This window comes from Muntiacus reevesi, chromosome 3 (genome assembly GCF_963930625.1).
Source record: "Muntiacus reevesi chromosome 3, mMunRee1.1, whole genome shotgun sequence".
Classification (NCBI taxonomy): Eukaryota; Metazoa; Chordata; class Mammalia; order Artiodactyla; family Cervidae; genus Muntiacus; species Muntiacus reevesi.
In genome coordinates this window covers 169,675,194-169,747,282 of record NC_089251.1, presented here as the reverse complement: position 1 = coordinate 169,747,282, position 72,089 = coordinate 169,675,194, and the positions used below count along the sequence as shown (strand labels likewise).

General features: G+C 37.3%; 2 protein-coding genes across 2 annotated transcripts; both read left to right on the top strand.

Annotated features, from left to right (window-relative positions):
* The first annotated feature begins 7,006 nt into the window (after positions 1–7,006).
* Positions 7,007–24,469, top strand: MYCT1 (MYC target 1). The gene is given in 3 exon segments (XM_065927756.1): positions 7,007–7,107; positions 7,109–7,185; positions 21,868–24,469. Coding segments are annotated over 3 exon segments (687 nt in total). The 3' UTR covers positions 22,377–24,469.
* A 22,543-nt stretch (positions 24,470–47,012) lies between these two features.
* Positions 47,013–51,891, top strand: VIP (vasoactive intestinal peptide). Its single transcript, XM_065927755.1, has 5 exons — positions 47,013–47,119; positions 48,991–49,113; positions 50,041–50,145; positions 50,894–51,025; positions 51,846–51,891. The coding sequence occupies exons 1-5, from the start codon at positions 47,013–47,015 to the stop codon at positions 51,889–51,891; spliced, it is 513 nt and encodes a 170-aa protein (XP_065783827.1).
* The last annotated feature ends 20,198 nt before the right edge of the window (positions 51,892–72,089 follow it).

Below are 72,089 nucleotides of genomic sequence, written 5' to 3'. Positions count from 1 at the left end.
GAAGGCATCCCTGGAGAAAGAGAAGCAATCATGGCCTTCTTACCTGGCCACAATCCTTGCCCTTGAACAGATCTCAGGTAATTAACGACCTTAAGGGAACAAAAGAATGCAAAAACAAATGACTGCTCTCATGCAAGAGTGTAGAATTCCCGCAGTGGCGGTGACTCAGTGGTAAAGAATCTGCCTGCAATGCAGGAACCTCGGGAGACCCAGGTTCCATCCCTGGGTCAAGAGTATCCCCTGGAGGTGGAAATGGCAACCCGCTCCAGTATTCTTGCCTGGAGAATTCCATGGACAGAGGAGCCTGGCGAGCAACAGTCCATAGGGTCACAAAGAGTTGGACATGACTAAAGCGCCTTAGCAGCAGCATGCAAGAGAAGTAACTAAAGCAGAGATAATGAATCAGTTGTAAAGGCTCCCAGGATGTCTCAATGATAAAGATTTGTCTGAAGCACTCCATCACCAGAACAACTGGTATCTAAGGGAGGGTGATGTTGGCTTTAGCCCTCCTGACTTCAGTCAGTTAAAACTGGAACTCCGTCAACTGCCCAAGACTGTTTATGAATATATGTGTACCCTTAGCCTAAAACTTCTCCAGTTTTGCTGTTCAGGGAGACACTGCTTTGGGAAAGATCCCCTGTATTCTTCTTAGTTGCTGGAAGTAATAAATCCTTCCTTCTCCTGCTCCTTGGCTTGGTTATGTCTTGTGACCTGACCAAGGGGTAAACCCAGTTTTTAGGTGACAAGATGGCTGTAGCTCTGTGAAGTCCTGTAAATGCTAGAATTCATCAGCTTGACTCTGGAATACAGACTCCCAGACTAGGTGCTCTAGTTTTCCCCAGAAACTACATAGAATAAATTCAGAAAAGAAGACCACCTTTTGCAGGATGGAGGAGTAGGTAAACAGTGGTGAAGTAGGAGTTGGGAGGTGGTAGAACCTGCTTATCTGGTTTTCAGTTATTCTTAGGTTGGGGGACTTGTTGGGAAATTGGTATTGAACTGCAAAAATGTATTTACAATCAATCGTCTTATTTTGATTCCCACATCTCTTGTGTTTTTACTCAAACCAAGCATTTTTGCATCCCAAGATTCTCTGAAGTTAGACTTTGACTTGATTGATGAGATAGAGACTTGATTCCTGGAGGCCTCATCTAGTATTTCTGTCCTATTTCATTAGTAACCACTTCATAGTTCATTTCAATCTTTCACAAAGTTTGGAAATTCTTTTTCCTTCTTTTTTTGATCGTTGTAGACTCACATGCAGTTGTAAGAAATCATAAAGAAGAACCCCATGTACACTTAACCAAGTATTTCCCAATGGTAGAGCATTATAATCAGGATATTAACATTAATACAATCCATTGATCTTATTTAGATGTTCCCAGTTTTACATGCATTCATGGGTATGTGAGTATGCGTATGTGTGAGTGTGTGTATGTGTGAGTGTGTGTGCTTATTCCTTTGAGACTCCCTCAAGATTCATCCAACTTGCATGTTGCAATAATTTGTTCCCCCTTTTTGCTGGTTTCTAACATACTGGGAATTTGAATATCAACTTATTAAATGTAAGTTTTGAGAGCCATGGAGAATAGGAAAAATTTTAGTTTTAATAAGAAAGAAATTGGTTCCTAAAATTTAAGGTAAATTTTTGCCATCAATCCTAAAAGTTTTAGAATGAGTTTTTGAAAGAGAACATTGCTTGAGAGTGAATACTGATAACTGCAGAAGCCTGTCTTACTGCAATAAAAGCAAGTCATGCCATGTTAGATTAGTTTTATTATTAAAATATGCCTAAGCTGTAAGACCTTCAATATTAACAATGGGTGTATCAGTCCAAGATCTGTCATCCGTCAAGGATCCATTTCTGAATTCTCTATTCTGCATAATTGGTTTGCTAGTCTACACCTGCATGGATGTGAGAGTTGGACCATAAGGAAGGCTGAACACTGAAGAACTGATGCTTTTGAACTGTGGTGTTGGAGAAGACTCTTGAGAGTCCCTTGGACTGCAAGGAGATCCAACCAGTCAATCCTAAAGGAAATCAGTCCTGAATATTCATCGAAAGGATTGATGCTCCGCTGAAACTCCAATGCTTTGGCCATCTGATGTGAAGAACTGACTCATTGCAAAAGACCCTGATGCTAGGAAAGATTGAAGGCAGGAGGAGAAGGGAATGAAAGAGGATGAGATGGTTGGATGGCATCACCAATGCAATGGACATGAGTTTGAGCAAGCTGGGGGAGTTGGTGATGGACAGGGAAGCCTGGCGTGCTGCAGTCCATGGGGTTGCAGAGTCAGACACAACTGAGCATCTGAACTGAGTGACTATTCTGCATAATCGGCTTGCTGTTCTACCCCTGTATGGATGTGAGTTGGACCATAAAAAATGATGAATAAGTAAGAACTGATGCTTTTGAATTGCAGTGTTGGAGAAGACTCTTGAGAGTCCCTTGGACTGCAAGGAGATCAAACCAGTCAATCCTAAAAGAAACCAATCCTGAATATTCCTTGGAAGGACTGATGCTGAAGCTGAAGCTCCAGTACTTAGGCCACCTGATGCAAAGAACTGACTCATTAGAAAAGACCCTAACACAACTGAGCTACTGAACAACCACAATATTCTACCCCAGAATCAAAATTATACTGTACTGAATACAGCACATTATAATGAGCCACAGCATCTTTAAAAAAATGTATTAGCTATTGTTTATTTACTTAATGTTCTGGTCACACCCCGTGGCATGTGGCATCTTATTTCCCCAACCAGAGATCAAACCCACACCCCCGGTAATGCAGAAGGAGGAGGAAGGTAGTCTTAAGCACTGGACCACAGAGGAAGTCTGTCATAATATCTTTATATGTCCCCTAAGCTAATTTTTCTTCTTAAGTGTCTTGGCTGTTTTTTAGCCCTTTGGTCTTCCATATATACTTTAGAATAAATTTGCCAAATTTATTAAAGAATGCTGTTAGGAATTTTTAAGGGATTGAATAACAACATTCCTGAAAAATATATGCATGCTGAAAAATTGGCATCTTTTCAGTATTGATTACTCCCATCTATGAATATGTTGTATCACCACATTTTAAAAGTTTTCCTTCACATCCTCCAATAAATGCTATCATTTTCCATATAAATTTTGCACATTTTTTTTCTTTTCTGTATTTTGTAGCTATTAATAACTCCTTTCTTTTGTAGTTTTGGTTTTTTAGTTTGTGGTAATGTAGACAATCATAAATCTATACAAAAATATAGTTTCATTTCTATCTTTCCAATTCTCTTAAATCATATATTTATCTCTTTTTCTTATGGTACTGGCAAGTCTATGCAGTCCAACATTGAATGCAAATGTTGATAGTGATCAGATTCGTCTTGTTTCTAAAGGGAATGTTTTAAAGGAATTATAAAGGGTGTGCTTTAGTATTTCTTTATATTTATAATTTTAACTGAATTTTTTCTTAGTTCATACTACATTTCAGGTAAAGAAAAGTTTGTTTCTTTCCTTTGAACTATGTCATCAATATCTTTGTCCCTTTTTTGGACAAGTAAGTCATCTGAATATTTTAGCTCATTTTGTACCTTTTACTTATAGACTATATTTTCCTACAGACTTTTAGTTCTGTCTTGATTTTTTACCCCAATAATTTAATAATTTAGAACTTATTGTTATTGTTTTCATAATATAAACATTTGGGTTTACCCACATATTTGCTAATTTTTATATCAAATTTGCTCTCTAGAATGATTTTCTTTCTTTCTGATCTTTATTCTTTGGTAATTCTTCGAATAATAAAATCACTCAATTTCTGTTTTCCTGAAATTATCTGTAGTTTAATTTTATCTTTGAAAAATGGGTTCACAGTATATCAGTTGCTTGGGTACATTGGTTATTTTCTCTCTTGAACTTTGAAGATATTATTTCATTGTTTCTTGTTTCCACTCGGATGTCCAAAATACTTTTAAAACTGAGGATTAAATTCATTAAACTATAACTTGCTTGTCTAATAAACAATAAATTATAACCTACCTTCACTAACCAAGCTCACTTTAATTGTTCCTGCAAACTGTATCCTGTATTCTGCCTGTAAATATCCCGAGCCCCTCACCTTTAGGGAGGTGGATTTGAAGTTTGCTTTCCCATCTGCTTGCTTGGCTGCCTCTTGGAAAAACATTTTCTGTGCTGCAGATCTCAGCATTTGGCTTGCTGTACATGAGACATGCCTGGTTTAGTAACACTTTCATCTTCAGATTCCTTGGAATTATTTCATTCCCTTGTTAAACAAGTATTTAATATAAGCCTGTTATTAAGCCTGTTGTGCTCTTAATAACACTGTATGTGTGTATACATACACAACATTATATGTGTGTGTGCTCAGTCATGTCTGACTCTTTGCAACCCCATGGACTGTAGCCCACCAGGCTCCTCTGTCCAAGAAATTCTCCAGGCAAGAATACTGGAGTGGGGTGCCATTTCCTTCTCCAGGGGATCTTCCTCACCCAGGGATCAGATCTGTGTCTCCTGCATCTCTTGCATTACAGGCACATTCTTTACAGTCTCAACCACCTCTATAAGGAAGAACAAGCCTCCAAATGTGTTGTATGACTACTGAGGAATCCAGATCTAAAGACCTATCTTCTGAAACAACGAACAGTAGAAGAAAAGACCTAACAATTTTTTTACAGATAAAAAATCAATTTCCTGTTTTGTCATTATAAGCCATGATATTTGAAAATGGCATAGACATAAATACTCACTTCTGCAGGTCTCTGCCAAGAAAAATATGAATCTTTTACCAAGCAAATTATATGCACAGATAAGAGCAAATGTTACACACATCTGTTTACAGAAGAGAAAAATATTCCTAGGCCATAAAATGCTAGAAAATAAATTTCTTCAGAGTTTTGACTGGCTTCTGAACATCTGCAAAAGTGAAAACTGGGAGAAAATCTAGATAAGCATGAAACAATGAAAGGAAGTCTCAAACCGTATCCCAGCCTTGAGATGGAGTGAGCCCGGCTTCCGTACAGAAGTCACTTCCACCAAACCAGACTCATCTGCTCCACTCATCTGGTTTGTGGTTTTAGATCAAATGCACTCTGTATAACTCTTTATAAAAATATATCCATTTTTGTGATTAGTATATATCAAATCAGGTTGCCTATAATACAACATGTGCACTTAAAAATAATGTAGGGACTTCCTGGTGGTCCAGTGGCTAAGGTTGTCTCCATGCTCCCAATGCAGGGGGACCCAGGTTCAATCCCTGGTCAGGGAAGTAGATCACACCTGTCACAATTAAGAGTTTGTATGCTGTAACTAAAGATCAAATAAATAAATACTTTAAAAAACTTTGACAAATCCCACAAGAATTTAGAATTCAGAAGTATTTCAACATATTTTCATATACTGATTATGTTTTTCCAGAAATAAGATAATTTTTAATTTTATGTTTTTTTATAAATTCCATCAAAAATATTGAAAAGTAAAGGTAACTATTAAACTGTGAGTCCCTTTTTTTTTCTAAGCAAAAAGATAAGTATCTTACTTATTCAATTATATGGAAATAAACCTTAGCAAGAATATTATAGAGATGATGACTTTTCATATTTGCACGGTGGAGTCTCTAAATTTTCTGTAACATTCCATTATTCTCCTTTAGGTGGCTATATTTTAATTTCCAATAAATTTAAAGTTGATACAAATGTATCAAAATTTTTTAAATGAGCAGAAACAACTTAATTTTAGAGAATCAAGACTGCAAAAAATTATATGGGATCAACTTCATATTATGGTTTTTCAAATTTTCCTAGAGCTACTCAGGAATATATGATAGGTTTCCTGAAGATGATTATTTCTTCACACTAAGTCATATTGTGATGACAATTGGGATGAATGAGAATTGTACAAGAGTTAATGCTAGAGTTGCTCAGAGATGGAGGAAACCAGATTTTTAACAGCTTGGTGCTGTTATAAGTGGTATGGCACTGTTATTCCTACTTCCGATGCCTTCCCAATGCTCAGAGAATCCAGTCTAAGTAGTGAAACTTGCAAAGACTCTTGAAATTTTAACTAACTTATGTTTCCCAAGAGGTCTCATGTAATTCTTTCTCAAAGCCCACTTTCCACTATAGTGATATCCAGAATACCCACAGTGTTGTCATAATTCCTCTCTTTGTTGATGTTGCTTTCTGTCTTACTTTTTCTCCAATTGGTACAATTATTTTCATACTGTCATACACAGTACCAAAGTCATCACTTCATCATGAAGAAAAACATAGTTATCCTTGTACTGCTTACAACTTAGTGCTTAACATTCTGTTGAAATTAAATGTTTACATTTAGGTTTTCCCTAATTGGTTTTAAATAGGGACCATCAAAAAAATAAAAATAAAAAAATAAATAGGGCCCATCAGTATAGAAACTGTTTTTTTCTCATACTTACATGCCAATTTAAAAAATTAAATATAGATTACATTTTAGAGGTATTTATGAGAAAAAAAGAATTCCTTTTTCAAAATCAATATGCAAAATAGAGCCAAAGACATTAGAATTTTAGTGAGAATTGTAAAAAATAGGTATTGGATAAAATTAATTGTTTTGGAGCAGACTATGGATTTCCGAAGAGTTCCCCTCCACTCCCAACTTACTATATAAATATAGTTTTTAAACTATATTATAGTTTTAAAACATTGGAAGGCAGTCTTTTTTTTTTTTTTTTTTTCAGTATATTTCTTTATCCAACACAAATTTAACCCAAAGTGCTGTAGCTGAGAGTTGGAAGTCATCCTCTACATGCCAGTAGGAGATGAGGAAAAGACAGAAAAGGAGTCTCATGTCCCCAAAGCAGATTGGAGGTGGGGGAAAGGTGGGTACTTAGCAACTGAGCTGAGGAAATGACGAGAAGGAAATTGTTTTGTGTCTCAGGAACTGTGTGGAATTCCAAGATAAGAAAAACAGTTGCTAATTTGAGTATAAAAGCAGGAAACATGAAACACTTATTTCCTTTCATGCAAACACAAGTATATGAGAGGTTGTGTGAAAATTATTTTTCTCCTGCCGAACTACAAAGACACAGACTCAAAGTGCTTCTGGACACATTGGCTTTTCTTCTCTCTTCTCTTCTTTGTGGATATTATGGCTAATAACACAACAAGTTTAGGGAGCCCATGGCCAGAAAACTTTTGGGGTAAGATTTTCTTTAGCTGTTTTTAATTTAAAATTAGAATGTGGAGAAATGCACTGCCTAGAGGTGATTTAAACCTTGGAAACCTCTGAGCCATTTTACTTACTTTAAATTGAAGACCTAAGGTTTTCATAGATTTAGTACAAAAAAATTTGTTCATGTAAAATGTCTGTAAAGTGGGCTGTGAAGTCATTCAAGAAGAATCTGGGCAACAAGATTTTGGCTGGTGTTACAAAATAATAAGAAAATAATAGGAAATGATAATTAGAAAATAAGAATAAAAATGAAAAAAAAATGAAAGTCATTGCTGTTTGGAAAATATTATCGTGGATTTTGTTGGAAAACTGTTTTGTCTTATGGTTATACAGATTATGTATCTTATTTAATGAACCTAAGAATTTCTACAGAGACTAATTTTAACTTACATTGTCAGTGTTATACTCTTTAATTTCCAAAGTGAATCTAAATAATAAATGTACTGAAGGAATGTGATGACATGATCAAATAAAAAAAATCATATTATGAAATTAGAGGGGAAAACTGTAACAGAACAAGTTAAGTGGAAATAACAGCACATATAACATTGTAAAGAAAGCCTATCACGGGGAAAAAGGGAACAATACAGAAGTAGTTTTTGACTGGTTTCAGACACAACTTCTAGTCAATCAGCAGCAACAGAGTGGAGCTGAGGTAAAATCTGGGTCTTCCAAGGCTGGAGAATCAGGGAAGAAGGGCTGAGACATGAAACTGATGCAGGTACTTGGGTTTAGGGAAATTTAAAAAATAAAGGGAGAAGTTGGGTTAAATCCAGAAAAAAATTTTTTTAAAGGAGATAATGAAGTTTAGGAAGAGATCACTTCCCCAAGGGAACTATTTAACACTTTCTACTGTGATTCCGAAGTATGTTTGGGGAACTCTCAGGTGAAAAATGCTGCTCATTTTTAGGTTAGGGTGCTTCCTGCCCCTAACCACCTACCTGGTTTTCCACCATCACAGAAATTTTCATAGAGAGAATGAATTCTCTTTTTACCATCATTTATGTTCATTTCATGTTTGAAAATGAAAGATACTAGTAGATATCCTATTGTAATTATTAAAGAATTAAGAAAAAGAAAGCAAATTATACTTGCATATTGTAAAGAATGGCTTTTGGTAATGTTATTCTACTTTACACCAAAAGACAAGTCTGAATTGTGAGTGTCTTAATTATATGGATTTCTTACAATATAGTTTGCGGTCCTCCTTTATAGAGAGAGTGAATGTATTAAACAGATGCTAAAAAATAGTGAGAATGTGTTTCAATGAAATTCATCTTTGCAAAAATGATATAAAAATTATTGAAAAGTAATTCTTACTGAAAAATTACCTGTAAAAGCCAAATCAATTTTTTTTTCAGATCAAAGTTAAATTTTCAGGTCTGTGTAAAGATTTAAGGGAAAAAAAATCATTATCCACTGATTAAAACATGGAGAATAATCATAAAATAACTCCAGTTAAAATCAGAATATTTAGTGGCAATTTACCAATTCTAAAATAATGTTTTTTAAAGTATAGAAATCTATGCTTAAGAAAGAATTCAAACTTATTGTTCCAAAGATAGTTCTGAGTGTTTCTTTATCTTACTTTGTGAATACAACGGAAAATAGATGGAAATAATGAAAACCAGGAAGGGGGGTGTTACCTTGATAAGCATTAACAAAGCCAAACAGATATGTTGTGCAGATATAATATTATAATGTTTGACCATGTGGGGAAAATATATAGAAGATCCCATTATTTCTTCTGGGGTAAAAAAAAATTAAGCATAAAATGCAAAAATGTGAATCTATGAAATGTAAAAATTTCCTAAAATATAAATGTTGACCTTTTAAATTTTTATTCACTTTTTCTATCTAAATTGATATCTATCATGTCCACTCTCTCCACAAAAATGTTATTTGAAAATCCTGAGAAGTGCAGTGCAATGCATTGTCTATTACTTCCAAAATCAATTATCTGCTTATTTGCAGTTTGAATTCAAAAGATAGGGAAAGAAGTTTAGAAAAGCAAAATTTGTACATTATCAAACCATACAAATTTCCCAGACTTATGCTAAGGCTGCATAAAAAATTGTTTTCCGAATGTAAATTCCCTGGTTTTCTTTAATGAATGTTGAAAAATTAGATAATGATACCAGGTTATTACCAATAATGATAGCTTACATTTTCTTGATAATCACCCAGTAAAATTTACTAAACGTTGTACAGACATGGCAGTAATTAATGCACAGGTGATAGATAAAATTGGCCTGAGTGACGACACAGCTGAAGACTTGTATTTCTCACTTTTGCTTTCTTTGATGCATTTCTCTTCCCTGTAAACAACCCCAGTGAAAGCAACAGGAAACATAACCTGTTAGAGTTTGCTGCACTCTGCTTTAATGATATAGTAGACAAGTGTCATTAAACTTGACGAGTCTTTTTGTATTTAGAGTCCTAAGACCATTTGGTTATACTTCTTACCTTACCATGTGTGGTTTCGGCTAGTATTGTGAAAAATTGGAGAATTTGTTGGTTTAGGAATTTGCCTTTATTCACCTGATTTAATCCTCATCAAATCTATAATGTCTGTCCTAAAGAAGATTACACTCTTGGAGGAGATTATATGTTCATACATATGCAAACATATGTCTATATGGTTATGGAATATTGCAAGATAACATTCAGTAAAATGGGAATGAATGTTATGAGTTAGAAAGATGCATATGGCAGAAAAGTGAAAGTGTTAGTCCCTAAGTTGTGTCCGACTCTTTGTGCACCATGGACTATAACCCACCAGACTCCTCTTTTCATGGCAAGAATACTGGAGTGGGTAGCCATTCCCTTCTTCAGGGGATCTTCCTGACCAAGGGATTGAACCCAGGTCTCCTGCATTGCAGGCAGATTATTTACTGTCTGAACCATCTGATCCCTAAATCCTTCTTAGATAAAAAAGTGAGGCTTTACCTGTTTCTATAAATCAGATAAGGTTCAAATAGGGAGACAATTCTAGGAAGAACATTGTAGTCATGCCTGTTTCTTACATTACCTTATTAAAGCATTCTTTCATCTCTTTATATATTCAGTTCATTAGTTTAGTCAGAAGCATTGACTGACCACTCCTTATGTATTAGGCAATGTGTCTGGTGTTTGTGAGATAAATACGGCAGGGTTGGAGAATTTCAGGAAGTTCAGGAAAAAAATGTTATCAGCGAATATACAGAAGTAAAAAACACACAAGCTGAGTTTGCGGAGAACTGAATGACTTGAGAGAGATTTGTGTAGTTTTGGCTGTTACTGTAAAAATTTACCTGGAGAAGGGAATGGCTACCCACTCCGGTATTACTGTATACTGTAAAAGTTTGCCTGGAGAATTCCATGGACAGAGATCTGATTTAAACTTGGCCTTCCCTGGTGGCTCAGACATAAAGAATCTGCCTATAGTGCAGGAGATCTGATTTAACCTAATTATTTTTAATTTAGTTACTTCAAGCTTCCCCACTTCCCTCTTTACTTTCCTCTAAAGCTGGAAAGGGGATGAGGCAGGACTGCGAACTCTACGCTATCCAGTGTGTTGGAACGAGAGGGCTATTGGTTCTTGGTCAAGTTCTGGTGTCTGCTGACTCTGCCGATGTATATTTCTCATCTGCTTTAGGGGCATTGCCCTTTTTTCTTGCCTTCACTGCTGAAGATTATTACCATAAAATCTGACTAGTATGATCTGTGCAACATTTGCTAATGGCATGATTTTTCCTTTCTAGTCTATTGGCTCTTTTCCATCTGTCTCAGCTGGCACAGAACAATGTTGAATGCTATTCCATAACCTTGGACCTGAGGGTGTTTAGGCTGTATATAAGACCCTTAGATCTGGATATACTAATGTCGATACTTCCTCATCCCTACTCTGCTTTTCAGGGACCCAGAGTTTCTCAGAGAGATTTGTCATCTTTCCCATCTGGATCCCAAGAAGTTGGAAATGGATACCAATTTCTCTGGGATTCCCTAAATGAATCTGTAGCTCATTCACAGGCAGAAATGGAGTAACGGCCCCTTATCCAGGACCCTCACTGGTCACATGTATGCATAGCCCTTTTTTGGTCTCCAAAATTTCTCCTCTTCCCACTGCTTCTGAAAATTCACTTGTTACGGATTGAATATTTAAGTCCCCTCCCCCTTTCAATGTTGAATCCTTAACCCCCAGTGCAATGTTATTTGGAGATAGGGCCTTTGAAGGGTAACTGGGGTCAAATGAGAAGGTGGGTCCCCCATGATGGGGTTAATGGCCTTAGACAAGGAGAAAGAGATACTGTTCTTTCTCCATCTGTGTGCCAGCACTGAGATGAGGGTGTGGGCTCTCACCAGCACCTGGTCATGCTGGCACCTGGATGCTGGGCATCCTGGTTCCCAGAACCGTGAGGAATAAATGTCTGTTGCTGAAGCCACCCAGTCTGTGGTATTTAAACAGCAGCCCAAGTTGACCTGGGCATGACTCATGGACCACAGTTTATTTTTCCAACACTGTTCATCATAGTAAAAGGTATGTTCTTGAGTCTTTTAGGCTCTCAGTATTTTGTAACTGCAACAAACAAGCAAAAAACCCAAAACACTCTTGTGTCTTTCACAATGTCTAGTGATTGGAGTAAAACAATTTGTTTTCAAGACTATCTTTTATTCTAAGTATTTAATAATCCTGTTAGTAATTCTGAGCACCAGCTTTTTCTTTTTTCTGTGCATCTTTGATAACAGCCCTAATCCTCTCCAAGACAGTTGAAGAGATGGAGGGTTGTTAACTGATTTCTTGGGCAATCAAGTGCTGTCAAGGGCAGCAAACCTTGGTTAATAGCTGAAAACTTTATTTCATAACCTGAGAAAAATATGTCACTTAGGGATCTACCCCAGAAGATGGAAGAAGGTTGTTTCTAGAGCGGTTGAGGAGGGAGAAAGCTTATGGGCTGGGCATGCATCCCAACAATGTTCTTTATATCTCCTCTTCCCAAATAGTAAACAAATACTATGTTTCAAGTGTGTATCTTTAATTTGTATTTTAAAAACTCTTGGACGTCTATCAACATTTCATATTAACAGCCTGCTAATTACTTGCTTTATATCAGTTACCTAGGAAGTTTGATTGACAAGTGTTTATAAATGCTTGTCTTTAAAACTGCTGTATCTCAGTTCCACAGACAGAAGGCTCATGATTCATCTCTCACTGAACTCCATGCTCAGAGATTGACTCAGTAGGATGAGGCAGAACCTAGAAGAATGTATTTTTTAATAGGTTACTGACTTTAGAGCTTCTGCATTTGTGTTAATGATAGAAATTTGCTTGTAGTAATCTTTTCTTATAATAGCCTTGTCAGATTCTGGTATCAATGTTAGGCAGGTTTTCTAAAAGAGGTTAGGAAGTGGAAAAAATTCTATCATTTGGAAAAAATTGTGTAAAAGTGGCATTGTTTATTGTTTAAATGTTTGAAAGAATTCACCAGTGTAATTATCTGTACTATTTTTAATAAGAAGGTTTTAGGTGAACAGTCAATGTGTTTAACAATATTGGATAATTCAGATTTTCTACTGATCATTTGATTACTTAAGGGCACTTTGTGTCTTGTAGGAATTTGCCCATTTGAATTAAATTTCTAAATGTGTTGCCTTAAAGTTGTTCATGACCTTCTCTCATATATTTTTCTAAAATGTATTATGAAAGAAATATACAGAAAAAAATTGAAGAATTTTGCAGTGAATATCCATATACTTACTTCTAGATTCTATTAACATTTTTATAATATTCATTTTATCAACCAATCTATTAGTTTACATTTCCAAGAAAATGAAAGATATCTGTATGCTTCCCCCTAGTTAATTTAGCATTTATAGTATTAACAAGAATTTAATATTTTAGTTTTTTTTCTTTTAAGGTCAAATGTACATCAATAAAATGTGTAAAATGATCAAAAAATGAGGTGCACAGATCATAACTGAGTATTTGTTGAATCTTGACAAATACATACACACCTGAGTGACCCAAAGCCCAGTAAAGATATAGCATGTTATCTCCAACCTGAAAAGTTCCCTAAAGACACTTTTAGTCAACCCCATTTATATCATCCCCAGAGGAAACCACTGCTGTGTATTTATTGAAAAAATATCCATGTATAAGTGGACCCATGCAGTTCAAACCTATGTTGTTCAAGGGTTAACTGTATTTCTATCTTTGTGAGGTCTACTTTTGTGCTTATTTGCTATTACTTTTAGGGAATAGCTCTTTGGAAGCCCAACTCAGAGTCTAGAATATTTCCCAGAGTCTACCTTCCTTGGTATAACCTGAACTCCAGTTTTTGTGTTCGAAACCTACGGAGATTTCACAGAATTCTACTCAGACTTTTTGCCTCTCTTTACAGATTACTGTGATAAGGGATTTTCTTTTCTCTTAAAATTTGCTCCCTCAAGTTAGCAGTTTGGAGAAGTCTCTAATGGCTATGAGTTAAATCGCTAAAGCCATGTCACTGTAGCCCGCTAGGCTCCTCTGTCCATGGGATTATCCAGGCAACGATACTGAAGTGGGTTGCCCACCCCTCCTCCAGGGTATCTTCCCGATCCAGGGATTGAGCTTGCGTCTCTTACATCTACCTGCATTGGCAGGTGGGTTCTTCATCACTAGCGCCATCTGGGAAGCCCCCTAATGACTACACCCAGATTAAAAAATATATTGTTTTGATCTGTATTTTATCATTGGTCCAGTGGTTTGATACAGTTGGTTTATCACACACAGAAAGTGATGGTCTACCCTGTTCCTTCTGAACATAGTTTAACTTACCTTCTACTCGAACAGTATTGTTAAATAATTATATTCATAGTGTGACTTATGCCTTATTCTTTTGATCAACACTATTTACAAATCTCCCAGATTTTTCATTTGTCTCACAATACAGTTAGTCTAGTTTCTAGTAATCTAGAAAGGAAAAAGGAAAACCAACAGGGGCAGTTAGGCATCAGAGGTGGGACAGGGTGACCCTTAAATGAGGTGGTCAGGGTAGCTCTCAATGAGAAGGTGACATGTGAGTGAAGACCTGAAGTCACCCATGTCAACGGCTGCGTAGAGTTTCAGGAACACGTTATAATTCAAACTAGGCTCTAAGTCAGAAGTACAGATGCTGTGTTTAAGGGATGGCAAAGAGGGCAGTGTGGATGGAGATGAATGAGCCAGGGGAAGAGTAGTGAGGGCACAGTTAACAGGGAACAGATAAAGGTGGAACCTCAAGGCGATTTGGGAGAGTTTACATTTTATTATACTCTGGGAGAAATGAATGGTTTAGAACAAAAGAGTGATGTGATTTGACTAACACATTAGAAGGCTCACTCTGGCTACTGTACTGAGAATGAGCAAGGAGAGACGCAGGAACCAGAGAGAAGGCTATAGTAATAGTCCAAGTCACAGATGATGGTGACTTGGATCGGGAAGGTAGCAGAGTAGATAATGAGAAGCTGAATTCTGAATACGTTCTGACAATAGGCCCAATAGGATTTTCTGGGAGATGAGATACGCATAGGAAATGCTTGCTCTTGTTTAAATTATTGTAATTAAGATTTCTGAACCTTAAATGTAATTATTCCTAAAAACAATTTTTACCAAAATCTTATTGTTTGACCCATCCTGCTCTGTTCTCTAGGGTAAGACCAACACAGTTTACTTCAGTAATAACTAAGTTTAATGACTTTTAAGATTGCAAAGGATTTTGTGAATTGGTCAATGTTCTATTGTCAAAGATAAAATCACTTTTCAGATATTAGAACGATTCAACTCAAGGCCACTAGGGGGTGACGTTTAATAAATTTTGATACTAGTGGCCAGAATTTTAGGCATGGATAAGATTTATTGAAAACCAGATTCGATATTAGAATCTTAGAATTGGAAGGCACTATAGTGACCATTATTATTAGGCTAGGAAATATCAAATGACACAGAAAAGCTATCCAACCATTAGTAATAATAGCTGTCATTCACTGAGGACCAGTGTACCAGCCCCTTGGCAGTTATATAGACATAAGTTATAAAATAGGATAACATTTGAGTTATATGCCATGCCTTACTAATGTTAGAGTTTGGTCCTTTTTTCCTTTAAAGGGAGATCTGTCATTTTTAAAGCAATCATTTGATCTTTTTAGTTGCATTATAATTGTTACTTGAAGTAAAATTGTTTCCCCTTGATTTTACATTTTTAAAGTCTCTAATTTTTTCTTGAGATGAAGTTTATGCTAATATCAGCTATAGATTAATCTTTTAGAACACATTGTCTGAAGAGGCTGTGGTGGAAGGGCTCAGAGGGTATATGCACGGAGGCGATGCACAGGAGCTCATGTAAACCTTAAATGCTTTTATGGGATTTTAAGGTTTTAGCTCCATTTAGTTGAAATAAAGTAAGTATGTCTCTTTAATCTCATCTATTATACATGCTTATGTACTGAGATATTCAGAATCCTCCATCAGCCTCTAGTGGTTACAAAGGTTTATACATAGTTTTATATACAAGAGCATGCTTGGTCAAAAAGTTTGCTTGGGTTTTCTATAATTTCTTACAGAAAAACTCATATGAACTTTTTGGCCAACCCAATACTTTGCAGACTTTAGTATTTATTTTCTCATTTTTAGTCATACTTGAGTGAAAGCAACAGCCCCCTGACTAGTGCTAATTGTCAATATTCAATTATTAAAATAAATTAAATATTTTATTTATATGCAGTGAGTGGCTCAGATGGTAAAGAATCTGCCTGCAATGTGGGAGACCTGGGTTCGATCCCTGGGTTGGGAAGATCCCCCAGAGAAGGAGGTGGCAACCCACTCCAGTATTCTTGCCTGGAGAAGCCCATGGACAGAGGAGTCTGGTAGGCTATACTCCATGGGATTGCAAAATCAGACACGACTGAGCGACTAACAGACACACACACCTATAGCATAAATCCTCTTGTTCAGTTGCTAAGTTATGTCTGACTCTTTGCAACCCCATGAACTGCAGCACGCCAGGCTTCCCTGTCCTTCACCATCTCCCAGAGCTTGCTCAAACTCATGTCCATTGAGTCAGTGATGCCATCCAACCATCTCATCCTCTGTCACTCCCTTCTCTTGTCCTCAATCTTTCCCAGCATAAGGGTCTTTTCCAGTGAGTTGGCTGTTCATGTCAGGTGGCCAAAGTGTTGGAGATTCAGCTTCAGCACCAGTCCTGCCAGTGAATATTCAGGGTTGATTTCCTTTAGGATTGACTGATTTGATCTCCTTGCTGTCCAAGGGACTCTCAAGAGTCTTCTTCAGCACCACAATTCGAAAGCATGACTCTGTTTCAATATAAAAAAACTCAGAGTTTGAGCTGAGGCATTTTTAAGAGTTTGTTTTAATTAATACATTATATCTGTGATTCTGTATCTGAAGTTGTTATTTAAAATTCTCCAGTGGATGTTGTTGATTCAGAAATGTAATTGCAGAATACGTAACACCGCTTTACCACATTTCCCCCAAGTATTTCTATCCGTAACTGGCTACCAAATCTGGTATTAAATCAATACAGTTTTATGCATTTCAAGTTCTTCATTTCAGATTAATATTTTCTTACAACACACCAAAGATAAAGGGCTTTTCCCTAATAGGGGTTGTTTGACAATTAAGGGATGTAATATACTTAAAATAGTGCCCGAGACCCTATATTAAATTAATCAAATTAAAAATGCATATTACTATTTACCAAAATAATGAAATTAAAAAAAGGTTGCATTTTGTAACCTGTATTCATTCCAACATCAAAATTTTCTTAATCTTAGTTTTAGTGAAATCTTTCTAGCTTAGAATGATAGAAGTTCAAATTTAGAATGAGCTTACAGTTTACCAACTGTCTCAACTTAATGCATTAGTTTTCTACTCAAAGACACAATAACATTAAAATGAATCATAATATATCTCTCATTCATCTATTCTAAATAGGAAGACAGAATTTCTGAGTGACTTTATTCATATTCTTTGATTAAAGTGTTTATCATGGTAATCAGCTTACCGATCCTCTGGAGCATAAACTACTTAATGCATAAACTCTTCCAGAGACAACTGACCACTTAATAATGCATGATAAATTATTCAAATTATGTGCAATACACCTCACAAAAAACAGGGATTGCTAAACCTAACTGAAATATAGTAAAATTAGGTATTTTCCTTAACAAAAGAACCACATTTAGTAAAATTTCTGGATTCACATACTTCTTTGGAAGAAGACAAAAGACTGGGTTTTATGAAGTATTTGAGTAGTTTATGATTTTTACTTAGTTCTCTTATAAGAGCAATTAAAACATTTTTCAGTGAAATCCAGAATTTAGATAGCTGTTATGAACAACACAAAACTTCAAGGAAAAACGTAATGATTATAATACGAATTAAAATTTTATCTAGTAAATCTATCCTCTGATAAGCTACTGTTGCATAAAATGGCAAAGGCAAGCAAATATAAAGTAAGCAGATACCAGAATTTCTAAAACATTAAAATTTGATCTGATTATCAAATTACTACTATAAAATAACATTATTATTTAGATTTTAGGAACAAGAGCTTCTAAGCCTCAGTTTATCACCGTTATGCTCCTCAATGTCTTATCTCTAGGACATTAGTTGATGTGACACTATGGAATAATTTTTACTTTCTTTTCACTGTGAGACTCCCATGATCGGGTTCTTTCTTATTCTTACTACAACTTACCAGATTAAGCCATTATTATTGCATGCTCGAATCACTGTTTCTCTCTCTTCCCTGCTTCTCTGTTTTCAGTCTACCGCAGATATCAATACCAGCTCCATCTCTATCTTTCCTATGGGTAACTGCTCAAGCCTCTTCTTTGCCCACAGGGAAGAGGTTGAACTTCTTGCAGAAGTACTCAGGGGCTTCCATCATCTGACCCCCAATCTACTGTGCATAAAGTGGCCAGTTATCCACTCACTGCCACATCTAATGGGCATTTTTCTTACTTTAAGTCTTCTAGAATGTTACCTTCTCTACAGATTATTTTCTTCCCTGCTGTCTCTGTACTTAGCAGTACTTGGTATCTAGCGGGTGCTTTATACACTAACAAATGAATTGATAAATTTCTCTGGGGCGCCTTGTTGCTAATCACTTCTCTCTAAAATTCTCTTCTCACTTTGATTCAGTGCTCGTAATCTTTCTTGTCTCTGTGGGCCATCCTAATTAGCCCTTCTGTGTTTCCCTGGGGTTGACCTCCACCACCTGTTAAATTCTGGTTTTCCTGGAAGTTTATTCTCAACTCGCTCCTATAAACACATTCCTTTCTTTTAGTAGAAGTGCGTTCCTTGGATAGTTGAACTCTCTTGCAGCAATGAAGATTCCAAATTTTGCATCTCTTTAAACTCCGTATTTATTTAACCCTGAATTCCTAGTATACACCCCAGGGACATGCAAATTCAACATCTTCCTAATATGAGGCTCAGCCCCAGTTATACAGTCTCATGTTACTTCCCTATTTGGATAAACGATACTAGTAAGCACCTATCCACCCTCACTTGCCCACACCAGAAACTGGGAGTCAGTCCAAGTTCATCCTTTTCTCAGGGTAGCGAAACATGGTGTTTTTACTGGCTGACTGTGTGGTGTGTGTGTGCGTGTGTGTGTGTGTGTGTGTATGTGTTTGGTTGCTTTTTACTGGTTGATTTTAATTTTTAGAGAATGGAGTTGGGAGGAATTGCATATCCTTTGTTTTCAGTTTTCTTTTGTTTTGAAGGATCCTCAAGTTTCCCCTCAGTCTTGCCTCTTTCCACCTTCATTGTGTGGTTTCCAAAAAGCACCTGTCTTTTTCTTTCTTTTTTTTAAACAACTTTATTGAGATATATTTCACAGACCATATAGTTCCCCCACGTAAAGCACACAATTAAATGGTTTGTTATAGGAGTTGTGTGACCACCACCAGCATCTGATTTAAGAACATTTCTTCCTTCAAAGAGGGGCTTCCCTGTTGGAAAAGGGATAGGCTACCCCCTCCAGTATTCTTAGACTTCCCTTGTGGCTCAACTAGTAAAGAATCCGCCTGCAATGCGGAAGACCTGGGTTCGATCCCTGGGTTGGGAAGAGCCATTGGAGAAGGGAAAGGCTACCCATTCTAGAATTCTGGCCTGGAGAATTCCATGGATTGTATAGTCCATGGAGTTGCAAAGAGTCAGACACGACTGAGCAACTTTCACTTCCGTCCTTCAAAAAGAAACCCTGTCCCCTCTAGAGGTTCCCCTGACTCCCTTCTACTTTGCCCCTTTGCCCTAGACCATCACCAATGTACTCTCTATGTAGTTTGTGTCTTCTGGACATTTCATGGGAGTAGAATCATAAAAAGTGTGATCCTTTTGTGATAGGACGCTTCCTCACAGGAAGGATTACTTTCCAAGACTGCCACTTCCCATTCCTATGTTCACTTACAAGTAAGTCCCTTTCCTGATCAGCATGCTCATGTACCAAAATACCTCTTCATTTTATTTTTATAGTATCTCCAGAATTGCCCTTCTTCTCCATGACAACATGGTGGAAGTATGGGAGATAATTTATTGATTTCTGTTTTCCATCATTTATTTTGTAAATAAATTGACGTTTGGATATTTGTTGTCTTCTAATTATGCTGAAAGCATGGTTTTGTATATTTTATTTGGTCATCTTGTTGTTCTCTGTTGTTTTTCAGAAGAAAATTTGGAAAATCCTGATTTACATGGTTTCATTGTGTTGGCAGCCCAGATTTTCTATAATTCCCTTTTTAAGTTCTAAATATTTGGGGGCACTGATAGTTACAAGTTAATTTGGAATTTTACTGTATTATCAATAAGGCTACTTTTAGGTTCTGAATGTGCTTATTGCTTTTTTCAGATAAAGCCTAACTCTATGAAACTCCAGTCTCAAGAGATTTCACTTTAAGGCCATGACTCAATATTAGATGAGAGACAATTTTGAAGAACAATACTGGGTCTAGAAGAACTGTCATAAATCATCTTGTATTTCAGAAGTCATCTTCCTGTTATAAAGGATTCATTGCTTAGATTTGACATAAAGAGTTGTTTTGGAGATTTGATACAAGCATTTGTGATAACTGTAAACATTCGACATAACAAATATGGTCTTTCCACAGGAGAAAAACATGACTATATAAGGTAGAAGGATGCTAAAATAGATTCAAAAATTAAGGAACAATGCATATCTTTTTAATCTATTAATACTGGTTTGTTTTGTTATTTCTATATTATAGGTTTGGGGCATACTGTCATAGACTATATTAACAAACTGGAGAGAAATTTTGTTATCATAAAATCTAACTCCTTCATTTGAAGAAAGTAATAAAATAAGTGAGTCTAAATAAATTTTTATAAAAATCACACAGAATGTTAGGAATAGAGCTGAGTTTGGAACCCTGAATCAATTAACTTTTGCAGTGTAACAATCCACCCCATTTACTTAGCTCACAATTCTGTGGGTGGGCAACTTGGGCTGGGATCAGCTTGATGGATTTTCTGCCAGTCTTTTTTCATGAACCATACTCAGTTGGTGCGTTGACTGTATTTAAAATTCAGTGCATACTGAGTTTTCCAAATAGAAAATTCTAAAATTATATCCAGGTATTGGGGGAAAATATTCTGAAACGTATGGAATTTGAGTGAGGACGACAGATTTCGGGATAGTGTGAAAATCAATATGGTTTGTGGATTAGATCATGGGGTAAAGAGTGGGGTGTGTGTGTGTGGTGGGTGATAAGGGGGGAGGGATCTTCTAACATCCAGCATGTCTTTCCAGTCAATGCAGGGCTCTGCTACCCAGTTTCATTCTAGAATATGTTTTAGTTCACAAAAAGAAGCAAGAAGGTATTTGGGAAAGGCATTTTTCCCTGCTTACAACAGGAAATCTGGACAAATTCTGTGAATTGGAGGATACTGGTGTATAGCAGAGATTCCATGGAGGTTTGGGGACAGGAATTTCATGATCACAAGGGCATGATAATAGCATGAAGCAGCTTGAGGACCAAGAAAGAGCTTAGCAGTCTGTATAGCCCATGTCATCAATGAGTCAAAGATAAAGGTGACGGTCCAGGAGTTCTGGAAGTATGACATAAATCAGTCAGCCAGATGGCTCTAGCAGCACTTCCTGTCTCAGAATAAGAACAGGAAATGAGGCATCATGCCACCTGCAGGGTGGGAGACACTGGTGGGGATTGGAAAGCGACAGAGGGAAAGGCAAAGCCAATGTGACTATGAAATTCTTTATCGATTTTTGGCACATTGGTTACTATTGTAATTCAAAAGGAAGTAATCTTTGGATTATATTTGCAACTATAAAAATTTATGAGCTAAATAAAGAGCCTTTTTTCAAAACGTGAGACGTTTAAATTATTAATTTCTTAAAGATAAGAAAATATTGTAAACAATGTGGAGTGTTACAGCTAAAAAGATGTCATTTTACATCCTTTATTGTTTTTCTTTGATAAATGGAAGCCTATCAGCTTCATTTATTTATACCCACCCAACACCATCTTTTACCTCCCAAATTCAAAATCTAAGTTAATCACATATCCCATAGTCCTCATTTGCATTTTGCCTGTATATTTATTTGAACACCTATCTATAAATCACATTGCCTATTTGTTTTCTTTGTTTCAGAGGATGTGATAATGTCCTTCACGGTATCCGTGGCAACGGTACTTGTAATCGGAGGATTTATTTGGGCTTTGTCTGTCTGTTTGTCTCGAAGAAGGGCCAGCGCCCCCATCTCGCAGTGGAGTTCAAGCCGGCGACCCAGATCTTCATATAGCCACGGCCTCAACAGAAATGGATTTTACCGCCACAGTGGCTGTGAACGTCGAAGCAACCTCAGCCTGGCGAGCCTCACTTTCCAGCGACAAGCTTCCCTGGAGCAAGCCAATTCCTTTCCAAGAAAGTCAAGCTTCAGGGGCTCCACGTTCCACCCCTTTCTGCAATGCCCACCACTTCCTGTGGAAACTGAGAGTCAGCTGGTGACTTTCCCTTCATCCACCACCTCCTCCATCAACACTTCCCACAGCCTGGGCCGTCCGGATTTCCACTGGTCCAACAGCAATCTTCGGATTGGCGTTTCAACACCACCCCCACCTGCCTACGAGTCCATCATAAAGGCTTTCTCGGATTCCTGAGCAGGGTGCTTCTGTTTTTGTTTCTTTCTTTTCTTGTTTTTTGTTAAAGGGAAATTACAAATAGGCAAAACAGAATTTTGAGGACATGGCCCAAATGCCTAATGAGCTTCCAAGCTGCAATATGCACACACAAGTTGGACATCACAATGTAAAACAGATTTCCTTTTTTTTCTCATACACAAAAATAATATTTTTCCAAATAGTTATATATTTATGTATTTTGTATTCAACATGGGAATTTTTAAAGATAGTGATTCTTACCTAAGAATCAGCTGGATACAGTATATATATCTTTTAGACTAAAACAAAAACTTTGGATTTTTGTGGTTTACAATCTTCATTCAATGTCCAATATGACTATAAAGGGGGAAAAATTACTGTGTAACTTAAAAAAATTCCTGTCTTAAGGGATTTTTAATTTAACTTTCTTTAGAAAGACAAGTGAATCATTTGACAATCTTGGATTTTTAGTGATTTTATGGACATGAAATGATGGAACATAGGAGATTCTAAAGTTCCTTGATTTCACTCATTTGTGAGTAGTGAGGAAATCAAGCAAAGGAAGCTGAACTCAGTGAGTGTTACAGAATACTGCAATTCTGACACTTATTTTCCCCCCAACTCCTTTTGTGATTTTCCCAAGAATAGTTATCCACTTCATTGAGGCAAAATCCTTGGATTTACTCACTTGATGATTTGACCTTTCTTTACTGTTTTCATTGTATTGTTAGAAAAACAGTAGCAAATCCAATTCATTTGATCGAAAAACAAACTTTAATACCGAGTTTACATTTTTCTTAAGGGATAAACTTTATTTCTTACATTTAAATCTAGTAATGGGGAAAGCTTGTTACCTAAGAATTTTCTGTAACTTCACAGACAAATAAAGAAGGGCTAGTAGAGAGAAAGTCTATTATCCAAATTAGATGTTACAGCCATGAAGAATCTTCCTTCCTGGATGGGCCCATCAGTCATCATCTTTTATTTACTTCTCTATGGATTTCAACCTCAGCTTCTGTGAAGAGTCTTTGTACAAAGATGAAATTATGCCAAATGGTCCTTGGTGCAGACAGTTATTTAAGGAGTCTATCTCCACAAGAAGCCACCCTTTTAAAGGAACAGAGCTTCAGTGGCCAGAGATGCCTGGCTGGTCTTTTTCATTTAAGGACATGAGTTCCCAGAATTATTACTCAAAAGACCTGGGGTTTTTTTCCTGATATGGTGAATATTTAGCTTATGTTGCTATTTCTTCTCTGAACTCTGGGATTTTCCGTGAAGAAAAATGTCCTCTCATGATAGTTTCTGCAATGCAGCAGTCCCAGCTAATGGTGTCTGAATATGATTCAATGCTGTAATAGATATTTACGCAATAGAAGATTCTGTATAGCATTTTATTATTTTTTTAAGCTTACATTTTCCACTGTTCCTCAAAGACAGTTATGCTTAATGATGTCTATAGTAAATGTCTATAAATAGATACTTTCTAATGCAATATATCTGAAAGGAGGAAGGAGGGAGGAAGGGAGGGACAGAGGAAGGAAGGAAGGAAAGAGAAAAAAAGCTCAAAAGATAGCAAATTTGTTGTAAGTTTTTTTAATACAAACGTAGTTGTAGCCACATAAAATTTCAAGAGATCTTTGCTTGTTGCTGTCCAGTCGCTAAGTCATGTCCAAGTCTGTGGGACCCCATGGACTACAGCACACCAGGCCTCCCTGTCCTTCACCATCTCCTGGAGTTTGCTGGAAGTCATGTCCATTGAGTCAGTGATGCCATTCAACTCTATCTTTGCTTGTATGCCATCTTTAATGTCTAATATGTGAGGTAAGCAAAGTATATGGTTTTTGTGTAGAATTTATGTTGAAAATAAAAGCTGCTTCATCTCTCTCAAATAAAATGAGAGCAAAAATCCTGTTGTATTTAACCATCTGAAAGAATTATTACCTCCTCCCTCACCAAGTTATGAAATGATCAAAATGAGTATCTTGTAAAATTGTGCAATGTATAAAACGTGAAATTAAAACAAAAACTGGAGGACTTTTCTTAATTGTAACTATTTTATTTGAAATATTTAGTCGATTATGAAATAAAATTAAACTGATATCAATTTTGATTCAGAGTTTATTTATTGAATAGCCTGTGATTACTTTCTATTTATTTGGTATTTTAACTCAATCAAAATCATTCTCTAAAAAATGGGAAAAAAAATCATTCTTTATAAACTATTCCAGAGACACAAATCTTGTTTTATCTAATAATATATAACAGAAAAAGGGTAACATCACAAAGAAAAAAAACAGAGTTTTCAGTGAGTTAATATAGATGAAAAATAAGTTGTTTGTTAAAAACATGAATTTAGATTCTTATCTCACTAGATAAACAATTCCAGAATTGTTTAATTAACTTTTTAAGAGAATAAACTTTTGAGATATAATTTACTTTTTACGTTATATTGGTTTTAAGTGTACAACATAAGGATTTGATATATGTATATACTGCAAAATGATCACCGTAGTCTACTCTAATTAACATCTGCAGCCACACTTAATTACTTGTGATGACAACTTTGAGGATCTACTCTCAGTTCAGTTCAGTTCAATCGCTCGGTCGTGTCTAACTCTTTGCAACCCTGTGGACTGCAGTTCGCCAGTCTTCCCTGTCCATCGCCAACTCCCAGAGCCTACTCAAACTCATGATGCCATCCAACCATCTCATCCTCTGTTGTCCCCTTCTCTTCCCGCCTTCAATATTTCCCAGCATCAGGGTCTTTTCTAATGAGTCTGTTCTTTGCATCAGGTGGCCAAAGTATTAGAGTTTCAACTTCAGCATCAGTCCTTCCAATGAATATTCAGGACTGATTTCCTTTAGGATTGACTGGTTGGCTATATCCATCTTTACAATGTATATGATCTATTTTCAGCAACTTTCAAATATACAGTACGGTATAATGAGCTATGGTCACAATATGGTACATTACATCTCCAGGGTTTGTTTATTTCACAACTAGAGGTTTATGCCTTTTTTGACCAGCTTCACCCTTTTGATCTCCACTTCCCTCCCTACCATGTCTGGCTCCCTGTTTTCTGATATCAGTAGACAGTCAGTCCTATTGGTTCATTTGGAATTTTGTCTAATGTATATACTGCCTAATCTTAAAACAACTAGAAATAAACTTTCTGAAATTAAGAAAAAGTACCCCGGTAATGCATGAAAATCACAAGAAAAAAATACAAAAAACTTCAGAGCTACAGAAGTGTCTAATTTTAGTGCAAGTAGATCTGATTTACACATAAGGAAGAAAAAAATCAAGCTAGAAATTACCAAAATTAACTAGCTACTGGGTGTTGGGAACAAAAGAAGGTATAGGTTGTTTATCTTTCAAAGTGTGAGAGTATAGGACATGCTCTTCTGGCTGTCAAATCTTCTACTATTCTGAAAACCAAATTCCTTTCCCTGCCTACCTACCCATGTGATTATAGCAGGAACTATCACCACATCCAATGTAATCTTATTGACTCGTCTAGAAGGCATCTGATCAAACCAATCCTGTGGTCCTTTGCAAAGGATTTTGTGGTAGGGAACCCAAGAGAAATCAGTACCTCTTAGATGGTTAAAACTGTAAGGAGTAAGATGTAAAAGCTTTTTTCCTGCCATGTGATAGGAAAGAAATTAAACTGATCCACAGAGAGAAATTAAAAAAAAAAATGGCATAGTCAATGGATTTGAAATCCTTAGTTTTTGTAGCTCTTGAAGGCTGGATACATTCCTTGCCTTCATAAGGCAAGGGTATTGAAATCTTTCCTGGATTCAACTGAATACCATAATAGCTTTCTAGCAAATTCTCATTTTTCTATAGATCAAGTTGAGTTAGACTACAAACACTCACCGAAAAGGTTTCTAACAAAACAGAAATTTAATATATACTGCTTTATTTCTGAAGCTGATAAGTTAAGAAATATGGGCATAAGTGTATTATGAGAAATTTTATTAGCAGCTGCTGGTAAAATTAGAGCATCTATTTTAGGAAAACAGGTGAAAAACAGATGAGACAACAAATGACAGAAAACAAAAGAAATAATGAAAAGTGAAAGTGTCAGATATCAGATTTAAAATAAAATATCAACAAAATGAATTTAATAAATATACATATTATTAAAATAAAATTTATTCTTTACAAAATTAATACAAATGAAATAAATACACCAAATAATAGCTTCAATTGGATCAAAACATTCCAACTGTAAGCCAATTATAAATCTTGCCTAAAATGAAGTGATTCAGAAAAACTAAAGTAAAGACAGGGACTTCCCTGGTGGTCCAGTGGTTAAGAATTTACCTTCCAATGCAGGGGACACAGGTTCTGTCCCTGATCGGGGAACTGAGATCCCACATGCTTTGGGACAACTCTGCCCACGTGGCACAACTACTGAGCCCACGCCCAGAGCCCTTCTGCCCCAAGGCTAGAGAGAGCCCACAGATGCCCCAGTGAAGAGGGTGCTGAAACGAAGACCCAGCACGCACACACACACACAAAGTAAAGGCAAAGATATAATAACGTACACCTATTATCAACATCAGAAAAAGTTATGTGAATGGAAAAAAAGAGTATCACTTCATAACATTAAAAACCATCATCCCAATGAGGATATAAATTATCTTGAAGTTTAGGTAGCAAGTGTTAATAGCAAAGTACCAGAAATGTCTTCATAAAGCAAACTAAAAACACACTGAGGGATGTAAAGAAATATTTGAATATACATGAGGGACATGCCTTAATTATAGCTGCTGCTGCTGCTAAGTCGCTTCAGTCGTGTCCGACTCTGTGCGACCCCATAGACGGCAGCCCACCAGGCTCCCCTGTCCCTGGGATTCTCCAGGCAAGAACACTGGAGTGGGTTGCCATCTCGTTCTCCAATGCATGAAAGTGACAAGTGAAAGTGAAGTCACTCAGTCGTGTCCGACTCTTAGTGACCCCATGGTCTGCAGCCTACCAGGCTCCTCCATCCATGGGATTTTCCAGGCAAGAGTACTGGAGTGGGGTGCCATTGCCTCCTCCGTAATTATAGCTAGGAAGCCTCAATATTTTAAGGTATTTTATAAATTAATTTATACATTCAACCTATTTCAGTCAGAATCCTTCTGTAAGGGTTTATGCTTTGATTTTTGTATCTGTTTTTGTTTGTGTTTTATAGATGAAGATAGAAGTCATGTTGGAAATACAACGAGACAAAGTCACGAAGATTCTGACAAAGAACAGTAATAAGAAAGAATTTGGGCTATTAGATATGAAAACATTCTTAAAGCTAAAGTTATCATTCAACAAAAAAAAAATCAAAAGAAAATAGAGTACAAATCAACTTAATAGAATATATGATATAGAAATCAAACAAAGACCATATGGAAAATTACTTATGTTGAGAGGAGAATTTCTAATAGATGAAAAAATTGATTCACAAATGTTTTGGGGGAAACTAGATGGTGAAAAAGAAAAATATCTCTCTCATTTATCTTAAAATAAGTTTAAAATGAATAATAAATGTAAACATTAAAATAAAGGCATATAATAAAAATAGAAAAATATTTTTAAAAATATTTACATGTAAATAATTTTTCTGAGTGAGTTTGGGTAGTGGGTAATCAGATTTTTTTTTAATTTTGAAGTTTAATTTTTTAATTTAAATCTTGCTATTTAAAATTTATACTTGGAGTCAACTTTATGAGATTTAATTCATATACAATCAGATTCATTGCATTTTAAGTGTTGAATTTGATCCATTTTGAAATAGGTAGACACCCATGTTAAGGCCTTCCTGGTAGTTCAGCTGGTAAAGAATCTGCCTGCAATGCGGGAGACACCTGTTCGATTCCCAGGTCAGGAAGATCCGATGGAGAAGAGATAGGCTACCCACTCCAGCATTTTTTGACTTCCCTGGTGGCTCAGATGGTAAAGAATCTGCCTGCAATGTGTGAGACCTGGGTTTGATCCCTGGGTTGGGAAGATCCCCTGGAGGAGGGCCTGACAACCCACTCCAGTATTCTTGCCTGGAGAATCCCCACGGACAGAGGAGCCTGGTGGGCTACAGTCCATGGGGTCACAAAGAGTTGGACACGACTGAGTGACTAAGCACAAATACAACACAGACACCCACGTCATCATCACCATATTCAGGATGCAGAACGCTGGGGGTTCCCTGGAGGTTAGTGGTTAGGGCTCTGTGCTTCCGCTGCAGGGGGCACCAGATTGATCCCTGGTCTGTCGGGAAGTTAAAGTTCCACATGATGCATGGCTTGGCCAAAAGGAAAAAAAAATCCCAATCTTCATTTTCTAACGCCACCTTTAAACATACATGGCCTTTACTGGTGCTTCAGATGGTAAAGCATTTGCCTGCAATGCAGGAGAACTGAGTTCAATCCCTGGGAATATCTCCTGGAGAAGGGAATGGCAACCCACTCCAGTATTCTTGCCTGGAGAATCCCATGGACAGAGGAGCCTGGCAGGCTACAGTCCATGGGGTCGCAAAGAGTCATCACGACTGAGCAACCAACACTTAAGCATTCATAGATGTACTTCTTATCATTATGGATTAGGTTTATTTGTCCCCAAATTCTCTACAAATGAAATCACACAACATGTGCTATTTTGCCTCTGGTTTCTTTCTCTCAAGATAAGTACTTGAAATTTATCCATGTTGTTACATGTTTCAAAGATTCATTTTTAATTTTTCTTTTACTTTTTTTAGAGATTCATTATTTAATAGATGAATAATCTTCCACTGAATGCATATACTATGACTTGTTTATTTGCTAGCCTATTCAGTGTTTTGGCTTCCTGGTGGTGCAGAACTAAGGAATCCTGCAGGAGACGCGGGTTCAATCTCTGTGTTGAGAAAATCCCCTGGAAGAGGAAGTGGCAACCCACTCCAGTGTTCTTGCCTGGAAAGCCCCATGGACAGAGGAGCCTGGTGGGCTACAGTCCATGGGATCACAAAGAGTTGGCCAAGACTGAGCCACTGATCTCACATACATCCACCCTGAAGTCAAAAGATCTCTGATGCCGTTTGTTCCTACTGTGTAGTAACTATGCAGAGCCTTGTAGCTGCCTTCACTCCCCTGAACCATGAACTCTCTCCTCAACTTGGAGAGACTGGTGTGCTGTGCTTAGCATTCCTTCTCCCTGCCCTGGAATATGTCTTCCAAAAAAAGAAATAGGACGTGATTGTCAGGCTTCCCTCATTTGTTTTTACTCTTTTGGGAATCAAACTCATGTACTGCCTGTAGCCAAATATGTTCAATTTTATACTTTGCTGTCAGAAGATTAATCTTATGTTTTTTATCTATTTTGGCTAGAGGTGGAAGTCTCTGAAAAGCTATTTTTTAAGAATAAAAAAAAATGGTTACACATTACCTGAGTAGAGGATGCTATTAAACCCTATTAAAAGACAAATTAAGAACGGTGAGTAAGAGCTTTAGTGTAGATTGAATGTTCTACTGTTTGATTTAGGAAAACAATATCTTAGTGGAAAATGCACAATGATCAGGTAATTTGCAAAATAAAGATATAAAAATGGCTAATATGGCCTTGAAATTTACTTTTCTGGAGTGTACTTTGACCATATAAATATTCTTTGAGGATTAAATAAGCATTTGTCCTGGAAAAGTAATCCTAGTTATTATAAAATTTTACATTTAACTTGCCTCCTCAGGGACTTGATGATTATTAAACCAAAGCCTCCATTGAAAAGACAGCATAACAAGCCTTTTTCCCAAATCCAAGCCCCCTTACAACTCTCAAATCAAGTAAAAATGTACTCTTGACCTAGAGGTTACTCAACCATCATTAGACTTTTGAGATGAGCTTGGATTTAAATTTATAGTCAGAGAGGGAGTGAGTGCAAGTTAAAATTCTCACTGTACTCCACGGAAAATAACCCCAAATCTCTAAACTCAGATACTGGTCACGTTCTGCAAATGCTGAAGCAGAAAAGTCTGGTGTCTTACAGCAAAGTAGGTATTAAACAAGGGTTACAAATAAATTGCAGGACCTAGAACCAGAAGTCATGGAGAAGTAAAAGATGAAGTGGATAGTATAAATCTGTTAGGGTTAGGCAACCCTTTCTCAACCATGAATCTCTTGTGAGTTGAAACAGAATGGCGTGAAGTAAGTTAGAAAGAAAAACATCAATACTGTATATTGATGCATATATGTGGAATTTAGAAAGACGGTAACGACGACCCTATATGCGAGACAGCAAAAGAGACACAGATGTAAAGAACAGACTTTTGGACTCTGTGGGAGAAGGCGAGGGCGGGATGATTTGAGAGAATAACATTGAAACATGTATGTTACCATATGTGAAGTTGATGACCAGTTCAAGATCAATGCATGAAACAGGACACTCAAAGCCGGTACACTGGGACAACCCAGAGGGATGGGATGGGGAGGGAGGTGGGGGTGGGGGGTTCAGGACAGGGGGAAAAATGTACACCCGTGACTGATTGATGTCAATGTATGGCAAAAGCCACCACAATATTGTAGTTAGCCTCCAATGAAAATAAATAAATTAAAAACAAACAAACAGAGGAAAACAGAATAGGGAGTTAATGTTGAATGGGAACAGAGTTTCAGTTTAGGAAAGTGAAAAAATCAGGAGATGAATGATGGTGAGAGCTGCACCACAGCGAGAATGAACTCAGTGCCACTGAACTGTGCAGTTAAATATGGGTGAGCGAGTGAGTGAGTGAATGTCACCTAGGTGTGTCTGACTCTTTGCAACCCCATGGACTATACAGTCCATGGAATTCTCCAGGCCACAATACTGGGGTGGGTAGCCTTTCCTGTCTCCAGGGGCTCTTCCCAACCCAGGCATCGAACCCAGGTCTCCCATATTGCAGGTGGATTCTTTACCAGCTGAGCCACCAGGGAAGCCCAAAAATACTGGAGTGGGTAGCCTATCCCTTCTCCAGGGGATCTTCCCGACCCAGGAATCAAACTGGGGTCTTCTGCATTGCAGGCAGATTCTTCAGTATAAAACATTGTGAGACTTTCACCACACACACACACACACACACACACACAAACGTGCAATGCCAATTGCTGGCTAAAAGACCATCACATTGTATCTCAATTTCAAAATCTGGACCATTTTCCCAAGGCTCTCTTCCAGTCCTCCAACTTGCCTGCTAAATCCACAATTTCAGTTAACCTATTTCTTCTGAACAAGTATAGAATTCTGTAATTCAATCCCTTCCCCCGAAGGTCTTTGAGTGAGAAGATGCTCATGTGTAATAAACATCAAGATCAAAGGTGCTGCTTGAGATAATGTCAGTCCTTATGTTTAGACACTTCTGCTCCCCTCACTGGAAGGAAGCGCAGCCATCAGTGGTAGAAGTAGGTAATGAGACTTGTGTGCAGGGATTTTTTTTTGTTCTGAGTCTTAACTTGAAGTGTGTGCTTTTCCATCGTTTTTTCCTCACTGAATTTCTCACTAGATGAGACACTTTAGTAACATTCCCCACATGCTTTGACATCTTTTTTTTTTTTTTTTCTGAGGAAAATGTTTCATCCTATTAGGTTAATTCCCCCCGAAGGTATTTGCATAAGTGTATGTGGGTCTGGCCTTTTGACGTTATCTTCCTGAATGATCTCTGACTGCTCACTCAGGCCTGTGGTATTGTAGATGCAGGGTCTGGCCTCACTGAATCTCCTGCTATCTTTACCAAATCAAATCTGTAAAGTTCACTTGCAATTTAACGTATTGTTTTTGAGTCATCTTGACATTTTGACTTCCTAAGTGTAAACTGAAAACTGCATTTACTGGAAATTTGCTTTTAAAAATAAAACGACACAGGCCAGATCCCTGATCTACAACTGCTTTATAAAATTAGGCAATGCTTATGAGATAATGCTCCTCAAAGAAATTTTTAAAAAAGAAATTTATATCTAACATTTTTAAAATGCATGAAGAGTATGACTATATTCAATAGGAGCAGAAAATAGACAAAGAACAGTATAAGTTATTATGATCGAATCTAATTTTTTAAAAGGGAGGCAGAGAGCGTTATCAAATGTCAAAGGGGTGACAATATTTAGCATTGTTAAAAAAACCGACAGAGAAATTTCTCTTTATTTCAAAGTTAAAAAAGCTATACATAAGTAAAGTTTTTGGTACATTTAGCCTATATTTAAAAGCCAATGCATATTGATTTTAATTAGTATTTAGAACCTTTGGGAAATTCATAATAAATGACATCTTATTTTGTAGTAATATTGAAAATTGAAATTTTCCTAGAGGATAGTTCTTATTCATGACTTAGAGAGTCTTGAGTTAATTCTTACTGTTGAATGGGACCACAATACAATCAATTTCATCATTTTGTTTTTCTTAACCATTTAGAGATACCCAGACATATTGGCATTTAGAGGTGAACAAAATGGTTAGATGGAAGTGAGGAGGAACTCTGAGTAGCTTACCTCCTATAGCCTAAGATTAAGAATTTGCGGCAGTTATAAAAGTTATTTGGATAACTGGGTAATTTGAATATAGAGTTGGTATGGACGTCCCTGGTGGCTCAGAAGATAAAGAAACTGTCTGCAATGCAAGAGACCTGGGTTCAGTCCCTGGGTTGGGAAGATCACCTGGAGAAGGGAATGGCAACCCACTCTAGTATTCGTGCCTGGAGAATTCCATGGACACAGGAGCCTGGCGGGCTACAGTCCATGGGGTCACAAAGAGTCAGACATGACTGAGTCACTAACACACCAACACACACGCACACGTTGGTGACATTAGTTTTAGTGTGACTCTAGGAGACTATTATAAATTTTAATAGGTGTGAAAATGTTGTCGTGATTTTGCAGAAACAGATGTTTCCATTTCAGAGATGCACACTAAAAGGTGAAGACTGTAACGTCTGAGGGAAGTTGGGAGGAGATGGTGGTGAAGTCACTTCTGAGAGAAGTCCATTATGCTCTCTGATAATGAGTTCAGGCTGAACCACCCACTAAGGGTGATGTCTCCTTGGTGAAGTTAAGTCCCAAGACCAGCTCCTACTTGTCTCCTCCTGGGATTCAGGGATGCATCTCTGCGATGTTCCAGTTATTCGGCTCAAGCACCAGCGTCCAAAGCTGTCTGGTATGTGTGTTCAGCGGTCCAAAACACACCTTGAGTGGGGGATTAAACCCTCGACTGAAAATGCATGATTCCAACACTGATCAAGAAAATCTTGTTGGAACGCATGATGCCCCATCGGATGTGGTGAATTTTGTCCAGAAGTGACTGTGGTGGTCACTGGGCATTGGGATCTAACAGTTAGTCCGTGGAACCCCAGAACTCCTTACAGTGCTAGAACCTTCTCTCTGTCTGAGCATGGCTGACTGTGAGCAAGGCGGGCCGTAAAGTATTATGGATCATAATACATTATGGATCATAAATCCATGATCACAGAACATGGATTCCGTGCAACGGTGCTGGATGTCCAACCCGAAGTAGCAGGCTCATGGCTATGAGCATTTCCAAACAAGCAGAATTATGTATTAAGCTCTTTTGAAGGCCAAGTGGCTGCTGAATACTTCCTGCTGAGTCCTGAGGTACAGCAGAAGCTTGTTTTCAAGTGTCCAAGGCTGAAAGAAAAGAATACCGAGCGGATTTATTCAGTCAATGCAATTTGTTTTAACAACATTAACAATGTACTTGCCATGGGTGGTTCTGATGGATTTGTAAATATATCGGGTCCATAGATACCCCTCCGGCATCACAGCAGTTGTCTTCAGGAATGACGGGACTACACTTGCAACTGCATCATCACCTATATATAAGACGGATGTCCTGCAGATGGTTTCTCATTTGCCAAGTGACAGATATTACAAAATCCAGGTCCACCGAATCATCTCCTGAAAGTGGTTTCTCTACAGAAAATTCTTCTGCTTCCTACGGATACATGTGTATCTTCTGGGTGTGTTAGAGCAATTGTTTTTGATACGTTATTTAGTATGAATTTCTGTTTTCTGTCTGGCAAAAAACTTGTCTTTATGTCTTTTCATACTGACTTTGTGTAGAATGAAGTGTCTTCATGTGCTTTGTATGTTAGTGACTCTAAAACACTTTAACAGAAGAAAACTAGAAGAAGCAAATATGGCAAAATTTTAAAATCTAGGAGATGGATATATAAAGGAGTGTTCATGATACCATTTTCTCTACTTGCCTATATATTTGATTGCTTCAATAATAAAAATTTTAAAAAGTGTTTCATAGCTAAAAAATGTTTTAACAATTGAGATTTTGCAACATGTGAATTAGCAACATTTTATTACCATTTTTTGTTTTTTCCCTTAATTTTTTAAAGCCTTATAAAACTAAAATATAAATCAGAATTAAATATTTGATTAATTGCTTGTTTTGAAAGAAATTGCAAATAAAGGAATATAACAGTTAATTTAAGAAAGTTTTCTACATTTTCCTTTGTTCTGTCTTTTTTCTTCCTTCTTTCTACTGTCATAAAATTTTTACAAAAGGTTTTAAACAAGATAACATAAATAAGAAGTATATGACAAAGTTAGGGTCAAAAGGAAGTAAAATAGAGCCAGTAATGAGATTAGTGCTCAAATGAGAGAGCCTTACATCCAGCAAAGGGCCATGGATTTGGTTTTTAGTTTTCTGGATGAAAATCTAAAAACAGAAACATGAGTAGTCATATCATTCAGAGTGCTCATAAAATAAAGGCAAATTATTCACAAAGAAGAGGCACAGTAATTTCTGATTTGAAGTTTATGCTAAACAGGATCTGTGCGATGAAAGGCACAAAGCCTTAAGCAATATGCTTAGGATAACTACAGTAGAGTTTTATGAGAATGTATCTTAATTTAGGCAATTGTTCTTATAACAAAAAATAATCACTTAAAATAAAACCATAGGGGAAAAGCCATAGTATCATCCAGATAAACGGCATCTTACAGATCTTGAGAGATTTTGGAGTATCTGGAACAAATCTTTTTAACCAGTTTCAAAAGCCCAAAGGGAGTTGATCAGTAAACATTAAAAGAAAAGTTCTAGGGATCCTGAAAATTGTGTCCATTAGTGGGTGTGAGTGGGCATGAATGCATTTTTTTGAGGACAGGGTTTGTAACTTTTATCAGAAGGATCTTTTTTCCAAGAAAGACAGAACCACTGATTTACAGAAATAAAGAAATGCATATCCATTATGGATATCTTTTTCTTTAAAAAAAAAAACCAACAAACATTTATTTCTTTTCTTATTTTTGAATAGGTTGAATCTAAGTTGAGGCATGCAGGCTCAGCAGCTGTGGTGTGTGGGCTTAGTTGCTCAGAAGCATGTGGGATCTTAGTTTTCCGACCAGGGATTGAACCCATGATCCCTGCATTGGAAGGCAGACTCTTAGCCACTCGACCACCAAGGAAGTCCATAGATATCTTTTTCTTAACCAGCTTTTCAAAAATATATATGACAATGAGTTTTGAGATTGTGCTCTCTACCTATTCCTCAGAAAGAAAAATTCTGCATGTCCCCTAAAAAAAGAAAACATATGTCCCATTAGTCAGCTCACTAGAGCAGGCTTGTGCATGCATGCTAAGTCGCTTCAGTCGCTCTGTGACCATATGGACTGTAGCCCACCAGGCTCCTCTGCCCATGGGATACTCCAGGCAAGAATACTGGAATGGGTTGCCCGTCTTTCATTCAAGGTATTTTCCTGACCCAGGGGTCAAACTCATGTCTCTTGTGTCTCCTGTATTGGCAAGCGAGTTCTTTCCTACTAGCGCTACAGACTTGACCTCTTATAAAAGCTGAGGCGCTGACTTGGGACTGATTGGAAATCTGCTTCATATATGCTCAGAGGTAAGGCCAAGGTATATTTTCAAGGAAGATAAGGATTTTTATAGAAAATAAGTTTGTGTATATTCCAAATGAAGTGAAAAAAAGTTCAGCCAGTGTGTTGATACACATAACATGAATATTTTTAAAGTTGGTGTAATCAGGAAATTATCTTGAACATTACAAAAGAAATGTTGAATAAATCACCCATAGACAGTCTGGCTTTGAGTGATGTAGTTTCCTGGAACGATATACTAACGGAAAATTGCTTGCAAAATGTATTCCTCTGTAAATGAATGAGATATCTTGCTGAATGGTATTCTTAGCTTTAAATAAATTTAAAGTTTTATTTCTAGCAATAGCTAGTCAGGCCAGAAGTTTCTTAAGGTTTTGGTTCAATCATAAGTATAAAAATTTATTGTACATCTTGTGTGTGAGTACAACTTAAATTTTCATATATATTTTATATATTAACTATGTTGTAAAGATATATAGTGATAGTGAAGTCGCTCAGTCGTGTCTGACTCTTTGCAAACCCATGGACTGTAGACTGCCAGGCTCCTCCGTCCATGGCATTTTCCAGGCAAGAGTACTAGAGTGGGTTGCCATTTCCTTCTCCAGGGGATCTTCCCAACCTAGGGATCGAACCCAGGTCTCCCACATTGCAGGCAGACTCTTTACTGTCTGAGCCCCCAGGGAAGCCCTGATAAATGATATATAATCAATATATATTTTCATTTAGGTGTATTCATATTTAAAATATATATGAAATCTTAAGCTGTACCCACACACAAAAGATGCATCATAAAGTTTTATACTTGCAATCTAGCCAAGACCTTAAGACTGTATATATAGTAAAGCCATATAAATATAGTCTTAGTATTTTTCTTAATATCATTAATTTATATTTAATGTAAATAATATATACTATATGTTTATATAACTTATATACTACATAAACATAATATGAAATTATATACATAAAATATATAAATATATGTGTATATTCAAATATATTTTTCTTAATACATAAAATATACAAAATATATGGGGTTTTTCAGGTGGCCCTAGTGGTAAAAGAATCCACCTGTCAATGCAGGAGACACGAGAGATGTGATCAAGAGACAAATACCATCATGCTATTTACTTTTAAAAGAACATGCCTTTCCACTGTGTGTGTCTAGAAGAGGCATAACACATCTATTGCACTCAAAACACTATTCAATTATTAAAGAACAAGATAATAGCGAAGATCCCCTAGAGGAGAGAATAGCAACCCACTCCAGTATTCTTGCCTGGAAAATTCCATGGACAGAGGGGCCTGACAGGCCACAATCCATGGGGTTGCAAAGAGTCAGACATGACTGAGCACGCAAGCATGTTATTCAAGCGCATTTGTACAGTGATCATTCTGCTGAAGGTTGTCCAGCTGAGAGAAGCTGAGAGCTGCTAGCAGAATAGCTGGACATCTCCTTTTAGTTAGCTACTGTTTAAGTGTAGGAAGTATTGTTGCATTTGTATGTAATTAAGAGTATCCACTTAAATGGTTTATTCTTCATGCTTTCAAATTTCTCCAGCCAGCTGTATGACTGTTTATACCAGAGTCGACACAGCAATTCTACTCGAGGGTTTTATCCCAATGAAGCTATTTAAGGAAAGCACAAGAGCTATATACATTCAAGTAGACATCCAACATGTCTTTATTTGTAAGAGAATATAAGAAAATATTGGGAAGAACCCACCCCCCCCACTTCCCAGAGATGCTACATTAAGGGGGATGCCTGTGTGTGCCCAGTCGCTTAGTTGTATCGGACTCTGAGACCCCCAAGGAGTGTAGCCCCATCCATGGAATTTTCCAGACAAGAATACTGGAGCTGGCTGCCATTTCCTCCTCCAGGGGATCTCCCCAACCCAGGGATCAAACCTGCATCTCTTGCATCTCCTGTGTTGGCAGGTGGATTCTTTACCACTAGCACCACCATATCAACACAATGCAATATTATAAAAATATCATGAAGTTATAAAAATTTGTAAACTCATGAAAACATCTGACTAAGCATCAAGAAAGGATAGCAAAATACTAATTTATAGACATATACTTAACATCTGTTACACATTCAATAACTAAAAACATAAATACATATAAAAATGTGAAAGCAATGGAAATAGTCACTGTGTAATGGAATTATAAATATTTTTCTTTCTTTCCTTGATCTTGTGATTTTTATTTCATAAATACTTGAAAATTCCTTGACAAATTCCAGGGATTTCTTTAGAGTTTTTCAGGATTTCATCAGTCATTAGTGGACTTCCTATGTTTTAAATACTGGGTCTTCCACTCATTAGTAGGACAATATTGTGCCAAATAATTAATTCCTCTAGACAGCATTTTCTTTCCCCTGCTGAAGGTGGAGAAAATAACACTCAGCTCATAGTACTGTTTGGATCAAATGATGTTGTATTTAATACAATGTCTCCTAATAGTATGTGCTGTGTCTTGCTTAGTCGCTCAGTGCTATCCGACTCTTGTGACCTCATGGACTGTGGCTCGCCAGGCTCCTCTGTCCATGGGATTCTCCAGGCGAGAATACTGGCGTGGGTTGCCCTGCCCTCCTCCAGGGGATCTTCCCCACTCAGGGATCGAACCCAGGTCTCCCTCATTGCAGGCAGATTCTTTACTGTAAGTGCTACCAGGGAAGCCCATTAGACAGCAGACGTTTAAAAAACAAACCAAAAAGAAACTGACAAGCAGGGACTTCCCTGGCGGTCCAGTGATTAAGAATCCACCGCCTTCCAATGCCGGGGATGCTGGTTTGATCCCTGGTCAGGGAACTAAGATTCTACATGTCATGGGGCTACTCCGCCTGCATGCCACAGCTAGAAAGTCTCCCACACCTTAATGAAGACCCAGGGCAGCAAAAACAGACAAAGAAGAGAGAGAGAAAGAAAGAAAGAAGCAAATTCGGTTACCATTTTATGAAGTGTTCAGCATTTTGCACTAATGTGTGAGACATTTTAGTAAAGTACTCTGCTTCAAAAGAAGCTGAAGTTTAGCCATTTTAAACAAGTGGGCTTCTCTTAGAGGAAAGCATTTTCAGACTGAGGTGTCTTACAGGGAAGGAAGAACAAAAGAACAAATGTTCTTTACATTTGAAAAGCTAGTACTTCATATAAAAAAGAAAGTTATTTAGTTGTATCTGATTTATAGATATATTTTTCCATTAGCCATAAACACATTCTTTAGAAGACTAGTTTTAGGGATGCAAGGTTAATTTTGAAAGCTCTTTATAGGTTAAGGCTGTCAATACAGTTAAAAAAAATTTTTTTTTAAGGTTTTCTATTTTCTATATCTTTCCTTTCTAATAAGCCACCCACCATCTTCATGTTCACCTCTCTTACCCCAGAAAAGGAGACAAACAAGTAGGCAATTATCCTACAACTCAGAGGCACAAGCTTTAGGCTATCTAATATTGTATAGTTTTTGTGATACACTTGATATTCTCTAGTTTAAGATTCTCCACATTTAGTGACTATCTTGCTTAATTTATTATGATTATTTATCCTGCTGTCCATTTAATTACTATTTTTCAAACTATTGACATTTGCTAGGTCCTTCAAATGGTTTCTAAGAATGAGGGAAATAGGCAAGACTAAAACTATTTAGGGAAAGCTAAGATATATTTTTCTCAACTTGGCTTTATAAAGCATTTGGCTCCTCCATACCTCTATTAGTTTGGTAACTTAAGCCAGCTATTTAACTGATGCCACTTGGATTAACAAACGTTGTTTGTTGTTCAGCTGTTGAGTCGTGTCCAACTCTTTTCGATCCCATGAACTGCAGCATGCCAGGTTTCTCTGTCCTTCACTGTCTCCTGGTGTTTGCTCAAACTCGTGTCTATTGAGTCACATAACAATGTTAAGAGGGAGATTTTTGGAAGACCCTGGCCATTTTTTACTCTCTAAATCACAATTCATGGATGAATTGACTATTGGGGATCTTTGGAAAGACAGAAGTCCTTATACGTTCGAAACCTACTGTCTCATAGAAGAAGCTATAATTGATAAGAGCATCCAATTTCTACCTCTTCTTTTTATAAATGATTAAAGCAGTTTCTCTCCTTATTAGATCCCAAGGACTTTGTTTTTTACTTGCTTCTTTTGGACAGAAAATCTGCTTTAGTATCCTCTGGAACTAGAACACTAATCTCAGCAGACTGACATTCTGGTCTTTCTATACCCAGTGTTATCTGTTATAGCAGACAAAACAAATAGAAGCTCATATCATCCCCCTACTTATTGGTTCTCCTTTTCCTTACGATGAAGTTCCATATCAATTTCTTGTGTGTGTCATACCTCCAGCTCTTCTACAGTGTGTTATTGTTTTGTTTTTATACATGGAATGTTTGTCCCTCTTTTCCTCCTTTAGTTTTTAAGCCAAGGCTCATGCCCTCAGTAAATCTCAGCTTTGATATGACACTCTCAGAAATACCTGCTCTGCGTTTCATAATACGTCATGCTTCTTAGACCAACTCACTTGATAATTATGTACTCAGTGTCTCTATTTTCCATTGATCTTCGCTCCCCTTGAGAGCTAAGATAGGAAACAGAGTTTGGCTTTTCAATTCTGTGTCCCTAAATGAAATAGACACTGATGCCTCTTTTGGATATTGAAGCCCGACAACCTCTCAAAACAAACTGTAGATAAGATAAAACACTATCTTACATTCTTTCTACCTAAAAATTATGGTTTTATGAGTCAGAAATGAGGACATCAGTCTCTCAGCCTGGGAAGTACAGAGAAATGACTACAGATACAGGATATTAGAATGATGATTAACTGAAAAATAAAGTTGATCAAATAGCCACAGCTTCTGCTTCCTAGACAGTGATAGTCTATTTCCTGAGGACCAGGCGCCAGGAGCCCTGGGAGGTGGAGGACGTGTTGGCCTCAGATGTCCTTCCCAGGACCACTGTGCTGCTCACTACAGAGACCCCATCAGGGTTTTTTGTTTGGCTTCCGGCAGTACATTGACCTTTCCTCCTGATATGTGTCACATAGATCCAGCCTCTTTTGCTGGAGGGACCTGAGTAACAACAAGGGTCTGAAAGGGCTTCTCGTTTATGTGTGTTTCACAACCTTCAAAAACTAATTGCTCAGCAGTCCGGCAGACATGCTCAGGGCTAGAGTGACCTTTCTATAAGCTTCCACATTGATTATTCGGAGGATTCTCTCAACTTTAATATATTAGAACTTTAAAAACAGGCAAACTTTCTAAAGTTTTGTTGTTGTTGTTCAGTTGCTCTGTCACATCCAACGCTTTGTGTCCCCACAAACTGCAGCATGCCAGGCTTCCCTGTCCTTCACTATCTCCTGGAGTTTGCTTAAACTCTTGTCTGTTGAGTCACCGATCCCATCCAACCATCTCATCTTCTGTCGCCCCCTTATCCTCCTGCCCTCAATCTCGTCCAGCATCAGGGTCTTTTCCAATGAGTCAGCTTTTCCATCAGGTGGCCAAAGCATTGGAGCTTTAGCTTCAGCATCAGTCCTTCCAATGAACAGTCAGGATTGATTTCTTTTAGGATTGTCTGGTTTGATCTCCTTGCTGTCCTGGGAACTCTTGAGACTTCTCCAACACCACAGTTTGAAAGCCTCAATTCTTTGACATTCAGTCTTCTTTATAGTCTAGCTCTCACATCTGTACATAACTGCTGGAAAAACCATATTTTTGACTAGACAGACCTTTGTTGACAAAGTGAAAGTCTCTGCTTTTTAATATGCTGTCTAGATTTGTCAGTTTTTCTTCCAAGGAGCAAGCATCTTTCAGTTTTGTGGCTGCAGTCACCATTTGCATTGGTTTTGGAGTCCAAGGAAATAAAATATGTCACTGAAAAAGTGGAAACAGTGACAGATTTTATTTTCTAAAGCTACTGAATCCTAAAATTCAGTGTCTCCAATTACTCTTAGAAGTGTGAGCTTGGGTTTAGGAGTGGGAACGCATGAGATACGGTCTAAGCAGGACACACATGGCTCTCTCCAGAGGCTAGATGAACAGAGTTTCATAAAGATATCATAGAGTTTAATAAGGATTGAGGAGAATTTAATAAATATGTTGAGAACTAATGAGGTGGCAAAGGACCCATGAAATAGCCTCAGCCCCAGAGCTTTTGGTACCTGTTAGGTCTTCAGGAGAGGGGCCACTGTACAGATTCTGGGTCTTGAGAGAGGAATGTAGTCTATTCCAAATTATGGCTTATGGAGAATAAATATTGAGAACGCTTGTTTCTCTAATCTTTGCTCCCTTAGTTTCCTACTAGTGCCTCCCTTTGGCTAAATCCAATCAGAAGCCAGAGGACCACAGAGCATAATGAATCTGGAGGTCCAACTTCAAAGGCACAAAAAGCAGAGCGTAGTAGAGCAGAGAACAGATGCAAAGGGGCAACTTGAGAATATTCAGCAGAGGGAAGCTCTTGATATATGTATACATTATGCATATTACACGTAGGTATACACATACATACATATTACCCAAGAAAGTGAAAGTCACTCAGTCGTGTCTGACTCTTTGCAATTCATGGACTGTAGCCTGCCAGGCTCCTCTGTCCATGGAATTCTTCAAGCCAGGGTACTGGAGTGGGTAACTGATCTCTTCTCTGGGGGATCTTCCCAAGCCAAGGATCAAACCCAGGTCTCCCGCATTGCAGGCAGATTCTTTACCATCTGAGTCACCAGGGAAGCCACATTATCCATAGTGTATGTTAAAAGTATATAGATAGATACTTAAAGTGAAGTAGCTCCCTCGTGTCCGACTCTTTGTGACCCCGTGGACTGTAGCCTACCAGGTTCCTCCCTCCGTGGGATTCTCCAGGCAAGAATACTGGAGTGGGTTGCCATTTCCTTCTCCAATTTTTGAACCAATACAAGTTATTGAGATCTAAAGGATTTAAGAATACTAAGTTTAACATGACTTCTTAAATATCTTCCTTAACAGGAGGCTCTAGACCAGATGTCCACAAAGCTTATTTGTGAAGGGTCAAATAGTAAACATTTTAGGTCTTGCAGGCTATACGGTCTCTGTCACAACTACATAGCTTGGTCATTGTATCAAAAAAGCAGCCACAGACAATATATATTTGACGAGTATTTCTGTGTTCCAATTAAACTTCATTGATGAACACTGAAATTTTGTTTCATATAATTTTCAAATGTAACAAAGCATTTTTCTTCTTTTAATATTTTTCAGCCTTTTAAAAATGTAAACATCCCCTTACTTTCAGGCACTGAAATGAACCTGTTGTATGCTGATTGTTCTTTTTATAATATCATTTTAATGAAAAGTCTTAGGTAAGGAATAAGTTCTGCTAGAGATGTGGGAACATTATGGAAAGATATGCCAAAGTAGGGGGGGGGGGAACAGATTTAAACAGTAAATTCGTATTTGTAGTTTTGTGTTTACTGAATTTTATAGTAACAAAGTGTTCAGGATAAACTCAGCTACAGTATTTTTTCACATGGTTATTTTTCTGGAAAATTCTATGATTTAGCTGGATAAAAGACCTCTGGTTTACATCTATTTCCTTAAAGAAAAGAGAAAAAAAAAAACACACATTTTAAAAAATTCTGTGATTTAAGACTTATGAACCTGCAGATGGTGCTATGATGCCATTTTGAAATTCAGTTTTGCTTTCTATTTGAATTCATAGGAGAAAATGCAGTTCTTTGATTTAGTTTACTTTTATTCAGAGGTGATAAGATTGAATTAATTCTATTTTGTGTTTTATTATTATAATTTATTGTTATAATTGGAGAAACTGTCTTCACCATTGGAAAACCTACTGTAGGTAATCTGTGTGAATGCTAAGTGCTTGCTTAGACCAAGTAATAAAAAAACTTTTGTCATTTTACTTTTAGGTTTTTTTCTGCTTACCTTCAGCATTGGATTTCCTGTGACTCTCAATCAACATATTTTGCTGTTGCTGTTCATAAATAAAATTGCTTCACTGGGAATTAGGTGACGAAAAGCTAAAGATAAAAAGATTCCATATGAGAATAATGTCAACCTCTAGCTTGTAACCATCAGGTAAAAAAAGATTTCCTGGAATTAAGCCACAGGAACTCTGGCTTAAGTCAGAGCTGTCAACTGGGAAACAAATTTCCAGACATTTTGAAATTTAATTCATTTAATTTTTCTTGTAACTGGGTTAGAAAATATGATGAAGCATAGCAGGATATTCTTTTACTGGATTTGAATGAAGCAAATAGATACTGAAATCATAAAGTAGAAGGAAAGGGGGCTTAAGGCTGTTACCCCCTTCCCTCCGTAACTTACAAAGAAAAATGCAAAAATACATATCCCGGCCATTTTTTTAAGTAAAAGGAAGGATAGCATTTTACTTTGCTGTCCATGAAGTTGTTCAGGCTTCTGTATTTTTAATCTTAAACTCTGATTGAATGTAGGCTAGGCTACTTTGAATTAGAAACCCACAAATAGAAATTAAGTACTTGTCAAAGTACTCCATAAAGGCTTTCCAACCAGTTCTTTGAAATCACCTGTCAAGTGACTGACAGGTGGAAATGTTATAAGCTGCTATGGATGTTGGTATATGTTCAGGGATACGTAAAATTCCACACGGGGCAAGGACTTAAAAAATTGATGAGTATGACTTTTAAAAAGAAAGAAAAAAAGAAAGAAAAAATGACCCTTTGGGGCTATCTAGTATAATAATTTATTAAGTTTTTTGGATCACTTGAGATCATGTATGTGGAAATGCATTAGGAATGATGACATTTTCTACCAATGTGAAACAGCAGTACTGCTACTATTCTATGCAACAGTGTCCATATTACACTATCTTAGAGGCTTTTTGAAAATTTATCCAGGGATTAGTTTCAATATAAGGAATATGTAACAATAGAATATAGAAAATATTTCTGGTGCCTTTACAATTAAGACAGATCTCAGAAAAGTTTAAGTCAGAGTCTATATGAATAGTATAAAAATAAAAAAGCTTTAGGGCAAGTGATGCCTTGTAATAAAGGAGAAATATACATTGGTAAGCCCATGAGCCTAAGTATTTGTTGCTTTCTGCATCTGTTCCTACACATAAAATTCATTTTCTAAAGGCATTCCCAGTGGCCCTGGGCATAATACTAACCAGTCTTTTATTTCATTACTACTAATTAGAGATGAAAATATTTCACATGAAGCTCAGTACCTTTTTCTGTTTAAAGAAAAGTAAATTTCCTCTTTATATCTTACATCTTGAAGTTACTCACTCTAAATTTATATAAATCAAGCATAATGACAATTTAATAAGAACTTCAAGTCCTATTCATCCCATGAGAGTACCAGTGTGACGTCTTTCTGAGAGCTGTGTGATTGCTCAGCCCAACGCATAAGCCCTATAAAATGATGGGCTTGAAATGCTGGTCAGGGTAGAGTGAGAAGCAGTTGCTGGCAATAGTAGGCAACCTCAGCCAGCACCAAGTTCTGGTTCAGCTGGAAGGGCAAGAGAACTCGAAGAGTGACTCGCAGGACTTCAGTACCTGAGACAGCTCTCACAGGCTCAGAACAGGCAGCTCTCAAGGCAAAGTAAGTGAAAACTTTACTTTCTTCTTTCTTTCTCCCCCTGACTCTGGAACTTTTCTCTGGATATATTGAGCTTTTATTTCTCTTGCAAAATAACTTTACAGTGCTCCTTCTTTACAACAATAAAAAGGCAAGTTTCTCAAGTCACCTGGTAAGTATAGAAATGCCTCAACGTCTCACATATGAATGGGTTTTCTGAATTCTTTAGTTGGAAATGCTTCACTCTGATTGCTTTTTTACTCAATGCCAACTTTAAAATAATGCCTTCAAGTGGGGTTTTTTTGTTTTTTGGCTTGTATATACATTTTTAACTGAAAGTTCAGTGGGTACTTATGTACTGAAAGTTTCAACTTGTTACTTAGTGTTGTTCTTTTCATTTCATTTGTTAATTATGTGAACTTACAAAACATTTATTTTCTTCTGAGTTTAAATGCTGTGAGTCTTACAAACAGCACAAGAAACAGACATCAAACTCTGAAGTTTCTATCTGCACCCTATTTACAAATGAAATGTGTAAGTAAATGAGATGTAAAAATATACAAGCTTTGTTTTTGATGTATTTTTCCTTTTATGGCAGAAATTATTTTGGTGGTAATATGAACCTCAGTGATTTTTTGGTATTAATTTACACTATTAATTGAATTAGTTTGTTCAGACCCAAACTCCTTAAGGAGATTAAGCTCCCAGTAAAATCTATAATTAAAAGAGGAAAAATGTATATACAAAATAATTTTACTGATGTGTATCTATGTATCAATGTATATGTACCTATATACACAAATTATTAAATACATGACACTCGACTTTTCTATTACTCAAGTACTAAAAACAGAGTAGAAGAAGAAACATCAGTTTCTTGAAGCTGCTTCATAGTTAGAAAATATACTCAACATGGATGTTACAACTCTGTTAGAAGAAAATTGTCCTTATGGTTGCTTCCAGTACTATAAAAGTATTGCATTCAATCTTGTGCCTAGTGAGAGACAGGCAGAAGTTGAAAGGACCCTAATCTTTACTCAAGCACTGTTCACACACCCAAAGACCTTCTTGATTTAAAAAGTAATCATATTGCAGTTTAACACTTTCTGTAAGATGTAAATTGCTTTTTCTAAACTCTTCGTGAGTCCTCAGGAATTACTGCTAAACACACAGAGTTACCTTTCTGGCAGAGCTGTGGCTGGAAAAACTTAGACAGCTGTGATTATCTCCCCTTCCAGGTCCTGAGATGGAAACAAGAAGTAAGCCCCAGTTTCTTGTGTTTCTGACGCTGTTCAGCGTGCTCTTCTCCCAGACCTTGGCGTGGCCTCTTTTTGGAGCACCTTCAGCTCTGAGGTAGGCTCTCTTTCAATTCAGGCAAGTTGAACATTCCTCCTCCACGTAAATGGGAATTTCTGATATGTTATTTCAGATAGTTCAGTTTTGCAAATTATGTATTAGTTATCCAAATCTGTTGGTTGACTTGTTAAGCAAGTTTTTTCAACTTCAGGGCAACATGATTGTTCTGAGTTTTGGAATTCACTCTCAGGGCCAGAGAGACAGTGTCGATGACTAGTTTTATGGGTAAGATGGACCACATTTTCTAGCAAGGCAGAAAGGGGGCTTGGATTTCCTTTCATTCAAACCAGTTTCAGTTGAGTAATTAGCTGTTCTCCATTGTCACCTCAGTTCAGTTCAGTTTCTGATAGAAAAATAGGTGTCTAGTTGCCCACTTCATTTGAGTTCATTTTTCGAGATCAATCGGCAAATAATCATGAACAGTTGATAAGTGGAATATGTATAAAATAATGTTGGACAGACTATCTAGGCAGAATCAACTTGTAAATATTAAAAATTGTGAGATAATTAATCTACTGAGTTACCCTTCCCCAAGGAGTGAATTTTAAGGTACTTGGTTTTTACCATAAATCCTTAGTTTTACTGCTCTCTACATTGCATTTCATATTTCAAATTCATATAATACAACTCACCTTTAAAGCTTTATTTGAGATAACTTTATGCTAAAGAAGGAAACAGTAAAAGGAAACTATGTTAGTTTTATTTTTCTTTCCAGTTTACAAGGACTACTATATCTAGTTTACAATGAAACTACATTAGCCTATTTTTCTTTCCAGTTTACATGTCTTTGCTTATTTTCTCATTTCCAATTCTTTGTTCAAGTAGGCATATGCTCAATAGAGTGAATAATCTCTTAGCTATTAGTGGTGTTCTGTGAAATTTGCTTAAAGCCAGATTGTATATTGCTTTGATAAGCCAGATTGTATATTGCTTTGATAATTAAATAGAACTAGTCTATCTGAATAGTTATATCAAAAGAGATGAATAATCTCAAGAATGCTGGAGCTTACATTAATTGCTAAGCTTCACTCTTAAAGAGGGTTGCTTATTCCTGACTACCAAGAACTGCCTCACCCAAAGATACACAAGTGCCCAGCAGCCAACACAGTTCTTAATAGGGTAACAGTGAAAACATGCACACACATAATTTTAAGTGTGCTGGTGTTCAAAATGTGCATGCACCCACATAGTCCATGTAGAGGCAGGACAATTCTTAGTCTTTCAGTAAAGCATTGTATATCCTTTATTAAAATTGTGCTCCTATGTAAAATTGAAAATAAAATTCACTGAGTTTGAATGACTATTCAGAGACGGAGAGAGTCTTTGGACTTGGTCAATACATAGAAATGCACCACACCAAAGTGAACCTTTGAAGTAAAATTTACTGACTCAGAGAAAGAAAAATAGTTAATATTCACATCTTGAGAAATGTTGAGACACATGATATTGGCCATCAAGAAATATGTGAGTTGCTTGCAATTTTCATATTGAATATAAAAAAATTTCTGAAGTTTCTATTTTGTGTAAGATCTTTCTACCTGTGTACTTTGCAAAGTAAAGCTACTTACTTATTGCCTAGGAAGTGTACTTTGCTTAATGTTCTGGAAAACTAGGCTAAGTAGCTCTAACTTCTGCTACATACAGCTTGTAAAAGTTGTATGGCATCTGTTTTATGGGATAAACAAGAATTTTACTATTTACACTTTCATAAACCATGGAAGCCATTAATTCAATTTTGCCATCCATATATTATGAATGGGTGATATTTCCTAAGATTTTGAGTATCTTATCTCAAATGACTGTTAAGCTGTAAGCACCAGGTTCTGAGAAAGGAATGTATTTTACTTGACTGTATCTTTTCCTACCAGAATGGGGGACAGAATACCATTTGAAGGAGCAAATGAACCTGATCAAGTTTCATTAAAAGCAGACACTGACATTTTACAAGATGCATTAGCTGAAAATGACACACCTTATTATGATGTATCCAGGTGAGTTCATTTTTATTGAGTTTTATTTCAGCAAATACTTTTTAAAAATCTAAACATTTTATTTTTGTGTCACCATGAAGCTATTCTCATAGCATTGCACTATGAGTTTCCATGTGTTGTGGCTTCATTCAGCCTGATTTATTGAAACTATTGATGCTTGCGTGATTTTCACTTGGAGAGATTGTAACAGGCCAAGTTCAGCAAGTCATCCACCTATATTCTGTTTCATAAATTTTTAACATCAGAAATTATGTCAACTGTAGTAAAATTGCAGCATTTGAGAATCCATGATGGAAAAAGTTCTAAGGTTAGAGTTCACTTCTATGTAAAGAAAGGGTGTCTAATAATAAAAGCTATTCATTTCATAGAATATTGTCCAGAGCAACATTCCAGAATAAACAGAGTAAATCTATCCAGAAGGCAAAGCATGGAGTAATTTTCATTTGGATGGAAAATTTGGTGGATAGACTTTTAGAGGCTTTCTATCTTAAGAGATTTTGTTTACAACCTTTTGGCAGAAGAAATAGCAAAAAGGATAATAAGGTTTGCTAAAATCAGAATAATTTCCCCTTGCATATATCTTTATTCAGAGTAGAAGAAATAAATCACCATGAATAAATAGAAACTAAATATATCTTCCCACCAATATTTCGTAGAAAAGAATTAGTTTTACAGATTCTACCAGGGAGTATTAATATTGAGATATGCTCCTTAAAAAGCTAATTTTGTCAATTTTTCAAAATTTGGGGCTGGAAATAAGTCACCAGAATATATTATTTATTCAGTTGTTTAAAAACTTCCTTTTGGACTTAAGTTTGAATGAGAAGCTATCAAATAAGTTGATGTTTCCTTTTTATTTAATGAGCCAAAATAATCTTTTAGAAAACTATTTACAAAATAATGACTATCTTTTTTTCCTTGTTTCAGAAATGTCAGACATGCTGATGGAGTTTTTACCAGTGACTATAGCAGACTCTTGGGTCAACTTTCTGCCAAAAAGTACCTTGAGTCCCTTATTGGAAAACGAGTTAGGTAAAGAGAACTTATTACTATTAAAAAACATGCTATGGTTATTAAATTGGACAATTATATCTTCATTGTAAGCAGCTTATTTATTTTATTCAAAACTGATAACTCTTGATAATGTTTAATTTCATTATAAAATAATTTATACACTTCAATAAAATATACTAGACCTATGGATTAAGAAAATAAAGTTTCCTAGTAACATCATATTCATAGGCTCCAGACACATTTATTTTTCTTAAATAATAATCATTTATAAATTGGCAAACAAACTAAATTAGACACAGTAAAAACAAGATATATTCTAAACCGAGGCAAATTTTAAGGCTAACCATAGCATTTGTGTTTTATTTCCTGCTCAAACTAAGCATTGGAAGATTTTGTCTTTAAATGGTTAATAACTGAATTTTAGATGGCATTACTTAAATTGGCATCTCTTCATGAAGAAGCATTTATTTATGTTTTTAAGAAGTGTTTACTTTTAAAGAACTCCTTCTTCCAATGGAAGAACACAATTTCAATTAGTTCCTCAATTTTTTTAAAACAAATTATTTGCTCAGTTAGGACAGAATGTCTAAAGGCACCCTAGTAAAAGTCAAAGTACATTGAATTATTCCATGCTCCCCCATCCTTAGGCTTAGATGCTTTTTTCTTTCAGTTTTTTTGGTGATAGAAAATGAGCTGAGTGTTGGAATTCCTTTTTATCTGACTCCAAAAAATTATTATTTGACTTCCTTATCCTCATGTTTCTTAGCAATAGCATTTCAGAAGACCAGGGACCAATTAAACGCCACTCAGATGCTGTCTTCACTGACAACTACACACGCCTTCGAAAACAAATGGCTGTGAAGAAATACTTGAACTCAATTCTAAATGGAAAGCGAAGGTAAAGAAATGAGAACGTGCTAACATGAGAAATTATAACTGACTTTCAAAATAGTAGTTGCATATGGAGACATCTCTCTCTCTCTACCTTTCAAGCAGTAATTCTCAACCTTAGCTAACATTAGATTACCCTGGAGAATATAAAAAATATTGATGTATGACCCTAACCCAAAACCAATTGCCAGGAAATTAGTGTCCCTAGGCATGTGGCTGTGGACACAGGTATTTTCTGAGTTCTCCAGTTGATGCTAATGTGCCTCCAGGGTTAAAAATGATGACTGTAGAGACATCTAATCTGGGTCTAGGAACAGGTTTTATCAAAAGTGCTGCTTTTTAAAACATGTGACGGGCAGTCAGCTAGCAATTTGTTACCACGTGGAATTACCTTTTTAGCTGCAAATTCAATTATCTATTTTACCAAATTAAACCATGAATTATTTTGTCTTCTCGGAGTCAGTAAAACCTGTGTCTTTCCATGGTATGTAAATATTGGAACACAATATATAGGAAATGCAATCCTTTCTCTCTTTTATTCCAGTTATTTTTGTTTAGATGGGGAGTTCACAAGACAATTCTATTTAGGTGAGATCAAGCAAGATGGAGCTCTTTGCCCACCAGATTATAATTCTTTAAGAAAGCTTTTAGGCAATTTAAGACTGAAGAGCCTGTCATAGGGAATGACTCATCTGAAACTAAGGTGTTTAGCCCCCAGAGCCCTTAACTGAGCACCCTGTACTGCCTAGGCCATGCCTCACCTTTTCTTTAGAAGCTTTCTCATCCAAGAGCCTTCACAAGCACAGTTCTCTCTTTCTGGTTTGCAGCAGTGAAGGAGAGTCTCCTGACTTTCTTGAAGAGTTAGAAAAATGATGAGAAAGCTCTTTGGAGCAAAGCTGCTGACAACTTCCCAGTGGTGAGTATATCTGTGTGTTTTTATAAGCTAGTAGCAATCATCTCAGTATTTAAGTGGGTAGGAGTCACTTGGTAAAAAACATCATAATGTTCTCCCAGTGAGACCTTATCTAAGAAGGACGCTTCTACCTAAGTGGACCACAGCTTAGTAGAGCTTGAAACAATTCATGCAGTGTTCTGATAGCATGAAAAAGACAGCTCACAATGAGTAAACAGGTCAGTACCGCCTACCTTGCTCAGACTCATTCCTGTTCTTTTGAAGAAATTTTGAAAAAGGAGATTGAATCACACTACTGAGAAAAACTGGCTTTCTCTTGGATAGTAAAGCCATGTTGCTTTTATTAAAATCTAGTCTCACAATTGACTGTTAACATCTCATTTAAGTATAAGGAAATACTACCAAATTACAGTGTGGCTTGTTATTGTGAAAATACCAAGACACCCTGGGTCTCATTGTTTCTTTTTTTAACTTTTTATTTTGTATTGGGGTATAGCTGATTAACAAAGTTGTGATAGCTTCAGGTGAACAACAGATATTGTATTTCTTGAAACATAGTAAACTTCATGGAGCAAAAATCAAATTTAGCTTATTTTATCTATAAAGTGAGTGTAGATACTATGACTCTAGTAATATCCACTGTAAAACATTTTTGGAGTAGAGAAAACACAGATAGATTTTTTTCTTTGCTAAGTTGATAAGAATGTTATCAAAATTATTTTTGCGTGAACATGGAAACAAGGCATATTTCTTTCCTGAAATATTTATAGTAGCTGATAAAATATTTTTATAATGCTTGGCAAGTCTTTAAAGAAGTTTTGTAGCATCACTATATCAAGTTGTCACAATTTTTCTCTAAAGGACTCTGAGGACAAATTTTTGGTTTTGTGTATTCTACAGTTTCTGGAACACCTGCTCAACTCTGCTATTATAGCATGAAAGATCCCTGTAAGAGAGATATGTGGTCGAGGGTGCTGCAGGTGCCCATTCCTCATCATGCATAGACATTTCAGAGAAACAAATTCCTCGAATGCTCAAAAAAGAGAGTTACATACAGATTCTCAATGAAGTTTATCAAATAAGACTTTTCCATTAAATTAAGAAATACGATAGGCACAACAATATAACAGAGGATTCATTACTCTGTCCCCTTATGACAGTCCAACCTCCTTTTTTGCTCTTTTGAATAGGTGACATTGGACAAATTCTTTTAACAGAGAGTTTTGCTGATCAGCCAATCCTGAAAATTACAAATAAGTGATTATTTATGACTAATTAGAGAACCCCTTCACATTCTGGCTCCCTTTCCAACAATAATTTCCTTAGAAGAGTCCCTCTTGATGTTCCAAAATGTGATCCCCTTTCAAAAGCTGCTGATCAAGTGCAAAGAGAAATATTTATTAAATGAGTGGATCAGTAAATGAAAGTCAGAGGCTGTAAATAAAAATGATTTTATGCTTAAAACACCAATTCTTTCTTTTTCAGAATTCTTGAAGAAAAACAATAAGTGAAGTATTTTATTTTGAGTTCTACATAAGTAATTCAAGAAAACTACTTCAATATCAAAACCAAATAAAATACATTGTGTTGTGAATGTTGTGATTTATTTTACTCTGATGTAATAACTGTGATGTTTACATTGTAAATATTATTTGTGAGTTCTGAAATTTGTCTTTAACTCATGAAAATTCTGTGATTCATGTGCTGTGTATCCTTTCTAATAAAAATATATTTAATGATAAGTAAATACTAGGTTAATTCCAATTATATGAGGCTTTTTGGAAGGATAGTAATCGAGCAAAATTGATGTGTTTATTTATAGGACATACTTAACTATGCAGAAGAGTGGAGGAGATAATCAGCACATCTAAATTTGAATGTTGAGCAGATAGAATGCTGTGCTAAATAAGTTTCAGAGTGTCTAAGAGAATACCAAAAGCAAAGATAAAAAAAATTCTTTTAAAAAAAGATTTTCAGAAAATGTTGTGTGTTTCCGTATTCTTAGGTGGCATTTATTTTGAATGAGATTTTTAAATGTTTCAAATTTGAATCTCTAATTGCCAAATACTCTTCTGATTGAATGTTTCAGTTAAGGAGAATGGCCTCTGTTTCTGACACTGAACTTTTCCTTTATGCTTGTGTTAAGTATGTGTAACGTGTAAACTGAACAGAACACTTGTTTTTCAGTGATAAATATTTTTTCCATTGTCTCTCAGATAATGCTTAGGTCATATCAGCTTTCTTCAGTGAAAGTACATTTGGAGAAACAACTATTTTTCCAAAATGATTGTAAGAAATTAAATATAGAAAATAAAGACCTTTGATTATCATTGCAGGCACCTTCTGTTGTTTTGATTCTTTCTATTGTTTTGATTCTTTGCAGTAATTTGTTGTAGCTCCAAAGTTCCAGGAACTAAATAGTTTTTGTGATGTTTATGGTAGAATTATATTTGACTTTGGGTGTGTTCTAAAATAACTGTGACTTAAATAAGAGAGAAATTTCTTTCTAACACAAGGCCAGAAGTAAAATGTCAAGGGTTAGCATGATGGATCTGCTCCATGAGTCCCTCAGTAATCTAAACCCCTTCTAGCTCACCCCTCATTTTCTAGGACATAGCCCATTTCCTCATTATCCAAAATTGCAGCTAGGGTTCCAGCCATCACACCTGCATTTTAGGCAGCAGGATGGAGGAAGAGGCATAGAAGAAAAGGGAAAAAAGAGTGCATGCTGATTTTCTCTTAACTGATATCTTACATTAATATTCCCTTTAGTAGAACATAGTGGTACAGTCACAGTCATTTGCAAAAGAGGTTGGGAATTTTCTTTTTTTCTGGAAGATCATGAGCTCAGTGAAAAACCAAGGTTCTATAACTATAAATTCCTCCTCTATAACTCTATAAACTCTAAAACTATAATTCCTCCTCCCTGGAGGAGGGCATGGCAATCCACTCCAGTACTCTTGGAGAATTCCATGGACAGGGAAGCCAGTGGGTTACAGTCCATGGGACTGCAAAGAGTCAGACATGACTGAGCTACTAAACAGCAACAACAACTATATAAAAGTCCCCCAAAAATGATTAAAAAAAAAAAAAAAGAATATGTCCATGCAGAGATTTTTTTAAAATCCCAGGCTATGCATCTTAAATTCTCACCAAAAAGGCTTAAAGAAATGACAAGGAAAATCAGGTTAGGTAGAATCAGGTAGCCCCTAACTATTAATGAAGAATCATCCTCATTACAGGCAAAACCTTGCTCAGTTTCATTTGCTACAATTAGAACAAATGGCTACATTGGGAGAGACTAGTCTAGAATTACTAGTAATTGGAAAATAGTTTATACAAATTGAAATGAATTGGACTAACTGTACCTTTCCTTCATATCTGATTTCACAAATTATAGGTCTCTGTTAAGCGACTTTTCTATGCAAATCGCTCACTGCAGTGAAAACAGAAAACTTCTAGATGCTATTTGCACACAAGAAGTTTATAAAGGTCAAAGTTGGCATCATGGAAGTGCAATCTGAATGTGAATCTAGAGTTTTATTTTATTTATGTATTTTCTTGGCCATGCCACATGGCATGTGGGATCTTAGTTCCCTAACCAGGGATCAAACTCAGGCCCTTGGCAGTGAAAATGTGGAGTCCTAAACACTGGGCTGCCAGGGAATTTCCTAAAGAGTTTTGATTTTATCTCATTAATATGAATCTTCTCCATTGACTCCCTATTCCTTCAAAAGACATTTGCTGAATGACTGTGATGTACCAGGAGGATATCTGGGAATTGAGTGTTCTAGGCAGAAGCAAGATCAAAAGCAAGTGAGGGAACAGTCTGGCACATCTGAACAACAAGGAAGGCAGGGTGCCCCGAACAGTATGAGCGGGACAAGGACTGAGGAGGAGACAGGGTCAAAGGTGTTACCAAAGACTAGAACTTGCGATGCTTCCTTGGTGGCTCAGTCGGTAAAGAATCTGCCTACAATGTGGGAGACCTGGGATCCATCCCTGAGTTAGGAAGATCTCCTGGAGGATAGAATGGCAACCTACGCCAGTATTCTTGCCTGGAGAATCCCATGGACAGAGGAGCCTGCGAGGGTACAGCCCATGGGGTCGAAAAGAGTCGGACATGACTGAGCATCTACACACACAGCACAGAACTTGTGAGGCCTCACAGGCCACTGTTAAGGGCTTGAGGAGTGAGAGGAAGAAATAATGAAGACGTTTGGATTTTCTGAAATGCATGTTGTCACGATCAATCTGACTGCTGTACTGGGAAGAGGGTGAAAGGGGGCTAAGGATGGAAGATGGAGGCACATGAGGAGACCGCTGCTATGAATCATGGGAGAGACAACATGGCTACCGGGTCACCAGCAATGCAGGTGGTGAGAAGTGGTCTGAATACATTTCAAAAGGAGAAGCAAGCTTTTCGCTGATATACGGAAGATATGACAGAGAAAAGTCCAGAATGGCTCCAAGGTAAATGACTTGCGCAACTTGAAGGATGAGGTTTCCATTAGGCGAGGTGAAGGGGGTTCCTGGTGAGGATGAGGGCTGTTTTGGATGGGTTAAATCTGATGTTGTGTAGAGTTGGGGATAAGTGTGAGGAGTTGAGGAGACCCTGGGTTGGAGATAAACTACTGAGAGCCTTCAGTGTGTAGATGGGATTTAGAGTCATAAACGAGTGAGATCACCCAGGGTCTGAATGTGGCTAGAGAAGAATCTCAACACCTGAAGCCCCTGAGTGTATTCATTCGCTGGGGCTGGCATCACAAAGCGCCACATACAGAGAGCCTCAAGCAGCAGAAGTGTACTGTTGCCGGAGGTTAGAAGTCAGGGATCAAGCTATTAGTGGGGTTGGTTCCTTCTAAGCACGGTGACGGAGAACTGAATCCTCTTTCCTGGCTTCTGGTGGTTTGCTGGCAATCTCTGCTTGTGGAAGCGTTACCTCAGTCTCTGGCTTGATCTTCACATGGGGTTCTCCCTGCGTGTGGTGTGTCTTCAAATTTCCCTTTTTTTATGAGGACGCCAGTCATATGGGATCGGAATCCTTCGCAATGAACTAACTTTAATTTGGCTACCTCTGTAAAAACCAATCTCTGAGTAAGTTCACTTTCTGAGGCTCTGGTGATTAGGACTGCAACATGTGGATTTGGGGGGACACAATTGAACCCATGGGCTTCCCAGTTGGTTCAGTGGTAAAGAATCTGCCGGCCGATGCAGGAGCTGTGGGAGATGCGGGTTCAATCCTTAGGTCAGGAAGATTCCCTCGAGTAGGAAATGGCAACCTGCTCCAGTATTCTTGCCTGGAAAGTTTCATAGACAGAGGAGCCTGGCAGGCTACTGTCCATGGGGTCACAAAGAATCAGACATCACTGAACACACAACAATTGAACCATAGCACTTGCCAACATTAATAGTTTGGGTTATTGAGGAATAAATGGGGGTAAAAAGGACTTAAAAGAAAAGCTAGTGAAACGGACCGTATGGTTCTTGCCCCCCACCACACACAGACCATGTCCTCTGCCTGTTTTTTGCCTGTGGAAAACTTTAGTCAAAGAAGTTTAATCAGAGAAGTGAGAAATATGGAAACAAAGGAAAACAGTCAAAGGAGACTAAGTAATAATAATGTAGTCATGAAGCATAGTCAAGGACCTTTAGTTCTTTCTTGAGGGCTGTGGATAATATTCTGAGCCATATCCTGTGAGCTGTCTTATAGATACTGAGGCACCAGGTGGAGAAGATAACTACTTGATGATCAGACTAGACCAGGACATGAGCTGCCACCATTCCGAGAACTGGCTGCAAAGAAATGGGAACAAATGGCTCCTGGGAGTGAAGATCAGCCGAACCTGAAACAGCCATGATGATGCTGGTAAGACCACTGAGGATGGATTCAAAGATGGCTTAGAGATGCTTGTGCTGTTTCTGCATGTAGAACCTCTCCCCCAATCTGTCTAGTAAAGCTCTCACCCCCTGCCTGTCATTGTGGGGAAGTCAGCCTTTGAACAGATATCTGCCACCCTCCCCCACCAATTGCCAGCATCTGAAATAAAGCAAACTTTCCTTCCCTCCAACCTGGCCTATTTACTGGCTTTTGAGCGGGGAGTAGCTGGACCCACACATACCCTTTGGTAACACTAGTAAAATAAGAAAAAGAATAGAGTAATTCTGGAAAACAAGTGAAGAAAATGGTTCAAGGAAGAAAACACCCTTAACAGATTTAAATGCTGTTATTTTGTAAAATAAGATTCATTTATTGATTTCTTAAGCAAGTGTATCTAAGGAATCTGCTATGTGCCCACCACTGTTCTTGATTCTGATGATTTAATAGTGAAGAAAAACAGATATTAACTCCTTCCCCCATGGAGCTTACATTCTATTAAGCAAAAGATCTGATAAATCAAATAGATAAGTAAAATATATGTTATGTTAGAAAATGATACATGCTGAGGAGAAAAAAGTAATGCAGGGAAAGAGAATATGAAGAGTTCAAGAAGAAGTTTAAAATTTCACTTGAGATTCCCAGAGAAATTCTTGCAGAAAGGTAAATTTGAGATACACCCTGAGAGAAGTGAGGAAATTAGCTGTGAGTTTCTATGAAAAGATCATCCTCAGTTCAGTTCAGTTCAGTCCCTCAGTCGTCTCCGACTCTTAGTGACCCCACGGACCACAGCACGCCAGGTCTACCTGTCCATCACCAACTCCCGGAGTTTACCCAAACTCATGTCCATTGAGTCAGTGATGCCATCCAACTGTCTCATCCTCTGTTGTCCCCTTCTCCTCTTGCCTTCAATCTTTCCCAGCATCAGGGTCTTTTCAAATGAGTCAGCTCTTCGCATCAGGTGGCCAAAGTATTGGAGTTTCAGCTTCAACATCAGTCCTTCCAATGAATACTCAGGACTGATCTCCTTTAGGATGAGCTGGTTGAATCTCCTTGCAGTCCAAGGAACTCTCAAGAGTCTTCTCCAACACCACAGTTCAAAAGCATCAATTCTTCAGTGTTCAGCTTTCTTTATAGTCCAACTCTCACATTCATACATGACTACTGGAAAAACCATAGCCTTGATGCGAGAGACCTTTGTTGGCAAAGTATGTCTCTGCTTTTTAATATGCTATCCAGGTTGGTCATAACTTTCCTTCCAAGGAGTAAGCGTCTTTTAATTTCATGGCTGCAATCACCATCCACAGTGATTTTGGAGCCCCCCAAAATAAAATCTGTCACTGTTTCCACTGTTTCCCCATCTATTTCCCATGAAGTGATGGGACCAGATGCCATGATCTTAGCTTTCTGAATGTTGAGCTTTAAGCCAACCTTTTCACTCTCCTCTTTCACTTTCATCAGGAGGCTCTTTAGTTCCTCTTCACTTTCTGCCATGAGGATGGTGTCATCTGCATATCTGAGGTTATTGATATTTCTCCCAACAATCTTAATTCCAGCGTGTGCTTCTTCCAGCCCAGCGTTTCTCATGATGTACTCTGCATAGAAATTAAATAAGTAGGGTGACAATATACAGCCTTGATGTACTCCTTTTCCTGTTTGGAACCAGTCTGTTGTTCCATGTCCAGCTCTAACTGTTGCTTCCTGACCTGCATACAGATTTCTCAAGTGGCAGGTCAGACGGTCTGGTATCCCCATCTCTTTAAGACTTTCCCACAGTTTGCTGTGATCCACACAGTCAAAGGCTTTGGCATAGTCAATAAAGCAGAAATAGATGTTTTTCTGGAACTCTTTTACTTTTTCAATGATCCATCGGATGTTGGCAATTTCTCTGGTTCCTCTGCCTTTTCTACAACTGGCTTGAACATCTGGAAGTTCACAGTTCACATATTGCTGAAGCCTGGCTTGGAGAATTTTGAGCATTATTTTGCTAGCATTGAGAGATGAGTGCAATTGTGCAGTAGTTTGAGCATCCTAGAGGAGGTAATTCCAGATGCAAAAGCCCTGGCATGAGGAGCAATCCTAATACAGTGAGGAACAGAGAGAAGGCCAATTTGGCAGAAGTGGACAGAATGGTTAAGAGAAGATGGAAGAAAGAAAGAGTGGTTATAAGGAACCAGGCCACAGAGGACACTATAGGTCATTGCAAAACTTTGGCTTTTATTTTGAATGAGATGAGAAGCTATTAGAGAACTGTCACCAATGACCTTCACAATAATAGTCCTGGTCCATTGATGTAGGTGAAAGCCAGGTCAGAAAGGGCCCAAGAGAATAGGGAGGAAGAGTCTACACCATGAATATCTATAACTCCTAGAGGAGAGTTGTTTTCCTGCATAGAGGAGCAAAGAAAACAGGAGAAACTTGGTGGGAGAAAGAAAGAGGTCAAATAATTTTCTTAAAAAATTTTTATAGTTACTTTTGGTTGCGTTGGGTCCTCATTGCTGGTTGCAATGGGCCAGGGCTATTCTCTAGTTGCAGTGTGTAGGTTTCTCATTGCAGTAACTTCTCTTGTTTTGAAATTATTTTGAAAGTTTAATAAAAGTTAAAGAGCTTTTCTCAGAAATACACGCTGTTTGTGTGCATTCAGAGAACTCCCTGCATGTTACAGGCCCACGCGTGGAATTTTAGGAGGCTCCTCGATTGGTCTTTAAGAAGCCCCACTCTAGCTGTTGAATCCTGGTTGGAGTCACTACAAATGGGGAAATGGTATGGAGATCATTGTTATTGTGCTTAGTCATGTCTGACTCTTTGCAGCCCCATAGACTGTAACTCTCCCTGTTCCTCTGTGCATGCAATTTTCCAGGCAAGTATACTGGAGTGGGTTGCCACTCCCTACTCCAGGGGATCTTTCTGACCCAGAGATTGAACCCTTGTCTCTTGCATCTCCTACTTTGGCAGGCAGATTCGTTACCACCAGCACCACCTGGGAAGCCCCATTAAAGTTACCCGACAGAGAGATGATAAGGATTTGAGCTAGACTGGTGGTAATGGAAAATGAAAGGAAGTGGTAGAGATAGCTAACAGCAGGGACTTTTCTAAGGACTTCACACTATTAAATTATATCAAGTCTAGAAGGCATGTATACTTCTCCAACCCGTTTTTTTAGATGAGGGAGCTAAAACACAAAAGAGAAACAGACTCTTAGCCCTGGAAGCTCATGTGGAAATATTCCATGCAGTCCCCTAAGGGGTCATTACTATTATGTTGTTTTTTGTTATAGAAACCCTCTGAAACACTGACCCCCTATTGGGTCTTACTTAAGACCCCAGAAAGACTAAGTAACTTTTCCAATATACCATAATTATTTAGTGGCAGAGCAGGGACTAGACCTCAAATGCTTTCTTCATCTTACTCTTTCACATCCCATACTGAAATTGGCAAAATTGAATGCATAGTACTTGGATTCCCTCAAAGCCCCCTGCAGTCTCAATCCCATCTCTGTAGAGGATCCTCCTAAAGGATCTCAGAGGCCAGACAGGTAAGAAGTCAGAGAGCTCACCTCACCAGTGAGGCTTTTCCAGACACGGTATTCTGCTTCTCTTTTGCTCAAGAAGCGTGGAGGATACCCGACCCCTCTATGTTTTAGTAGCCATGCTGAATTGCAGCTTTTCTAATCTCATCCTTTCCGTGAGGGTGGAGCACTGTCTCCCTTTATGGTCCACCCTGCCGGCACCTCCTGTATACTCAGATTTTCCTCATCTCTTGCCTTTCAGAAGCCTGGCCCTAAAACCCAGCCTCAGCGAGTTCTTTGCAGAAACTGCCCTCTACTTTTCCTTATCTCATCTTCAACACATGGATGATATGATGATGTCTGAGACGGGCCTTATCTGAGAATATCACCTTTGCTTCCCTTTTCTCTTTTGTATCCCAGCTCTCTCTTTGCTACTTGATCTCTATCTGGACTTGGACAGAACTTGCTATGGGTCACAAGGATTTCATCAGCGATCGCTAGTCCCATTCCAAGCAGTCTATGCTATTTTATTTCTCTATTCAAGTCTCACTTTCCAATTGTTCCTTCCCTTCCTTCTCTCTCTGTTCCCTGCATATTCTTTGCTATTGCAAACTAATACTTTCCTGAGTAGTCACATATAGCTGAAATCTCTGGGGGTTCTGGGTTATGCTGTGTTTCAAAAGACAGGCCAGGGTGGAAAATGCCTATCATTGAACAGACCAGTTTATTGCTCTTGAAATGATATAAATAGTTTTTATTGCAAAAGTTTCTAAGAAGACAATCTCTAAAGAAGTTATCTCTTGATTTAAAAAGGACATTCAGTATATTAAACAACACTGAATTCAGTGCTTGGTCTTTGTATGGAATACTTACCATGGCTTTGAAGATGGTGACTGACTTGGGAAGCAGAGAAACTTTCATTTTTGTCCTGGCTTACATTTATAAATTAATGTTGCTAATGCACAATTGAAAACATGATCTCTTTGCAATTGAATTACATTTACTACCCAAGTTCAGTCACATTCTATGGTACCAGGGAGTGGAGTGAGGTGGGGAGTTATGACTTTAGCACACGAACTTTAGGAGAACATAATTGAGTCCATGACACCACTATTGGCAAGTCAAAAGCAAGAGCAGGAAACACTGATGTGTGGAGAGCCTTTCTTATAATGTTTTCTATAACCAAAAATAGAATTTTTTTTGGTTTAAAGAATTTTTTTTGGTTTACAGACATTTAAAGAAAAAAGGCCGGATTAGGGAAAAGAAACAACCTTCAATATGATTGAAACCTATCATTTTGTCACAATATATCAGCATATAATAACAAGCCATGTCTTTATTATTATGTTGTCTTTGTTATAGAAAACCTCTGAAACTTTTAGTGTGATCTTATCCCAGAAAAATCTTCACTTTTGTTATTATGATTATTTATTATTATTTTAGAAATATTTAAATATTGTGAAAAATAAGAAACAACTTACAATTTGGGAGTTTCTTAAAGAATTGTTGTCCAATTCTAGTTGATCTTTCCTGCACATGAAAGATTAATATCTTCAGAAATTGGAAACGTTACAACTGAGGGCCAAATTGTGGATGGACTGGCACCAATGCACATATATAGGAGGTTTATACACAGGATTGCTGACCACCCATGCTTGCTGCATGCATGCATGCATGCTCAGGCATGTCTGACTCTGCAACCCCATGGACTGTAGCCTGCCAGGCTCCTCTGTCCATGGAATTTCCCAGGCAAAAATACTGGAGTGGGATGCCATTTCCTATTCCAACTTATGCTTGCCACAGAATACTGAAACACCTAGATGCCTTGAAGGAAGAAAATTTGTGGGTTATTCGCTTTAAAAAATGGAAAATAAAAACTGGCTGGGGAGAACTAGGATGGTTAATGTGGGAGATGATGCCCCAGAAGTGTCTTCTTCCTTCTGGGCCACTCTGAGTTGCATCCTGCTCAGCTCAACCTAGAAAACTTGACTTCGAAGAGCTTCATCCACTCACAACAACTCAATTCAGACTTTCTAGCTACTCCTTCTCTTGCTTTTCCTCCCTTAGTTTTTTAATCACTTATCCAAACAGGCCTTAAGTTAATGATAGAAGGCGCTGTTATAAATCCTGAATATGAGTGAACAACCGGGTCTCTCCAGGCACTTAAGCAAAACTTGAAGCAGAAAACACCCAAGTTAAAAATCGAACATGAAAGAAAATAATGTCAGAGAAGAAACGATAAAGTCTAAGAGAGAATTAGGAAAATACTGCATGTGTAATATAAGAACCCGATGAAGGAACAGAGAAGAAAAACCTCTGGAGCTACAAAACTGCCTGAATTAACATTGAAGAGTTATAGGTCAAAATCAAGCAAATTGCCTAAAATATGAGGGTTAAATTTAGAAATTATAAAAAAGAGTCTTAGATAGTCAAAAGAAGAAGTACTTGCATCTGATAAATAGAAGTTTGAGAAAAAGGGAATGGAGAAAAGAAACAGGAGAAAATAATTTTTAAAAAATCAGAAAACTCATTTTTACTTTCCCTCGATTGTACTTCCTGTGAGGTCCAACAACACGTCTAATTTATTTATCAGTGAATGCATGCTGTATATTCTGTTCACTGTCCCAAGATGTCTAAGTAGCATGTTGAATTTCTCAATTTAGGACTATATTCTTTTGTAAATGGTATCCCATTTTCACTGATAATGATAAGCATATTAGGCCTGTTTATATTATATGCACATATTATAACTTCTGGGTGTGATAAATTTCAAATATCTAGTTTTCTAAAACCCTTTAAGAGTCAAAGTTAATCTATTCAGTCTAGATCCAACCAGTCCATCCTAAAGGAGATCAGTCCTGGGTGTTCATTGGAAGGACTGATATTGAAGCTGAAACTCCAATACTTTGGCCACCAGCTGACTCATTTGAAAAGACCCTGATGCTGGGAAAGATTGAGGTCAGGAGGAGAAGGGGACGACAGAAGATGAGATGGTTGGATGGCATCACTGACTCAATGCACATGGGTTTGGGTGGACTCCAGGAGTTGGTGATGGACAGGGAGGCCTGGCGTGCTGCGGTTCATGGGGTTGCAAAGAGTCGAACACGACTGAGCGACTGAACTGAACTGATTTAGTCTAGTAAGTAAGGTTACATATTTTCTCCCATAAATTTTTATGCAAAAAAGTATACATTACTATTATATTACTATGAAAGTGAAAGCACAAGCCACTCAGTCATGTCTGACTCTTTGTAACCCCATGGACTATTAAGTCCATGGAATTCTCCAAGCCAGAATACTGGAGTGGGTAGCCTTTCCCTTCTCCAAGGTATCTTCCCAACCCAGGGATTGAACTCAGGTCTCCTGCATTGCAGGCAGATTCTTCACCAGCTGATCCACCAGGGAGGCCCTTATATTACTATACACCATACTATGTACTATACTATCAATAGTAAAACAGTATAACATTAATTACTGTTAACATTACTACATACTATTGTATGTAAAATACTCTATAGTAATAATAATAGCACAAACGTGCACCTTCTGTTTCTGGGTTTTAGAAACTATGCTAACAGGATATCTCAAGGACATAAAGACTAAAATGTCTATAATAATAATATCTATGAATTCCTGAGAACACTTGGAGCTGCAAATTTTAGTAGAACTAAATTTTTAGAAAAAGACACTCCAATTACTTATTTGCCTATTCTTGTCTGATGCTCCACACTCAGATGGTACCCCCTCTGGTTAACCGACAGCAGCTGCAATTGTTTGAAAGGAGAGAGAGGGAAAGACACATAAAAAGCATCTGCCTTTTGACTGTCCTTTGTTAACAGCTTTCTCTCCCTGACTATGAGAGAGAAAACATTTCCTGTGTCTTTCTCTTTTGCCTTCTGTAATTGCAAGTCGCTTGCAAGATTCATCTCCTTTTATCCTTTAACCTTTCTCATTTTTCCGCCACACAATTGTGCTTTTTCCTTTTTTCTTCTTTCTTGGAAATTCGCCCTGGTTTCATAATCTTGTTCCTTTTCCCTTTGCTCTTCTGTTGTCTATAGACTTGTGGATTCATTTACTTCGGCATCTTTCTCTCCTGCTTGCCTTGCGAGCATGCGTGCGTGCTTAGTTGCTTCAGTTGTGTCTGATTTTGCGACCCTATGGACTGTAGCCCACCAGTTTCCTCTGTCTGTGGTATTCTCCAGGAAAGAATTTTGGAGTGGGTTGCCATGCCCTTCTCCAGGGGGATCTTCCCCACCCAGGGATTGAACCCGTGTCTTCTGGATTGCCTGAAGGCTCTTTACTGCTGAGGCACCAGGGAAGCTCCTTCTGCTTGCCTTACCTACACATTAATTCATTTGTTCCAGTGACAGAATATTCACATAGATCTCCCAAGATTTCTTTTTTAGTTTTTCTTTCCGTTGGACCTTACACACAGGTGACACTTGTTAAAATAGATTTCCTAATTTACAGTCCATTTATCTTTCCGGTTAAAAAACATAGCATCTTCAAGCTAGAAGTTGCCATTGCATATAAGGTTATAATTTACTCCTGGGGAAATAACTATGCCATTATTCTTAGTTTTTATTAATACCTGGAAGACATTTCCTTCTTACCTTGACATTTTACATACATGAAGAACTTTAGCTGTGTCTTTGTAGATGAGTAGAGAATGGGATAGAGGTTTGGAGGAGCAAACATATTCTCAAAAAAATAGAATTTATCAGAGATGGGTAAGTTTGAAATTGTGTCCAGGCAGTGAAAATAAGGGCAATGAATACAGCTGAGAAAATCCCTCTTTTAAAATCTCAGTTCTTGCTAAGCAGCTGGTAAGAAAATATACCAGTATCAACACAACATTGTAGAAAAATTATCCTCCAGTTAAAATACATGAATTAAAAATATATATACCTGCAAAGTAGAAGAAAAATGGTAAATAAAAGGTAATAGCAAAAGTTGGCTTCCATGAAGGGGCTACTATAGTAATCTTATTTTAAAGCATTATGATGATACTACATAATGGTTTTTTAAAATGAAATATGAGCATTTCCCAAATTTTACATGGATCATATTAATTTAATGAATCATAGGTGAAAAGGTAAATTTGAGTTTATGTCATGGTTCCCACTTTCTTTGGGGGAGTAATGCACACATATCGATGGTAATAAATGTATTTGAACAAACAGTAAAGCAGAAGCAGCATATTTGTGTAGTATCCCATGGCTCTCAGTGGGGTACTCACGACAGAGGCTAAATAGGAGAGACTTGTCTCAATGGATAATGTTCATCGAGACAGGTGACCAACACTTTCCACACATTAGTTTGATTAAAACCAGGAAATCAGTGTCATCACTCATGTGTTTGAGATAAGCAAAATTGCTGATTAATGCCACTTCTTGAGTCCATATTATGAGAGAAAAAACATGACTCTACAGAGATGGGTGACTAGCAAATAACATGTCCTGGTTTTCTAGCAGGGTAAATACTAGTCTATGTGTTTGGGTGGCTCTGGGGTGTAAAGATGAGTGTTTTAGGGACCTCTCTTCTCTATAACTTCTGATATCACTATACATCCTCATTGGCACCCAGGAACTCATTCTTGGATCTGACAATGAAGTGTTGGCCTATGACTACTGAAGAATATCAGAATGAAGAATGAAGAATATCAGAATGTAACTAAGAATATCAGAATGTAACTAAGAGCCAGAGCCTGTTATAGAATCACAGTGAACTTCACACCAGAGCAACTTAAGTGCTCACACCAAAACTGAGCATGTGAACCAGGAGTTGCTGCATAAATAATAATAAGCTGCCTACTTTATTATTTGGGCTTCCCTGTGGCTCAGACAGTAAAGAATCAACCTGCAATGCGGGAGACCTGAGTTTGATCCCTGGCTTGGGAAGATCCCCGAAAGGAGGGCATGGCAACCCACGCCACTGTTCTTGCCTGGAGAATCCCCATGGAATGTAGTCTGATGGGCTACACTCTGTGGGGTCGCAAAGAGTCAGACATGACTGAGCAATGAAGCACATTTCATTATTTCCCATTTAAAGTTTCGAGTTCCTATAAGAAAGAGCAGAGTCCAGCTTACCCCACTGACTCAAGGAGCCCTGAGGATATCATCTTTAACTTCTGGATTCCTAAAAATTATTTTAGCTTCAGGATATTGAAATGAATGCTCAGGAACTGTCTTGCATGTCTACATCTGCAGGCAAGCTGAGAAGCAAGATGAACTTTTCCAGGAATCAAACACCGAGGGTACTAAGGTGGGAGACTGTTTGCATAGGGCTCCTTCCCAGGGGCTGCTCTGTAGCTCAAGAGCTGCCCGGCTCAGGGCTTGTATTTTGTCTCTCTTGGCCCAGTGACCTTTCTCTGGTCCATTTGTCTGCACGAGGCTGGCACTTCTGCTCAGAAGGAGGTTGAATGGCCCCAAGAGCCGACCTTCAACTCGGGTCAACAGTTTACTCCTGCTTCCACGACAACTTGCAAAGATTCTTTGCTTACTCTACCCACAGGCCAAGAGAACCAGAAATAGCTCTTCCTATTTCAGTTTAACAAAAACACGGGGAATATTGACTCTCAGTGTTTATTTTTTTCTGAAACATAGCTACAAGAGTCCACACAAATAGATCTCTATTCCACATTTCCATTTCCCATATTTCTTTAGCTATTCCTCACTTATGCTCAAAATGCTGGTGAAGATTTCATAGAATAGGATTTAGGGAAAAGAAAATTATTAGTGAAAGTAATTCATGTGTGAAACATAATTCATTTCAGATAAAAGAAATCCAATCCCAATTCTAACTGTGAGTCAGAGTACAGAAAATAGTTTCAGAATTTTTGATTATTCAATATGAGCTAATCCTGCTCTAAATCATTTTAATGAGATTATTTTAATTCATAAATGATTACTAGAGTCAAAATTAAAATTTAAAAAGTTATTAGATATATGTAATGAATAGAATATTAAACATTCTAAATATATGCTTTATTATAGTCAAAACCCAGTGTTCTCAGTAGTAGCGTAGCATACCAGAGCCAAAACAAATTCCAAATTCCCCACTCCAACAAAATAAAATAGAAATTAGTTAACTTTAAATGTTTAGAACTGCATTTCTATTTTTATTGCTACTATAAAAACTTTTTCTTTGTTGATCTTCTCAGACATTTAACGACAGTATTAAAAAAACAAAATTGTAAGACTTATAGTCCAATAAGGGGGGAAATTAGAAAATTTAAAAGGCTTGGGAAAATTGTGGTGATTATTGGATTCTCATAGCCACTGATAGTCTTCCTACCTGTGCTTACTACTCTGAGACACTTCTAGAGAGTATTGGATTATGTAAATTATTTCCCACATCTGTTGACTAGAAAGGTCTTAATCTACAAACTATAGCTAAATTTCTGGGTCCTCATAGCCAAGAAGAGGCGAAATTGGGGCATGGCTCAGATGGGCAGGGGTTTGTGGGAATGGGAAAGTTGTGGGGATCACAGCTTACTACCTAGCTTCTTACTGTACCCTGACATAGATCAATTGATCCCACTGTTCCTAGAGTGATCTCAGCAGTTTGAATGGAATGACTACCCTCCCATATACAAGAGGTTTGACTTGTTGTCTCAGATTAGCCTCCTCTAAGTGAAGCTTATGAACCTCTGACTTGGAAGTTCACTTTCTTGGACGTCAGGCTGGAGTCCACACAGGACTCACTGAGAAGTCATTCACAGGGGACACTGAGAAATGTCCACAAGAAATCCTGGGAAGTAACCTACTGGGGATGCTGGGAAATGCCCACAGGGGATGTTGCTGAAACTGGCTGGAGGTGAACTCCACTGGGTATCATACTGGCTGAGCCTAACACTACAAGGACAGAAGGAAAGAAACCATACCTCATCCAGGGAAAAAATATTTTCCTTCTGCAGTGTTTCTTCCAGTGCCCGCCAACTCCAATATCTCAAGCAGAGCAATACACACTGTTTTTGGAATTGAAAGGCAAGAAATTAACAACTCGTACAGGTATACACCCAGAAGAGAGTCATTATCTTCCCATTCTCTTCTAAATTAGTGTGAAAGTAAGAAAACCAATAAAAATGATAGAAAAATTTACTTAATGTCTCTTTCAATGAATCTTTTGTTTTATTCATAATGTTTGAAAAATATCCTTAGAATAAACTATATTGGAAAAAAATAAAGGCAGTAGCAGAAATCAATAAAGTAGAAAATATGGAAATAATAAAGGTCTATAAGAGCTGTGTAATCTTTCTTGTTATTTGAAAATATTAATGAAATTTTAAGAAATCTCTAGTTGTACTAATTCAGAAAAGAAGTAAGATCGAAGTCACACACAAAATATTAGGCATGAAAAGGAGAAATTGTGTATAGAAAAGTGATTAAAAATATAAGAAGAAAATAGGGAGAGCAAGTTCTATGTCAAATTTGAAATTATAAGAGCAATGGACACACCTCTACAAAAATATAATTTTATCAAAATTTATTTAGGTAGGATTAGAAGAATAAATAACCTTTGTAACTATTAAATAAATTTAAAAAATTAACATTGCTATGGACTGAGTGTGTCACATCTGAATTCATATGTTGAAGCCCTAATTCCCAGTGTGGTGATATTTGGGGATGGGATCCTTCAGAGGAAACTAGGGTTAGATGGGGTCATGAGGATGGGGGTGGGGGCCTCATGATGGGATTAGTGCCCTTTTAAGAAGAAATATAGAGAGATTGCTCTCTCTTTTTCCCTGCCATGTGAGGACTCAGCAAGAAGGTCATGTACAAGCCAGGTGCTCAGTGGACATGTGGGCCAGTTGATTTAGATTTCTAGTCTAGAGAACTGTAATGAAATACATTCTGTTGTTTAAACCACCTGTTCTTTGGTATTTGTTGTGGCAGGCCCAGATGAGCAAGAGAAACATAATTTCATAAAGGAAACCTCAGACCCAATGTCTTATATATTTGAATTCAAAGTTTCAAGAGACAGATCAGCCCAATCTTAAACCAATTTCCAAAAAATTTAAAAATGATCCACCATTAAACTTATTCTATGAAGTCATAGCTTTTGATAACAAAATTAGATTTAAAAAATACACACACACATGGAAAAGGAAACACTACAGGCCATGTCACTTGTGAATATAGATGAAAAATCCCAAACCAAATATTAGCAAAACACGTTCATTTGTGTTTAAGAAGATAACACAAATCAATTCAGCTGGGTTTATCCCAGAAATGTAAGAACGTTTTAATATTAACCTAAGGATGCTGTTCACCACATTAACAAGTTAAAACAGCTAAAACCATATGATAAGAGGCAGCTATAAGCATCTGATAAGTTTCAGTACCTATTTATGATTTTAAAAAATTTAGCAAAATAGAAACATATAACTTGGTAAAGGTTGTATACCCCAGGCCTATACTACATCATTCTCAATGGCAAAGCATTAGAATAACCTCTTTTAAAATTAGGAGCATATTAGAGGTGTTCAAAATCATTATTTTTATTCAACTTCATATTGTAGGCCTTAGAGCAAAAAAGACAGTAAAAATAAACTCTTATACATGTCCAGCTACACATTTGTATGTGGATGTATAGCAGCACTGTTCGTAATAGTTTTAGCTGGAAAGAATTAATAGTGATACATGTTAAGTTCAGATACTCTTTGACTTTATTCCCTTAGAGTCCTTGTATGTTTAAATCTACTTTAAAAAAATCGGGGTATAGTTGCTTTGTAATGTGGCTTTAGTTTCTGCTGTATAATGACGTGAATCTGCTTTACGTACACACATACCCTTCCCTCTTGGACCTCCCTTCCCCCTACGCCTTTTCTACCTCTCTAGGTCATCACAGAGCACCAAGCTGGGCTCCCTGCACTGTCTATACAGCAGGTTCCCGCTAGCCATCTATTTTATATACAGCAGTGCACATAAATCAATCCCAATCTCCCAAATTATCTCACCCCTTCTCCCCCCAACAATGTGTCCACACATCCATTCTCTCTGTTTTCATCTCAATTCCTGCCCTACAAATAGGTTCATGCCATTTTCCTAGATTCCACATATATTCATCAATCTACTCTTCGGGCTGCATACAAATTATGTTATCTTCCTTGTTTGAAAAGGAGAGATTGTTTCTTTTGGGGAATGCACAGTGCTTAGCCCCAAAATCAATACATTCTAAAATATTTTTTAAAAATAAGCTGCAAATTAGTGAATATATAGCAGTAATAGTTACCTATAGAAAAGTTAGTATTTTCACATTTTATGTAACTTGTATATATTTTATAGTTTATGTTTGTAAAATTATCATGTATTCTTTGAAGTCAAACTTATTTTTAAATGTTTATACTTAGTATTTTTTTTTTGTTTTGGTGACTAGTTTCACATAATCCTCATTTGTATCTTTGTAAATTTGAGAATGAATATAATATAGATATTTTGAATGGAATTAACTATAAACTTATCTGAATATCTTTGATCCTTTACAGATACACTAGTTATAAAGTTGCTCACAAAGGAAAACATAATGATCCCTAAGAGGAACATGAATATTGTAGATCATAAATAATTATACTCTCAAATGCTCATGGAATTGGTTAATCACATTCATGCCTAGCAATACACTCACTAAAATTTCTGATACACCCTCCATGCCAGCAAACAATTATAATGTTTCCAACATAACAATTTAATGTTAGGAACTTATGTGATTTTAGTTGACTTACTGTAGGAAGGCTTCATGTAATTCATGTGCAATTGAGATATGGTACA

Coding starts and splice junctions, on each gene's coding strand:
- VIP (XM_065927755.1), top strand. CDS start 47,013: ATGGAAACAAGAAGTAAGCCCCAGTTTCTTGTGTTTCTGACGCTGTTC. Junction 50,146..50,893: donor CTTATTGGAAAACGAGTTAG/GTAAAGAGAACT, acceptor CATGTTTCTTAG/CAATAGCATTTCAGAAGACC. Junction 51,026..51,845: donor ATTCTAAATGGAAAGCGAAG/GTAAAGAAATGA, acceptor TCTGGTTTGCAG/CAGTGAAGGAGAGTCTCCTG.